Source organism: Coregonus lavaretus (genome assembly GCF_964263955.1).
Source record: "Coregonus lavaretus genome assembly, contig: HAP1_SCAFFOLD_4354, whole genome shotgun sequence".
Taxonomy (NCBI): Eukaryota; Metazoa; Chordata; class Actinopteri; order Salmoniformes; family Salmonidae; genus Coregonus; species Coregonus lavaretus.
In genome coordinates, this window is record NW_028164828.1 from 1 (window position 1) to 51,185 (window position 51,185).

General features: G+C 43.1%; 1 protein-coding gene across 1 annotated transcript; it reads left to right on the top strand.

Annotated features, from left to right (window-relative positions):
- Window positions 1-5,915: 5,915 nt before the first annotated feature.
- On the top strand, window positions 5,916-36,817 carry LOC311115110 (seizure protein 6-like; the record flags this gene model as incomplete). The annotated part of the gene is made up of 6 exons (XM_084190314.1): window positions 5,916-6,111; window positions 28,541-28,726; window positions 32,811-32,979; window positions 33,705-33,871; window positions 33,991-34,185; window positions 36,675-36,817. The coding sequence occupies exons 1-6, from the start codon at window positions 5,931-5,933 to the stop codon at window positions 36,815-36,817; spliced, it is 1,041 nt and encodes a 346-aa protein (XP_084046440.1). The 5' UTR covers window positions 5,916-5,930.
- Window positions 36,818-51,185: the final 14,368 nt, after the last annotated feature.

Below are 51,185 nucleotides of genomic sequence, written 5' to 3' on the forward strand. Positions count from 1 at the left end.
TTACACAACAAGTTGGAAATTGCAAATTCAACAATGAGTGATTTGGAAGGAATCAGTGGCTAACTGCAAGAATTGAAAGCAATCACTAGCCTGCCATTCAGTGGAGTGGCTGAGTGGTGGGACCGCTGCGCCACCTTCCTGTTCAAATGAGCACAGCACAACAAGGTGAATCCAAAAATGTCTTGTATGTTGCTGCATAAATGATGTAACATACCAGGGAGATATGTATACTGTAGCTAAGAAAGTAATATTAAGTGTATGTTGTGTAGTAAATTGTTAGTAGCCCATGTGCCTCACCCTAATAATTTGGTCTATTTTCCCCTCTTAATTTCGCCTACAGTTCTGACTTGGTGGTGCACATGTAGCCTTTAACCTGTTTCAGAGAAATGAAATCATCGAATATTGTAAGAGCTTTCATTGTCTGCTTATATGACCCCTTTATTTATCCTACGGTTCTGACTTGCTGTACAGAGAGAACACTGTAAGAACGGCCCATGTTCTGAATTCTGTCGCTCTACATTTCAAAAGTGCTGAACAAATAGTTATATTGACTACGTCCGTCCTAGATCACTCATTAATGAGAGGTGTTGGGTTTGCGCCAGACATAGCGTTTTCCTTGATGGCCAAAAAGCTCAATTTTAGTCTCATCTGACCAGAGTACCTTCTTCGATATGTTTGGGGAGTCTCCCACATGCCTTTTGGTGAACACCAAATGTGTTTGCTTATTTGTTTCTTTAAGCAATGGCTTTTTTCTGGCCACTCTTCCGTAAAGCCCAGCTCTGTGAAGTGTACGGCTTAAAGTGGTCCTATGGACAGATACTCCAATCTCCGCTGTGGAGCTTGCCCTCCTTGCCTGGTCCGTGAGTTTTGGTGGGCAGCCCTCTCTTGGCAGGTTTGTTGTGGTGCCATATTCTTTCAATTTTTTATAATGGATGTAATGGTGCTCCGTGGGATGTTCAAAGTTTCAGAATTATTTTTGAATCCAACCCTGATCTGTACTTCTACCCAATATTGTCCCTGACCTGTTTGGAGAGCTCCTTGGTCTTCAAGGTGCCCCTTGCTTGGTGGTGCCCCTTGCTTAGTGGTGTTGCAGACTCTGGGGCCTTTCAGAACAGGTGTATATATACTGAGATCATGTGACAGATCATGTGACACTTAGACTTTATTTAACTCATTATGTGACTTCTGAAGGTAATTGGTTGCACCAGATCTTATTTAGGGGCTTCATAGCAAAGGGGATGAATACATATGGACGCACCACTTTTCCGTTATTTATTTTGTCAAATTTTTTGAAACAAGTTATGTTTTTCTATTCACTTCACCAATTTTTACTATTTTGTGTATGTCCATTACATGAAATCCAAGTAAAAATCCATTTAAATTACAGGTTGTAATGCAACAAAATAGGAAAAACGCCAAGGGGGATGAATACTTTTGCAAGGCACTGTACCACTGTACCAAAACTGGCATGTGATCTCAAAGGAGCCGATTCTGACCCAAGTTAAGTGCGTGTAAATGGAACTTAATTCCCTTTTAATTCCCATCTTCAAAGTGGTAGGCCTGTTGTGTAAATCAAATTATACAAACCCCCCAAAAGTATATTTTAATTCCAGGTTGTAAGGCAACAAAATAGGAAAATGCCAAGGGGGGTGAATATTTTCGCAAGCCACTGTAAATGCATAGAATAGTGTTGGCTTTATCAAGTCTGGTCTTATTTTTAATCTCCACAATATTCACGAAAGGCATGATTGTCAACACAATGTTAAATTAATTTGGTTATGTAAAGATTGAGAAAATACTAAATGGTTTCAATTTACACCTGTTATGTATACAGTATTTGATTGTGGGCCTCAACTTGATGAGGCTTATAATTCTTTATTTTTTAAAATAGTTTGATGACCTGGGAAAGCTTTATTTTTGTTTGGCATTCTGGGTAAGAACTAAAGGAGTTTGACCTCAGTCTTGGCTGATGTCTGAGGGAGACAGAGTAAAAGACAGTCGCATTTCAGCTCTGTCTGTAGAGCGGGAGTAAACCCCTTCACACCCATCGTTGGCACCCCCTCAACCGAGTGACAGGTTGTCAGTGAGACCAAATTCAGTCTGGTGCCAGTATCTCGCCTGGTTATCCTCCGCGTCACACTCTGGGCTCTCTGTCTGCCTCAGTGACACTGTCATTCCCCCTGGGAGAGCAGCCTATCCGAAGGCCACAGCACGCTCCCATTCCCACACCATACCACACGCCAGGCCTGAAGTCTGGATCAGGGGACAGGCTACAAGATATCACTGGGCCAGTAGATGTACTGTAATCTGGTGCATTTGTTCAAGATGATTATCAGATCCCTGGTTGTCTTTCATATATGTTACCCACTGCTACACTCTAGATAATACATATACACTACCGTTCAAAAGTTTGGGGTCACTTAGGAGTGTCCTTTTTTTCGAAAGAAAAGCAATTTTTTTGTCCATTAAAATCAAATCAAATTGATCAGAAATACATTGTAGACATTGTTAATGTTGTAAATGGCTATTGTAGCTGGAAACGGCTGATTTATAATGGAATATCTACATAGGCGTACAGAGGCCCATTATCAGCAACCATCAGTCCTGTGTTCCAATGGCACGTTGTGTTTGCTAATCCAAGTTTATCATTTAAAAGGCTAATTGATCATTAGAAAACCCTTTTGCAATTATATTAGCATAGCTGAAAACTGTTGCTGATTAAAGAAGTCTCAACATCAACAGTGAAGAGGCGACTCCGGGATGCTGACCTTCTAGGCAGAGTTGCAAAGAAAAAGCCATATCTCAGACTGGCCAATAAAAAGAAAAGATTAAGATGGGCAGTCTGAGATATGGCTTTTTCTTTGCAACTCTGCCTAGAAGGTCAGCATCCCGGAGTCGCCTCTTCACTGTTGACGTTGAGACTGGTGTTTTGCGGGTACTATTTAATGAAGCTTCCAGTTGAGGACCTGTGAGGCATCTGTTTCTCAAACTAGACACTCTAATGTATTTGTCCTCTTGCTCAGTTGTGCCCCCTGGGGCCTCCCACTCCTCTTTCTAGAAGAAGAAAGTTATTTGTTTCTGGCCATTTTGAGCCTGTAATCAAACCCACAATTGCTGATGCTCCAGATACTCAACTAGTCTCAAGAAGGGCAGTTTTATTGCTTATTTAATCAGCACAACAGTTTTCAGCTGTGCTAACATAATTGAAAAAGGGTTTTCTAATGATCAATTAGCCTTTTAAAATGATAAACACAATGTGCCATTGGAACACAGGACTGATGGTTGCTGATAATGGGCCTCTGTACGCCTATGTAGATATTCCATAAAAAATCTGCCGTTTCCAGCTACAATAGCCATTTACAACATTAACAATGTCTACACTGTATTTCTGATCAATTTGATTAGATTTTAATGGACAAAATAAAGTATTTTCTTTCGAAAACAAGGACACTTCTAAGTGACCCCAAACTTTTGAACGGTAGTGTAGTTCTGGGGAAACTGCAAATATTCCCCTCCCCTAAATGAGGCTTATGCTAATGCTACATTATTCAACCAGTAAAACTAAAGCACATTCTCTGGAGTGGCCGTCAGTACATTCAGCTGCAGCTGCTTGGTCAGTCTGTTGAAGAGATAAAACACAGCTGTCACAGAGGCTGACAGAAAACTGGAGAAAGAAACACACCGGTTTTAACTACAGTTACGGGCCTGAATAATACTGAAGGGGTAAGCCTTTACCAGCCATACAGTGTAACGAACCATGCGTGGAATGATCCAGACAAACTCTACAGTCTTTCCAAATCATATTCTCTGATCAAATACATCCTGCTGCCAGTTTGTTAATAGAAATTGAACAGAAGGAGGCATATCTCGAGTGGCCCATTTTTCAAGGCAAACATTAAGAGACTGGCTCTGGTTGGAAATGAGACAGGAATGATGGGGGTGTCAATTGAATTAAATCCTGTCTGATGTGAGCCGTGACCACACAAATGGCCAGTCAGGGTCAAGTGATGGTTTCTGGGGCACATTCGCCTGCAGTGATGTACAAAGTGGGAGGGAGGCGGGCTAGGTGGGAAGAGGGACCGGATTATTGGGTGGAATATGGGCCAGACCCTCAGTCCTAATGCAGCAGTGGTGGGGAATGATGAGGATATACACTACCGGTCAAAAGCTTTTGAACACCTACACATTCAAGGGTTTTTCTTTATTTTGTACTATTTTCTTCATTGTTTAATAAAAGTGAAGACATCAAAACTATGAAATAACACACATGGAATCATGTAGTAACCAAAAAAGTGTTAAACAAATCAAAATATATTTTATATTTGAGATTCTTCAAATAGCCACCCTTTGCCTTGATGACAGCTTTGCACACTCTTGGCATTCTCTCAACCAGCTTCATGAGGTAGTCACCTGGAATGCATTTCAATTAACAGGTGTGCCTTGTTAAAAGTTAATTTGTGGAATTTCATTCCTTCTTAATGCGTTTGAGCCAATCATTTGTGTTGTGACAAGACAAGGTAGGGGGGGGGGGGGGGGGGGGGGGGGGTATACAGAAGATGGCCCTATTTGGTAATTATGGCATGAACAGCTCAAATAAGCAAAGAGAAACGACAGTCCATCATTACTTTTAAGACATGAAGGTCAGTCAATACAGAACATGTAAGTTTCTTCAAGTGCAGTTGCAAAAACCATCAAGCGCTATGATGAAACTGGCTCTCATGAGGACCCCCCACAAGAATGGAAGACCCAGAGTTACCTCTGCTGCAGAGGATAAGTTCATTAGAGTTACCAGCCTCAGAAAATGCAGCCCAAATAAATGCTTCACAGAGTTCAAGTAACAGACACATCTCAACATCAACTATTCAGAGGAGACTGTGTGAATCAGGCCTTCATGGTCGAATTGCTGCAAAGAAACCACTACTAAAGGACACCAATAAGAAGAAGAGACTTGCTTGGACCAAGAAACACGAGCAATGGACATTAGACCGTTCACCCACATCGTGTCTTTGTGAGACGCGGTGTGGGTGAACGGATGATCTCCGCATGTGTATTTCCCACCGTAAAGCATGGAGGAGGAGGTGTTATGGTGTGGGGGTGCTTTGCTGGTGACACTGTCTGTGATTTATTCTTAACCAGAATGGCTACCACAGCATTCTGCAGCGATACGCCATCCCATCTGGTTTGGGCTTAGCGGGACTATCATTTGTTTTTCAACAGGACAATGACCCAACACACCTCCAGGCTGTGTAAGGGCTATTTTACCAAGAAGGAGAGTGATGGAGTGCTGCATCAGATGACCTGGCCTCCTCAATACCCTGACCTCAACCAAATTGAGATGGAGTGAAGGAAAAGCAGCCAACAAGTGCTCAGCATATGTGGGAATTCCTTCAAGACTGTTGGAAAAGCATTTCAGGTGAAGCTGGTTGAGAGAATGCCAAGAGTGTGCAAAGCTGTCATCAAGGCAAAGGGTGGCTATTTGAAGAATCTCAAATATAAAATATATTTTGATTTGTTTAACACTTTTTTGGTTACTACATGATTCCATTTGTGTTATTTCATAGTTATGATGTCTTCACTATTATTCTACAATGTAGAACATTTTAAAAATAAAGAAAAACCCTTGAATGAGTAAGTGTTCTAAAACGTTTGACCGGTAGTGTAGGTGGCAGTGTTTCTGATGATATCTTGTATTAAACCTCATCTACATCTCAAGCTGGACATTAACCATTAATGTAGTGTCCCATTCTGCTGTGTGGTAATGAGTATTAGCTAGATTGTCTCCTGGACTGTCGACAGCTGTAGCTTGAGAAGCAAAGAAACAGACAACCAATTTTAATAGGCTGTTTGGAAACGTCACACAATGGAAACTAATGTGACATTGGACTGACTAGTGTGGTGTGTGTGTGTGTTTGCAGGTGCTGAACGTGAGCATGTCGGAAGGGGAGGTGATGACGGTGGAGGACGTGGGGGGACAGGAGTCCTCCATCCTTGCCAACGAGACCGTCCTGATGAGGGGTCTGGTGGTGCGCAGCTGGAGCAATCAGATCTCCATCCGTTACCACAGTGACCAGCAGCCCCGCTCCAGCTCCCTGCTGCTGCTGCGTTACCAAGGTGAGGTCACAACACAGAACCACACGACTACACACACCAGGACACCCTCACACAGGTCTCCTCCCTATCAATTACTCCATTCTGATTCACCAATGATGCACACCCAATGCACAATACAAATGTGTCTGAAACAATGTGGTCCAGTGTAGTAAGGTTTGAGGTATAGAGATAGAAATCCTCTAGTAGCATTTGGTTCAGCCGCAGCGCTCTTTATGCTGATAGCTCTCATCACTAGTCAACACGGCTTGCTCATGTTAGGCTGAAAAATGACAAGGGCTGTCATTTCAGCTATGTAATTACATAGGAGAAGTATTGTGCTAATAGACTTTTACAGAGCTGTCAGATAGCAGAGGGCTGTCGGGCCCATTGTTCCTCATCCCACCGCAGTCTTTCATGTGAAAACACCAGGAGAAGGGGAAAAAACAACACAGCATTAAGCCAAAATCTTTTGTCTCCGCAAGCTAAGGAAGTATGACAGGCTTGCAGAAGAATAATGCATTCTAATATGCCTCTGATGTGCCTGGCAAATAGAGTGCCACCTCCTTGCCCCTCAAACTCCCCCTCTGTCTCTCTCCCTTTCTCTCTAATACAGTAAATGACAATGATCTGTTACAGTACATGACAATAGTAATGAAACCCTTCCAACAATTTGGCAACCCAATTCATGCCTCAAGGACTTTAAGACTGTATCTAGACATGGCTCCTGACAGAACATCTGCCATTTTCATATCAAGACAAGAGTATCATTCATTACATTTTACATTTTAGTCATTTAGCAGACGCTCTTATCCAGAGCGACTTACAGTTAGTGAGTGCATACATTTTCATGCTGGCCCCCCGTGGGAAACGAACCCACAACCCTGGCGTTGCAAGTGCCATGCTCTACCAACTGAGCTACAGATTCATATATCATTCATATGACATAACAGCTAACTGTTTCTATTTGCCTGAGCCCAAGGCCCAGTTTGTCCAATCACATCCAGTCCACTTACCGTTTAGGAAATAGCTCATCAGTGTTTCTAAGTGGCCCTGTGTGTCTTGTTTGGCCTGTCTGAGAGCTGGCACTGCCATGGTAATAACCCCCACATTTCACTGTGTTAGAGCAGGGAGAGGGGGGCAGATGGGGACCACAGTGGGGGAGTAATGAGAACTTCTACCAGGCCTCTAATGGACCAATTATACCTGTGACCTGTGTCCCGTGCATCGCCACTCACAATGAGCCATGGCCTTTGTGTATCCCAAACAGCCATAGAAAGGGAAGCTAATGCAGTAATGTTGCTGTTCACCATGTGTGATTAGACTCTGTCCCTGTAGGGTTGAAATGTATTGTTGGATATATGAATAGGTTTTTAAGTACAGCCTTTAATGCGCTGAATTCATATTGTCCATTGATTATACAGAACTGTGTGGAAAAAAAGCCCTCTTCAGAATAGTAACCAATAATGAAGCAGTGGGTGATGTAGAATTCTATTCATTGCAACTCTCCCACACACATGCACACTTCACTGTTAGTGCATATACAGACCATGTGATCTCCATTAGACTGGCAGCACAGAACACTGCTTATTGAGGAAGCAGGTGAACTTTAAAGATTCAAGCTCCTCAATCATTCACAAAGAAATGGGAGAATAGCAGCCATGCCCCGGAGACTCGGAGCAAACAGACCACAAGAGAGAGGTGAATGGAGATCCAACAGTAAAGGGGTGTAGAAATATAATATTTATTTTGGGTCAGAGACGAGTGAGACCACCTCATAAGCAATTAGTCTGAGTACAGTACAGGCTACTGAGTGGCGATCCATTGAAATAGCAAAACAACCATCACCTACTGGATATTCGAAAATATCACAGGTATGTATTAACAATAGCATTGTATTAACACCAACTCATTGAATAAAAGACAACACATCCAATTTGAAAAATAAACCTTGCTCAAAATACAAGTATTTCCTACTATTCTACTGAGGGTGAAACAGACTGGTTTTGAAAAGCATCAACCAACAACAAACAGAATCTGTGCTCAGTAAATGACTTGGCTCTCACCCACATGCATCCTGCATGAGAGCAGACACCACAGGGTCTCCTGTTGAGCAGCTCTCTCTGGCTCCAGCATCACATCATAATTCCCCCTCATACTCAGACAAGTGAGCCCAACCATCAGGGCTTTATCCTAACGCACTGAGCAAAGAACACCCTCAACAAATCTTCAAAGCATGGCTTTTCAGACTCTATTAAAGCATAGGGGTGCATCTGTGGGGGTTCAGAAGGCAACCACATGTTTAAGTCATTCAGTGCTGTAGGTATTGTGTCAAATTTTTATGTCAGTGTATTACATTCTCTCTAATTGATATCAGACGTTATGGCAGTATGAAATGCTTTCACACTGCACCCGTGAAATTGTTAGGTTCATCAAAGCAACAATAGAGGCCTATAAAGTCATCATAACGTATGAAGTCCCATTAGTTATACAGAGCTAATGATGTTGTGGAACAGCAGGTCTGAATGTGAATGATAAATCACTTTCACAGTAACGTTAAGCCTATTTGAAATTGCTATTTGAAATCACCAGTCTAAGGAAAAAAGGTACTTTTCAGAAAATATTTTGCTGTCTATATTAAACAAATTCCAATATGTAAATGCAGCTATACTCTTCAATCTATTTATAACCGTTACTGCACAAGTATGACCGAAACGTTTACCTTTTTTCCAGCGAATTTCAAAAGCTGTCGCGATTTAGATATTTCAGATATTTCAATTTGTGTTCATCTCCATGGTATGCGCAATCACCTTGTCCTCTTATAATGGGGTGTGAAAAATGTGATGGGATAAGCGTTGAGAAGGAGACAGATCTGTAGAGAGATAGATTTCAGCTCTAGGTAATTAATATCTGCAGAAGGCGCTGGTGCTAGCTGAGATGACAGGCTGATGAATGCTGCAGTACTGTTTGTGTGTCTAGAATACCATAGACTAGACGTAATATAGTAAATGTAAATCCTGGACACTCAAATTAACATGATATGTTTGTTATGGTTACATAAGACAGATGGTTACTTAAGGCAAAAACGAAAGTAGGGTGGCTGGTCATGGTGGATGGGTGGGCATATAATGTGAACGTCTAGCATCCAAAAGGTTGCGTGTTCGAATCTCATCACGGACAACTTTAGGATTTTAGCTAATTAGCAAATTTTCAACTAGTTACTACTTTTTAGCTACTTTGCAACTACTTCACATGTTAGCTAACCCTTCCCCAAACCCTAACCTTAACCCTTTTAGCTAACCCTTCCCCTAACCTTAACCCTAACCCCTAACCCTAACCCCTAGCTAATGTTAGCCAGCTGACGCTAGCCACTTAGCTAGAATTCGTAACATATCATACGTTTTGCAAATTCATAACATATAGTACATTTTGCAATTCGTTACATATAGTATGTTTTGAAAAGTCGTAACATATAATACGAATTGTAATTTGTAACATATCATACAAAATGGGTGATGGACATCCACAAATTAATACATCCCATACGAAACGTAATGTATCATACTAAATGCTTTGTCTCAGCTTTACGTACAGAATATTACGAAATGCTCTGAGACCAGGTTGAGAATGCCCCTTTCTTATTCAACTCTCCTGAGGGTTGAGAATGTTGTGTGTGCGGTACATACAGGAAAGAGTGGTCACTCAGGCTGATATTGGTGAAAGCAAACATAAACTAAGCCCTGTTTCAATTCCTTTATGACTTCCCTGATCCCTCACGCTGAGGTCGACATTTAACGAGTGTCTAGACAGGTAGAGACATGGTTCTTGGATATGTCTGTAATTCATCACTGAAATAGATCATGTTGTTCTGGTTCATGTCATGTAATGCTTTTAACCACTCAACTATCTCCCACCACCCACCTATAAGTCTTATGAATACTATAGCTGACTCCTAGAGGTTTCAGTCATGTGTCTCTCAGTGTGTCTTCTCTGTAATGGGGACATCTGTTGGTGTGACACCAGATGGGAGGGAGAGGAAGGCAGGGTCATTTCCTACTCTAACTCCCTCATCACTAAACAAAGTATCTCTGCATTTCGTAATTGATACTCAGTCCCAAGGGTAGAGATGCATTTTTCATCTGGTCATGTAAAATACAGGAGTCTGTCGATTGGCCATGTCTGTGGTTAGGAGACGGCTGGAGAGGTCTGCAGAGCAGAGGGATACATTCCCCAACAAATCAATTTATCACCTCCACTAAGTCAGTATGTATTGAACGGCCAATGAGATTACAATATTTCACATGTCAAAGAAAGCCATCCACTCAAATGTCAAGTGACAGTATGATTTGATCCACAGCCTCAAGTTCCATTCGATTCAGTTTGATTGCCTGCCCAGGGACAACATGTGGTTTTGTGGTTCAGCATCATCAGCATCACAGTTGAAACAACCTTTGAAAACGAAGTGAAAGGTCTGGTGAATTACTCTGATTTTAAGGACATGTGAGCCTTGCTCCATACGAGCTCACTGCTGAAACACTACCCTTAAACAAAGATCAATAGTGTTGTCCCTGGTAAGAGAGGTTCAATCTGCCTCGACCACAGTCCTGCTGTGATGTGTTGATATTTATGTGGTTGGGTTAAACACTCAATTCCAATTGTCAACTGCTCAATAAATGCTATTAAGGAGAAATAACTTTAGACTGCATCCGGCCCGGTCCCATCAATGAGGGCTGGTCTACTCTGGACTGATGAGTAGTAGAGTGACTCTCTCCTGAGCACCCAATTACATTACCACTGATGCTGTAGGCGGCCCTGCCACCTGTGATTACTGCTGATTAGTTGCCATGAATCAGTTATGATTTGTAATCATTGTCATCATCATCAATACCATTGATTTGCTGTACTTAATAAGTCATACAATTCACAATACATGACAGATTACAAATTCAACCTGCCATAATAGGTTAGAGGTCAAGTCAATATTGAGTTTATTAGACTATTTTACTCAGTGACATGTTATTCCAAAGGCATGTGATTAGTGTGGCCTACGACTAGCCACCACTGCCACTAGTAATAATCCTTTATCCGCTTTGGCTCTGTGCATCAATACCTGTTGACCCTTGACTGGTGAAGCAGCAATGGTCATTGATGAGATAGGATGCCATTCAAACTCCCAGTACAGCTGTCACTGAGGGCAGAGATCAGGTCCACACTTCCAGTCGTTCCCTCCTCTTTCCATCCTATTTTCCCTCTCTGCCGGGGCAGAATGATCAAGGACATTACCTCAGCATCTGTTGCCTGAGTCCCTACCATCAGCTAATCTGCCTGACTGCATTCACTGTGGAGCCATTATTTGTAATAGCAAAACAATCAGGCTTTATGGCCCTATACGACGACGTACAATGGAAAGGAGGCCGCATGTAATTTAATTCTTAGGGGATTGTCTCCACACATTAAGTCTTTGCCTGCAGCATACACACTGTACAGGCTCAACAGAGATGGAAATGGTGGTATGATAATGGCAATAACTGGGCTCAGTGGAGCCAGCGATAAACTAGGAATTGAATGGATGACCTAGGGCGGCTGGACTCTCACTCTGCGCCTCATTGATTTACTGTAGAGAGCTTCCTGCTTCATTATGGTGGAAATATTAGTGTAGGAGAAATCTGCGTGTTCATTTGATTAGAACCTATGTTAGCACACCGAGCCCTGAGGCCTTTCTTCAGGATGTGGTTTGTAATTTAAGTTTGATGTATTGACATTTGATTGGTATTTGGTTAATAATAGTTCAAAAGCTGCAGGGAAAAACTTGGTTAGTTGGCCTTCAATATCCTGTTAAAAAGTCAGAACCGAATACCAAGAGACAAGCCTTGATAAAAATACTGTTGCTATGCTTACAAAGAGTCTGTTGTTAGGCTATGGGAGATATCTACAGTATGGGCTCTTGAATGCAGTGTGTAACAAATCGTTTTATCTTTATTGGTTCTGTGCTGTTCCTATAGCATTAATGCAAACAAGAAATGATAGTCTCTAGATGACAAATGTTTCTGTGTACTCTTGGCCCCCTAAGTGGTTGTTGATCCACTGAGGCAGCCAGGTAAGATGACAATTTAACACTCTATTACAGCCCAGAGAGTTATGTACAGAGTTATGTACAGGTTTATGAGGGCATCTGTGATAAATCATGGCTGCGGCACACTACAACCACATGTAGTACATCAAAGAAACTAAACGACTTCCTGCAAAGTATACCATAGCACAATAGTGTTAAAAAGTATAATGATGTATAGTACACAACAGCTAAAGTGAATCCTTAGTAAATAGACAGACACTAAAACCCCATGCCTCTGTCAGTCTTATTGAGTTAGATTGCTGGGGGAGAGCGTCCTCTATTCTCAGCACTAATATCCAAATGTCTTCTGGCAGAGAGGGAGAGGGCTTGAAATTAAATTGCGGGCTGTAAAACTGCTAGCTTTAATGTTGATTTTCATATGCAGCCACGAGGAGAGAGGTATTTAAAAGGCAGTGATCATACCGTTTGAATGGTGTCTGGAATGCTTAACCGTTTATCACAGCCTAATGCTCTCTCAGCCTGGTCTCATAGACTAGAAGTAACATAGTAAATGTAAATCTGGGACACTCAATTTAGTATGATATATAATGTTTGGTATGGTTACATAAGACAGAAGGTTACTTAAGGCAAAACGTCTAGCAACCCAAAGGTTGCGTGTTCAAATCTCATCACGGACAACTTTAGCATTTTAGCAACTTTGCAACTACTTACTACTTTTTAGCTACTTTGCAACTACTTAGCATGTTAGCTAACCCTTCCCCTAACCCTAACCCTAACATAGGGCTGTTACAGTGACCGTATTACCGCCACACCGGCGGGCACGAGTCATGACCGCAGTCAAATTCCATGTGACAGTTTAGTCACGGTAACTAAGATTCTCCAAGCTCTGATGCTGCTGATGGTCATTAGTAGCCTACCAAACTTGCTAACTGCCTGGTACTCAGCACTCTATTGTCCCTCTAATCACTCTGACATCAATGCAAATGTAATCGAAAATCTAATCAAACACTTCATGAGAGACCATGAGCTGATGTTGCACAACATTTCTATAGGCTATGGAATTGCGTTAGAAAACAGAGTTTTGATGGCCTCTATTAAAAAGAGGAGGATCCCATCAGCTTTCTATAGGCTAGGCCTACTATATTTATTTCTCAACTTTTGATGGGTGACACTATTAGCCTATCACTTGTGAATGACATATTATCACTTAACAGTAAGGCAAGAAACAGTCCATCACCTAGGACTTGACATTGGTTAATCAAATCTCAAATTGTTGCCAATTTTTGCTCAATCTTGCATGCTTTGTCAAACAGCTGTAACTGTATAAGCGTTCATAAATAAGGTCATTTCTTGAGTTGGGCTTTGGGATGTAACAACCGAACATCTGAGCTTATGGTTGATTGTGGGGGAAAGGGGTTGAGTGTGTAAGAGTGTGTGTGTATGTATCCAACATATGTTGCAAGGCGGTAAGGATGATAGGGACAATATAGGATGAATCACAATAATTGTTTGCTAAAATAATATGGCAATCCTGGTTATAGGTAACAATCCTTTGCATGAAATGCCAACATTATTAAGCATATTAATTGTTAATGATGGAAATTAAGATATGTAAGATATTTGAATATACACTACCAGTCAAAAAATTTGGACACACCTACTCATTCAAGGGTTTTTCTTTATTTTTACTATTTTTTACATTGTAGAATAATAGTGAAGACATCAAAACTATGAAATAACACATATGGAATCATGTAGTAACCAAAAAAGTGTTAAAGAAATCAAAATACAGGGGGGAATAAAAGTATTTAGTCAGCCACCAATTGTGCAAGTTCTCCCACTTAAAAGATGAGAGAGGCCTGTAATTTTCATCATAGGTACACGTCAACTATGACAGACAAAATTAGATTTTTTTTCTCCAGAAAATCACATTGTAGGATTTTTTATGAATTTATTTGCAAATTATGGTGGAAAATAAGTATTTGGTCAATAACAAAAGTTTCTCAATACTTTGTTATATACCCTTTGTTGGCAATGACACAGGTCAAACGTTTTCTGTAAGTCTTCACAAGGTTTTCACACACTCTTCCTGGTATTTTGGCCCATTCCTCCATGCAGATCTCCTCTAGAGCAGTGATGTTTTGGGGCTGTCGCTGGGCAACACGGACTTTCAACTCCCTCCAAAGATTTTCTATGGGGTTGAGATCTGGAGACTGGCTAGGCCACTCCAGGACCTTGAAATGCTTCTTACGAAGCCACTCCTTCGTTGCCCGGGCGGTGTGTTTGGGATCATTGTCATGCTGAAAGACCCAGCCACGTTTCATCTTCAATGCCCTTGCTGATGGAAGGAGATTTTCACTCAAAATCTCACGATACATTCCCCCATTCATTATTTTATAGTTTATTATACTTTACACGGATCAGTCGTCCTGGTCCCTTTGCAGAAAAACAGCCCCAAAGCATGATGTTTCCACCCCCATGCTTCACAGTAGGTATGGTGTTCTTTGGATGCAACTCAGCATTCTTTGTCCTCCAAACACGAAGAGTTTAGTTTTTACCAAAAAGTTCTATTTTGGTTTCATCGGACCATATGATATTCTCCCAATCCTCTTCTGGATCATCCAAATGCACTCTAGCAAACTTCAGACGGGCCTGGACATGTACTGGATTAAGCAGGGGGACACGTCTGGCACTGCAGGATTTGAGTCCCTGGCAGCGTAGTTTGTTACTGATGGTAGGCTTTGATACTTTGGTCCCAGCTCTCCGCAGGTCATTCACTAGGTCCCCCCGTGTGGTTCTGGGATTTTTGCTCACCGTTCTTGTGATCATTTTGACCCCACGGGGTGAGATCTTGCGTGGAGCCCCAGATCGAGGGAGATTATCAGTGGTCTTGTATGTCTTCCATTTCCTAATAATTGCTCCCACAGTTGATTTCTTCAAACCAAGCTGCTTACCTATTGCAGATTCAGTCTTCCCAGCCTGGTGCAGGTCTACAATTTTGTTTCTGGTGTCATTTGACAGCTCAGCTCTATACAGAAGATAGCCCTATTTGGTAAAATACCAAGTCCATATTATGTCAAGAACAGCTGAAATAAGTAAAGAGAAACAACAATCCATCATTACTTTAAGACATGAAGGTCAGTCAATACGGAAAACTTCAACAACTTTGAAAGTGTCTTCAAGTGCAGTCGCAAAAATCATCAAGCGCTATGATGAAACTGGCTCTCATGAGGACCGCCACAGGAATGGAAGACCCAGATGTACCTCTGCTGCAGAGGATAAGTTCATTAGAGTTACCAGCCTCAGAAATTGCAGCCCAAATAAATGCTTCACAGAGTTCAATTAACAGACATTACTCAACATCAACTGTTCAGAGGGGACTGTGTGAATCAGTCCTTCATGGTCGAATTGCTGCAAAGAAACCACTACTAAAGGACACCAATAATAAGAAGAGACTTTTTGGGCCAAGAAACACGAGCAATGGACATAAGACCGGTGGAAATCTTTCCTTTGGTCTGGAGTCCAAATTTTAGATTTTTGTTTCCAACCGCTGTTTCTTTGTGAGACGCGGTGTGGGTGAACGGATGATCTCCGCATGTGTATTTCCCACCGTAATGCATGGAGGAGGAGGTGTTATGGTGTGGGGGTGCTTTGCTGGTTACACTGTCTGTGATTTATTTAGAATTCAAAGCACACTTAACCAGCATGGCTACCACAGCATTCTGCAGCAATACACCATCCCATCTGGTTTGGGCTTAGTGGGACTATCATTTGTTTTTCAACAGGACAATGACCCAACACACCTCCAGGCTTTGTAAGGGCTATTTTACCAATAAGGTGAGAGATGGAGTGCTGCATCAGATGACCTGGCCTCCACAATCCCGCGACCTCAACCCAATTGAGATGGTTTGGGTCGTACCATAGAGTGAAGGAAAAGCAGCCAACAAGTGCTAAGCATAAGTGGAAACTCCTTCAAGACTGTTCGAAAAGCATTCCAGGTGAAGCTGGTTGTGAGAATGCCAAGAGTGTACAAAGCTCTCATTTACATTTACATTTTAGTCATTTAGCAGACGCTCTTATCCAGAGCGACTTACAGTTAGTGAATGCATATTTTTTATACTGGCCCCCCGTGGGAATCGAACCCACAACCCTGGCATTGCAAACGCAATGCTCTATCAACTGAGCTACATCCCTGCCAGCCATTCCCTCCCCTACCCTGGACGACGCTGGGCCAATTGTGCGCCGCCCATGAGTCTCCCGGTCGCGGCCGGCTGCGACAGAGCCTGGATTCAAACCAGGATCTAGTGGCACAGTTAGCACTGCGATGCAGTGCCTTAGACCACTGCGCCACTCATCAAGGCAAAGGCTGGCTATATGAAGAATCTCAAATATATATATTTTTTAGATTTGTTTAACACATTTTGGGTTACTACATGATTCCATATGTGTTCTTTCATAATGTTGATGTCTTCACTATTATTCTACAATGTAGAAAATAGTAAAAATAAAGAAAAACCCTTGAATGAGTAGGTGTGTCCAAACTTTTGACTGGTACTGTATATACATTTTTAATAGCTATATATAAAGCAAAATGAGGTGAGAGCATTGGAAATAGTTTTAGAGGTTGATCTGCATTTGTTCTGTGGGTGGCACTGTGTACTGTTTTCGAAGGATGTGTCCTGGCCTCTCGGGGGGCCTAGGGATCCGGGGGGACGGGGGTGGTCTGCTGGTCACTGGGATGACAACCCACGTTGGGATGGGGAGGGGCTTTAGCGTTCGGAATAGTGGAGAACAATTGGAGGGTTACTTAGTAGCAATGCAAATATCATGGTACAGCTACAGTAGTATATGGACACTCAATCACTATGGTACTTTTTAATGGTACATTTACAAACATATATTATGGTAAATAGATTTGAAACGTGTATCTCATTATGGTAAATGGTGAAATAAGTATAGCCAGTTATAATTACATACATTTTCATTCCAGTCTCCTCCATCTCCTCTAACCAAATCAAATCAAATCAAATCAAATTTTATTGGTCACATGCGCCGAATACAACAGGTGCAGACATTACAGTGAAATGCTTACTTATAGCCCTTAACCAACAGTGCATTTATTTTAAACAAAAAAGTAAGAATAAAACAACCGTAGCTAATGTATGGATTTTTTATTTATTGATAATGTAAAATTAACAGCCGTACAGAAAGACTCATGTGAAGGTGAAATTACAGATGAGGAACTTCTTGATGCAATTAAAGCCTTTAAGTCCGGGAAAACTCCAGGGCTGGATGGCATACCAGTTGAGGTATACCAATTTTTTTGGGATATACTCAGAGGACCGTTATCAGCATGTTTTAACCACTCCTATGTAAATGGTAGATTATCAGACACTCAACAAGAAGGTCTGATTTTATTATTACTGAAACAGGATACAAGTGGGAAATATAAAAGATCCAGTCCATTAAAAAAATTGGAGGCCCCTTACACTTCAGTGTTGTGATGCAAAGATTCTTGCAAAATGTATAGCGCATAGAATTAAAAAGGTATTGTCTGACATTATTCATCCTAATCAGACAGGTTTTTTACATGGACAATACATTGGAGATAATATAAGGCATGTACTGGAAACAATAGAACACAATGAAAAATCTGGGAACCAGGCCTGCTATTCATAGCTGACATTGAAAAGGCTTTTGATAAAGTACGACTCGAGTTTATATATAAATTCCTGGAACATTTCAATTTTGGAGAATCTCTTATAAAATGGGTTAAAATCATGTATAGCTCCTGAGTGGCGCAGTGGTCTAAGGCACTGCATCGCAGTGCTAACTGTGCCACTAGAGATCCTGGTTCGAATCCAGGCTCTGTCGCAGCCGGCCGCGACCGGGAGACTCATGGGCGGCGCACAATTGGCCCAGCGTTGTCCAGGGTAGGGGAGGGAATGGCCGGCAGGGATGTAGCTCAGTTGATAGAGCATGGCGTTTGCAACGCCAGGGTTGTGGGTTGGATTCCCACGGGGGGCCAGTATGAAAAAAAATAAAAATGTATTCACTAACTGTAAGTCGCTCTGGATAAGAGCGTCTGCTAAATGACTAAAATGTAAATGTAAAAATGTATGTATAGTAACCCTAGGTGTAAAATAGTAAATAATGGCTATTTCTCTGAAAGTTTTAAACTGTCAAGAGGAGTAAAACAATGTTGTCCACTATCGGCATATCTATTTATTATGGCCATCAATATGTTAGCTATTAAAATCAGATCCAACAATAATATCAAGGGATTAGAAATCCAGGGCATAAAAACAAGGGTGTCATTGTAAGCTGATGATTCATGTTTTCTCTTAAATCCTCAACTTGGATCCCTCCACAGCCTCATAGAGGATCTAGATAAATGTTCTAACCTCTCTGAATTACAACCAAATTATGATAAGTGTACTATAATACGTACGTATTGGATCACAAAAAAATACAACTTTTACATTACCGTGTAGTTTACCAATAAAATGGTCTGATGGTGATGTGGATATACTCGGTATACATATCCCAAAATGAATAAATGATCTCACTCCAATACATTTTAATAGAAAGTTAGCAAAAATAGATCAGATCTTGCTACCATGGAAAGGTAAATACCTGTCTATTTGTCGAAAAATCACCCTGATTAACTCTTTAGTAATATCCCAGTTTACCTATTTGCTTATGGTCTTGCCTACACCTAGCGAACAGTTTTTTAAATTATATGAGAAAAAAATATTCCATTTGATTTGGAATGGCAAGCCAGACAAAATTAAACAGGCCTATTTATATAATGAATATGAATTCAGAGGGCAGAAATGATTAAACATTAAAGAATTAGACCTCTCACTGAAGGCTTCAGTCATACAAAAGTTATACTTAAATCCGAACTGGCTCTCTAGCAAATTAGTAAGAATGTCTCACCCTATGTTCAAGAATGGCCTTTTCCCCTTTATTCAGATTACAACCTCTCACTTTCAGTTATTTGAAAAGGAAATAATCTCCCAAATATCACTATTTATAAAACAAGCCATAGAAAGTTGGTTGCGATTTCAATTTCATCTACCAGAAACGACAGAACAAATAATACAACAAATATTGTGGTTAAACTCAAATGTACTAATTGATTTTAAAAAACATACTTTTTTGAATAAAGAAAAAAAAAAGTATAATTTTCAAAAATGATATCATAGGTAGGACTGGTGGAGTTATGTCGCACATGCAGCTAACAAAAACATTTGAAAATGTCTGCTCTAACCAAAATTACAACCAACAGAATCATTAGATCATTTGTTTTGGTACTGTCCATATGTAGCTTGTTTTTGGTCACAGGTCCAGGAATGGCTGAAGAATTGCAATATTTACCTGGAGATAACCCTGCAGATAGCACTACTGGGTGATCTGAAAAGTCATAGTCAATCAATCAATAATATAATAATACTTTTAGCAAAAATGTTTATTTTCAATGTACAATCTGTAGAAACAATGAGAATAGAAAGGTTCAGAACTTTTGTGAAACATCACAGCACAGTTGAAATATACAGTGGGGAGAACAAGTATTTGATACACTGCCGATTTTGCAGGTTTTCCTACTTACAAAGCATGTAGAGGTCTGTCATTTTTATCATAGGTACACTTCAACTGTGAGAGACGGAATCGAAAACAAAAATCCAGAAAATCACATTATATGATTTTTAAGTAATTAATTTGCATTTTATTGCATGACATAAGTATTTGATCACCTACCAACCAGTAAGAATTCCGGCTCTCACAGACCTGTTAGTTTTTCTTTAAGAAGCCCTCCTGTTCTCCAATCATTACCTGTATTAACTGCACCTGTTTGCACTCGTTACCTGTATAAAAGACACCTGTCCACACACTCAATCAAACAGACTCCAACCTCTCCACAATGGCCAAGACCAGAGAGATGTGTAAGGACATCAGGGATACAATTGTAGACCTGCACAAGGCTGGGATGGGCAACAGGACAATAGGCAAGCAGCTTGGTGAGAAGGCAACAACTGTTGGTGCAATTATTAGAAAATGGAAGACGTTCAAGATGACGGTCAATCACCCTCGGTCTGGGGCTCCATGCAAGATCTCACCTCGTGGGGCATCAATGATCATGAGGAAGGTGAGGGATCAGCCCAGAACTACACGGCAGGACCTGGTCAATGACCTGAAGAGAGCTGGGACTACAGTCTCAAAGAAAACCATTAGTAACACACTACGCCGTCATGGAATGAAATCCTGCAGCGCATGCAAGGTCTCCCTGCTCAAGCCAGCGCAAGTCCAGGCCCGTCTGAAGTTTGCCAATGACCATCTGGATGATCCAGAGGAGGAATGGGAGAAGGTCATGTGGTCTGATGAGACAAAAATAGAGCTTTTTGGTCTAAACTCCACTCGCCGTGTTTGGAGGAAGAAGAAGGATGAGTACAACCCCAAGAACACCATCCCAACCATGAAGAATGGAGGTGGAAACATCATTCTTTGGGGATGCTTTTCTGCAAAGGGGACAGGACGACTGCACCGTATTGAGGGGAGGATGGATGGGGCCATGTATCGCGAGATCTTGGCCAACAACCTCCTTCCCTCAGTAAAAGCATTGAAGATGGGTCGTGGCTGGGTCTTCCAGCATGACAACGATCCGAAACACACAGCCAGGGCAACTAAGGAGTGGCTCCGTAAGAAGCATCTCAACGTCCTGGAGTGGCCTAGCCAGTCTCCAGACCTGAACCCAATAGAACATCTTTGGAGGGAGCTGAAAGTCCGTATTGCCCAGCGACAGCCCCGAAACCTGAAGGATCTGGAGAAGGTCTGTATGGAGGAGTGGGCCAAAATCCCTGCAGCAGTGTGTGCAAACCTGGTCAAGACCTACAGGAAACATATGATCTCTGTAATTGCAAACAAAGGTTTCTGTACCAAATATTAAGTTCTGCTTTTGTGATGTATCAAATACTTATGTCATGCAATAAAATGCAAATGAATTACTTAAAAATCATACAATGTGATTTTCTGGATTTTTGTTTTAGATTCCGTCTCTCACAGTTGAAGTGTACCTATAATAAACATTCCAGACCTCTACATGCTTTGTAAGTAGGAAAACCTGCAAAATCGGCAGTGTATCAAATACTTGTTCTCCCCACTGTATCTGGCAAATAGAAATCCAATATGGATGGTGTTAAGAGATAGATGGGAGGGGTTGAATGGAGCTGAATGTTGGGACTAATAACAACTAATAACAACAAGATAACTAATATAAACATACTGTGTCCGTAAAACGTATATAGGTTATAGGTTAAGAACTGTTGTGAAAGAGCACAGTTTGAAAGATATGGCAAATAGAAATCAAACCAGATGGACATCAGAAATAGATGGGAGAGGTTGAGGGTAGAAGAAGGACAGGAGTAAAAACAATCAAAATAGAACATGTGTACATAAAATGTATATAGAATGTTTAAGCTGGAAGTAGAGGCCTAAGCGTTGTTGTTCACTTGTTTACTCCAATTACGGGAGGGGTGGTAGGGTTTGAAAGTAATAAAGGAAGAAAAAAAAATACATTTGAAACAGTGCATGCCTTTTTTTTGCGACTTTTTCAAATCATAGTCGCACACCTCATGTAGCCTAGCCCATAGGCTTATATGTTTTGATAACTAAAGTGGCCAAAATTACCTCTTAAAATTAAGCACATTAATCCTTTACAACTGGTATAGAGCCTAACTGGCATACATAGGCGGTGCGTGAGTTTCAAGTTTGGGGAAGATCATTTTCACCATAAAAATGCACCTTTATAATAATTTTACATTTTAGTAATTTAGCAGACGCTCTTATCCAGAGCGACTTACAGTTAGTGAGTGCATACATTTTCATACTGCCCCCCCTGGCTCCCCGTGGGAATCGAACCCACAACCCTGGCGTTGCAAGCACCATGCTCTACCAACTGAGCTACACGGGGCCATTACATGCATAATCGCATTTGCGGTCACTTTTGAGAATGGTGTTTTCCCGCTAATTGATTGCATTTTGGAACATTCACACTTATAGCCTACTGCCGTGTGCGCATTGCTGCGCTTATAACATGAAGAAATAGCCCAATAGTTTATCAACATTTTAAACTAAACGTTCTGATCTGTTGCATAAGCCTCATAGTTTTTCAAAGTTTTTTGATGCGATTGGTTGTATTAATTCCCACAACTGTCCCATATTTTGTTACATTTATTTATCGCACAGAAGCACAAGTTGACCAATAGAATAGGTCAACTTTTGTACTATGGAGGAGAGTAGATTGACATAGACTTGTGCTTTTTCTGTTCGATAGGCCTACTAATCTTGTTGGCTGACGAAAAGTAAATGTGGACAGTTCTTCTAACATCTTCAATATGCACCTCGGAATTCGATAAGAAGGTTGCGTCCCCGATGTGTCTGTCTTCACTTGTAGCCTACTTCAGAGCTGAGATGCCTGTGAGAAGGACCCAATCTCGTGATGGGCATTGGTAAATAAGAATTGAGATATTTGAGAGAGCCATGTGAGTGAGAGGTGCTTTGGACCCTAAACTTAACCCTTTTAGCTAACCCTTCTGCTAACCCTAACCTTAACGCTTTAATCTAACTCCTAAACATAACCTTAACCTTAACCCTAACCCCTAACCTAGCTAACGTTAGCCAGCTAGCTAACATTAGCATTAGCCACTTAGCCACCTAGCTAACATTAGCCACAACAAATTAGAATTCATAACATATCAAACGTTTGGCAATTTCGTAACATATTGTACATTGTCAAATTCGTAACATATTGTACATTTTGCCAATTTGTAAATTATGATACAAATTGTAATTCGTAACATCCCCAAATTAATACATACTATACGAAATGTAACATATCATAGTAAATAGAGCATCTCAGACTTACGTACAGAATAATATGAAATTCTTTGAGACCAGTTTGAGTGTCTGCACACTCAGTCCCCACAGTGGTTGTCTCAGGAGCAGCAGGCTATACTGTGCCTTTTAGTCATGTGTCTGGGGGAGCAGTAATGGAGGAGGTACACTCTTCAACTGTCCCCATAGGATAACCCTTTTTATTCCAGGTAGAACACTTTTTAGTTCCAGGTAGAACTCTTTTGGGTTCCACATAGAACCCTCTGTGTAAAGGGTTCTACATGGAACTCAAAAGGGTTCTACCTGGAACAAAAAATTGTTATTCAAAGGGTTCTCCTATGGGGACAGCCGAATAACCCTTTCAGGTTCTAGATAGCACCTTTTTTTCTAAGAGTGTAGTGACTGGTTTAAAGCAGGAGAGCAGGAGTGTGAGCTGAACTGAGAGATTTGTTTGAAATGTTTCCACCTGCGTGTTGACACAACCTAACAGCTCATTTCCACTCCGACTGTTCCCCCAAATCATATTAATGAGTAAAGGATTGAGTCAGACATACTAAACAGGGATCCCCCACGGGGTCCTTGTCTTTGCTCTCTGTTTTTAACACTGGCTGTCACCCTCTGGCTGTCACGCTCTGCAGACATTGAGTCTATTTAACAGCTTTGTTATGCTCGAAATACAGACTACTGTTGTAATTTATAGTAACAGCAATCAGATGCAACAATCAAAGATGCCACACATTATTGGTATTAACACACCTACAGTAGATCTCTAGTTAGGCAAGAGGCAGGAGTTTCGACTAAATATCTAATATGTCTAGGCTTTACCTTAGACCACCTCTGTCTGTCACTATTGCTTTATTGTTGGTCCGGTGTTGTTGAAAGTATATTTTTGCTGTCAAGGTGTTTTTTCAACAGACTCCAGGTTTTGGTGTTATCTGTACTGGACCTCAGGAACATAATCTCAGAGAGGCTGCTGCACCAGTGAGGCAGAGCAGAGTGGGCCTGCGCTCCGACAGGCAGAGGCCTGTTTTATAGCTCCCATTACGGACATGGTTAGCTCAATCCATCATCCACGCCAACTAATGATTGCTACCATACATCCTATGTAGCACAATTCTTTTAAGGACAGGGAAATTGAATCCCATTCATCTTGCTGCGCTGGACTAACAGTGCTTTGACAACTGGTACAGAGGCAATTCTTCTCCCCACTATAACATTAAAGGACCGGCTCTGAAATGGAACTGGGCCTCGTTTCCCAGTTGAGATGTAACTTAAGCATCACGATGATCGTACCAGATGCATCGTTATTTACGAGCCAACTTTTTAAGAGTGTTTCCCAAACAAGCAAGTAGAGAGAACGTTCACTAAATGCGTCGTTAGACCATGTGTCGATACTGATAGGATCAAAAGAAAAGCAGCGCTGCTCTCGGATCAGCTTTCTCCATTCATATCTTACCTTAACATTAGAATTATTACCACCTATTGCTGCAAATAGTCTATTGAGGCGGCTTGTTATACTTACCCAATAATAATGTAGTAAATCACAGATTGGGCACATCATTGCACACATGTTGTCACACATCATGAAACACATTGAGGCACAAATTACAGACAGTAGCCTAGTCTCAAAGTAGAACTCAATTGATTGAACATGGAATTGATTTAAATATAATTTAAATAGCCTACAGTATATAGGCCCATGTAGACTATGTATCTTTTAATGCAGTCATTTCGGTTTTCATTTTAAGCATAATTTTATCCTTTACTTGTTTGTAAGAATTGCAAAAACTTTAGCAACTTTGTATTTGTAGAAGTGGTGTAAAGTTAAATAAAAATTACTTTACAAATTACTTTAAAGATATACTTAAAGGAAATCGCCACCCAAAGACTATATTTCGGTATTTGTTTCATTACTCCATTGTTGATATAGTCCCAAAAGGTTTTGCTTGTCAGCAATCACGTTTTCAAGATATGTGACTTTCAAAATACAGAAATCATCCCTGTATGATGCATTTGCATCATATAATGCAAAATGCCTCATACAGTGATGATTTCTGTATTTTGAACGTTTTCCTTTAAGTAGTTTTTTGGGGTATCTGTACATTACTATTTCTATTTTTTATAACTTTTACTTCACTACATTCCTAAATAAAAGAGTGTACTTTTTACTCCATACATTTTCCCTGACACCCAAAAGTACTCATTACATTTTGAATGCATAGCAGGACAGGAAAAATTGTCCAATTCACACACTTATCAAGAGAACATCCCTGATCATCCCTACTGCCTCAGATCTGGCGGACTCACTAAACACACATGCTTCATTTGTAAATTAAATTATGTCTGAGTGTTGGAGTGTGCCCCTGGCTATCTGTAAATGTTTTTAAAAAATGGTGCCATCTGGTTTGCTTAATATAAGGAATTTGAAATCATTTATATCAGTGGTGTAGTGGTCCCTGGAGAAGTGGGTATACTCTCAGTATGGAGAAGTGGGTATACTCTCAGTATGGAGAAGTGGGTATACTCTCAGTATTCTGAATCTTAAACTATTTGTCCCCATTCTTGTGTTTTAACTTACTTAAAAATCAACTACCAGCTTAGCTACTATGCAATTAAACTAGATCATATAGGTTAGTTAGGGCTAAGTAACTTGGCTAATGTTATAATTTAGGGCTTAGTAACTTGGCTAACGTTATAATTTAGACCTTTACAATAATAAACAAGCTTCATAAACATTGAGATAATCAGTTTCATCAGTCTGGTATGAAATTCTTATGAACTGGGTTGATTAAACACTTACTGAAAACCAACAATGCCCCGGTTTCCCCACATTATCCCAATCTACGTAGCTAGCTTCATAACGTTAGCCGACTCGCACTAACTATTGGCGGCAACATCTCTTCTCCTCTAAATGTGCAGTCACTGGCAATTTGCCAGTAGTTTAAAATAATGATTCATTTGGAAACCACCTTAAAACTTACCTCAGAATGATGTCTTCCATCAACTGGGGTGGCACACCGCCGCTTGTGTCCTTTCTTCATCCGTTGTTTGGTCTGCTGCCGTTATCGTAGTCAAGTGGCACCGGCACCTGAGTTTTTTTTTTTTTTTTTTTCACTGGCACCTGAGGTATTAGCGATATTTTCCTCGGCATGACCCGCCCTACTCTGCCTCTGATTGGCTCATCAGTCCTCATGCCTAAAGTTAACCAATCTAATCAGTGAAAGCAGCGAGTACCAGCCAATTAGAGGCAGAGGAGGGTGGGTCATGGCTTCACTATCCCCGAGGAAGAAAATAGGCAATCTGACTCACAGATATTACTGAATGATGCGCATCAGGGGGGATTTAGAAGTGGGTATACGCAATGCTGACTGAAAAATAAGTAGGTATACGCCGTATACCAGCGTATACCCTGGACTACACCTCTGGGTATACGCAATGCTGACTGAAAAATAAGTAGGTATACGCCGTATACCAGCGTATACCCTGGACTACACCTCTGATTTATATGTTCACTTTTGAAACTTAAGTATATTTTAGCAATTACATTTACTTTTGATACTTAAGTATATTTAAAACCAAATACTTTTAGACTTTTACTCAAGTAGTATTTTAATGGGTTACTTCCATCTTACTTTAGTAATTTTCTATTAAGGTATTTTTACTTTAACTCAAGTTTGACAATTGGGTACTTTCTCCACCACTGATTTGTAGTCAACTTTATTCTGAAGTTATCTGGGAAACAAGGTCCTGATCTGCAACTCTACTTCTACCCTCTACACCAAACCTACATTTCCCTGCCACAGCTGTGTGTGTAGATGTGTACTTAAAAAAGAAGTAGCAGCACACTGAAACTCTTTAGTCATTGCAAACATGTCACAATCTATTTGCAAATGTGCTTTTAAACTGCAATTAATTGTAGCAGCTGGAGTGGAGTATTTATAACCCAAGTAGTATACTAATGAAAACAGCTCTGCTTGACCCAATTATACCATCTTTTTCATACACAACATTTACTCTGTGTGTGTGTGTGTGTGTGTGTGTGCTTTGTCAAATCAAATCAAAGTTTATTTGTCACGTGCACAGGATACAGCAGGTGGAAACAGTAAGGTGAAATGCTGACTTGCAAGCTCTTAGCCAACAATGCAGTATTCAATATCAAAGGTAAGAAAATAAGATAAAATACAATCCCGACAAATAAAAACAGACGAGAATGTACGCTATATCCAGGGTCAGTACCAGTACCTTATCAATGTGCAGGGATACTGGTGGTAGTTGAGGTAGATATGTACAAGTAAGCAGGTGTAAAAGTGACTGTCAGCAGGATAAATAATGATGATAATACCGGGGGGGGAGGTTATTGCTTTGGTGGAACTTTCACAAGTATGTGCTACATTTTCACAACTCTTAGTACAAAACGCAAAACAGATAATCAAAAAGGCAGTTGTTTCAAAACCCTAAGAACATTTTCAATTGACTAAGTATAACACACAAAATCATACAGTTACTTTTTCACCAAACTTTTCATATAAAGTAAGTGCCTTTCACAATGCAATGCTCACATTACTTTAGATATGATTCTCTTCTCTTTTGTTAAAATACTTAATCCGACTGTTCTTAATTGATGATCACTTAAACGTTTGGTAAACCTATAGATTTGACATATACAGTGCCAGTCAAAAGTTTGGATACACCTACTCATTCAAGGGTTTTTCTTTATTTTTACTATTTTCTACATTGTAGAATAATAGTGAAGACATCAAAACTATGAAATAACACACATGGAATCATGTAGTAACCAAAAAAGTGTTAAACAAACCAAAATACATTTTATACTGTATTTGAGATTCTTCAAATAGCCACCTTTTGCCTTGATGACAGCTTTGCACACTCTTGGCATTCTCTCAACCAGCTTCACATGGAATGCTTTTCCAACAGTCTTGAAGGAGTTCCCACATATGCTGAGCACTTGTTGGCTGCTTTTCCTTCACTCTGTGGTCCAACTCATCCCAAACTATCTCAATTGGGTTGAAGTCGGGTGATTGTGGAGGCCAGGTCATCTGATGCAGCGCTCCATCACTCTACTTCTTGGTCAAATAGCCCTTACACAGCCTGGAGGTGTGTTGGATCATTGTCCTGTTGAAAAACAAATGATAGTCCCACTAAGCGCAAACCAGATGGGATGGCGTATCGCTGCAGAATCCTGTGGTAGCCATGCTGGTTAAGTGTGCCTTCAATTCTAAATAAATCACTGACAGTGTCACCAGCTAAGCACCCCCACACCATCTCCTCCATGCTTCATGAAATCATATCAAACCAGTCATCACTGATTAAATCTTAATTCTCTCTCTCTCTCTCTCTCTCTCTCTCTCTCTCTCTCTCTCTCTCTCTCTCTCTCTCTCTCTCTCTCTCTCTCTCTCTCTCTCTCTCTCTCTCTCTCTCTCTCTCTCTCTCTCTCTCTCTCTCTCTCTCCCTCCCTCCATCTAGCCTTCGTGCTAAGCTGTGCCTTCCCTAAGGAGCCAGCCAATGGGGAGGTATCAGTGACTCACCTCCATGCTGGGGGAGAGGCCTACTTCCAGTGTCTGACCGGTTACCAGATGCAAGGCCCTACCATGCTCACCTGTCGCAACGCCACTACACCTTACTGGAGTGGCAAGGAGCCCAAATGCCAGGGTAAGAGCCAACAATACTGCTTCCTTCCTGCCAAACACACACACACACACACACACACACAGAAATACACACTTTAGCTCTTCAACCCAGGATCCATCCAGCCACTCACTGAGAACCAATGGGGATATGTGACTAGTTTCAGGAAACTAGGTGTATCTCGCGCGTCACTACTTCACAGGAGAGCCATTTGAATTTTTTTTAAAAATTTTTTTATCAAAATGCGTTTTTGGGCAGAAATGCCTTCTGGAAAATGTGAACTTTCATGTGCCTTAATAACAAACTTGTATGCGATCTGTAAATACGAATAAAATTGTTAGATTACGAGCCTAGTTGGTTTAGCCTTGGAAAAAGACAGCAACCTTCCCGCTAGCCATGATTGGCTGAGATAATGAGTGAGCTGGACATGACGAGAGATGAGTTCGGATTGGTCTGCCATGTAGCAAGCTTCTGTCTATTTGAGCTGGTCAGTATGTGAACGTAATCCTGTCTAACGCGACTTTAAAATATATATATATAGTGTTGCTCTCCACTTTCTGGAGGACCGAGTTTTGTGTCTGGAAGTAGCTAGCAAGCTAGCCAACGTTAACCAGTTAGCTTGGGTGCTTGATTGCTGTTGTTAGGACAGAACGCTAGGATCAATCCTTAAAGAGATGGGTGGGACTAAAGCTTAAGAGGGTGTGAAAGATACTGAATGGGTGTAGACAAAGAAGAGCTCTCCAATAGGTGTACCAAAACATTCAAAGGCCATTTTCTCAAAAGTGAGGTTACAAATATCAACTTTCAAAGCAGAATTACTTTCCCATTGTTCCTCAACTGTAGTGTATGATATACAATTTTCTAGCTCTGAGTCTTTACCTTTATCCAATGTAAACTCAATTATTTTTTATTTTTTACATAAGTCCGAATCGAGCCGGTCGGTCACATATATAGTATCCCCTCAGAGAACGCCACAGAGTCTGACAACTGAGGAGAATAACATTTCAGCTGAATGATTAAAGTAATTAAACTCAGTTTAAATGGACTGGGTGTTATTTGTCTCCCACTGACCAGAGGTTAATTGAGGTTTATTGTGTGCTTTTTATGGTAGGCCTATCCAGCCTGCTCTCATAGACTAGATGTAACATAGTAAATTTAAATCATAATGATCACAGACAACTTTAGCATTTTAGCTAATTAGTAACTTTGCAACTACTTACTACTTCTTAGCTACTTTGCAACTACTTAACATGTTAGGTAACTCTTCTCCTAACCCTAACCGTAACCCTTTTAGCTAACCCTTCCCCTAACCCTAACCTTAACCCTTTAAACTAAACCCTAACCTTAACCCTAACCCTTAACCCCTAGCCTAGCCTAGCTAACGTTAGCCGGCTAGCTAACGTTAGCGTTAGCCCCTAGCCAACGTTAGCAACAACAAATTGGAATTTGTAACGTATGTGTTTTTGCTAATTTTTTACAAATTGTTCGTTTTGCAAATTCATAACATATTGTACGAATTGCAATTCGTAACATATTGTATGAATTGCAAATAGTAACAGATCATATGAAATGGATGATGGACATCCACAAATTAATACACACCATACGAAATGTAACATATCATACTAAATGGAGTATCTGCTTTAAGTACAGAATAATACGAAATGTTCTGAGAACAGGTTGGCCTATCAGGTATCTGGTTTACCACTGTGCAACTTGAATTCTCTCACTGTAACACCCATTCCGTTTTCCAGACTTTTTTTTATAGAAATCCAGGATTAGGAGCAATAGTGTCGTGTTATGGCAGTGGTACTTGAGCAACTAACACGTTTTTTCATAAAGAGTGTTTATGTAATTCGATCTCTAAACATATTTGTCATAAGTCGTCATTAGAAAAAATGTGTATGAGACTTTATGGTCGCACACCGATTCATTTGGTTTTGCGTCAAAATTACTCTGTTCCATTCATGGATTTGTTCATTAAAACCTCTTCGATATAACGTCCCCTGTTTAGGGGACCTGCGTGGTTCTGGTACCGATTCCAATTGCCATTTTTGCTTCTAAAGCGATCTGTTGACACCATAGATTGAAATGGTCTGCATTGAGCGGTAGCCCTGATTCTCATAGACACAGTATGCCTCTCCTGACCGTGTGAAGCAGGATGTGAAATCTGTGAAACCCCGCTCAGGCGGTTCTTTTACACCTGCTACGTTTGGTTATTCCAAGCAGAGACATCTCACTGGCACATTTTTTCTGGTCTGGTGGGTAGGGCAAGCGGGGAGGGGACAATGAGTAGACCAGAGCTATCTGTTATTGTGCAGTTTCCCACTTTAAAAAATCCTGCCGTATAAGTGGGTGTTCCCTTTCTCACGTGAGCATGGTAAACTGAATGAGTAAGACCTCATCATTTATCCACTTTGTATCCAAGGATCCAGCCTAAAATAAGGATTTCCTGATGTGGCCAGACATGGAAAGGTTTGGCAATACTTTCGTCTTTCTCCTCGCTCCTACCTGGGCTTGAACCAGGAACCCTCTGCAACGGCCGTGGCTTTTGTGGAGCAATAATAATAATAATAATAATATGCCATTTAGCAGACGCTTTTATCCAAAGCGACTTACAGTCATGCGTGCATACATTTTTGTGTATGGGTGGTCCTCTGTAGCTCAGCTGGTAGAGCACGGCACTTGTAACGCCAAGGTAGTGGGTTCGATCCCCGGGACCACCCATACACAAAAATGTATGCACGCATGACTGTAAGTCGCTTTGGATAAAAGCGTCTGCTAAATGGCATATTATTATTATTATTGCTCCACAAAAGCCACGGCCGTTGCAGAGCAAGGGAAACAACTACTTCAAGGTCACAGAGTGAGTGACGTCACCGGTTGAAACGCTACTAGCACGCACCGCTAACTAGCCAGCAATTTCACACTGGTTACACTTGCAGCTGTATAGCCAAATTGCTATAATACATTGAGGCCTGGGTTAAGTCGGCAGTGATCTGACTTATGTTGCTCTTCGGCCTGTTTATTATTTTGTAAATATTGTAGGTAGGCCTACTTGACGACTATTTATATCCACTGTGAAAATAATAGCCCTCACTGTGACTGCCAACCTCACATTGTGTAAAGCCCATGCCTCCCTGTATACCAGTGATAGATGGTACTTCGGCCTTAGTTGACCTTTTACACCATGTCAGTCTAGCATCCTCATTAAGGCCCAAGGTTGATTGGTTGTGCTGTGAGGCCTGGTTTCGTAGTGTCTGATTACCAGTATGGGGAGAAGGAGCAGTGCTACGGAGACGAGACAGGGCTAAACCAGCCCATTTGGACCTGGCTAGTGGCTAACGCTATAGTAATTAGGAGTGGGCTGCATGACTAACATTCACCTGCTCTGGGATAGCACCATCTCTTCTGCCAGCCCCACTCTCACTCCCTACAGCAGTTCTGCACTGATACTATTCTGCTGCTATGCTCTCCTCACTAGTCCATCATCACACACAGACACACAGTCAGACACCAGTTCCTGGTGAGATGGCTATTCGCCAGACCACCACACAGCTCCTGAATGGCGCAGTGGTCTAAGGCACTGCATCGTAGTGCAAAACTGTGCCACTAGATCCTGGTTCGAATCCAGGCTCTGTCGCAGCCGGCCGCGACCGGGAGACTCATGGGCGGCGCACAATTGGCCCAGCGTCGTCCAGGGTAGGGGAGGGAATGGCCGGCAGGGATGTAGCTCAGTTGATAGAGCATGGTGTTTGCAACGCCAGGGTTGTGGGTTCGATTCCCACAGGGGGCCAGTATAAAATAATAATAATATGTAAGTCGCTCTGGATAAGAGCGTCTGCTAAATGACTAAAATGTAAATGTAAATGTAAGCTCCCAGACTCCCAATCATTCTCCCTCGCTTTCAGTACAGGAATGGAAACTTTCTTCCTCCAAACCTCAGGTTCTATGTACTGTGGTATTACTCAGCAAAGAGAGAGCAGAAAACAAACATTGTTATAGAAAGTAAGCCTTTCTACAAAGGGATATTGAAGTTATTTGTGTCCTATCCTTCCCTTCCTCTCTGTCCGTCTTCTCTCTCTTATCAAATCCATCCTCAATGCAGCTTCCTGTGGTGGTATGATAAAAAATGCCACGTTGGGCCGTATCGTCTCTCCTGGATTCCCTGGCAACTACAGCAACAACTTGACGTGCCATTGGGTACTGGAGGCTCCTGAAGGCCACCGGCTTCATGTTCACTTTGAGAAAGTGGCTTTGGCTGAGGATGATGACAGGTAGAGTACACAGAAAGCTGGATGGAAGCATTGTGTGTGTGTGTGTGTGTGTGTGTGTGTGTGTGTGTGTGTGTGTGTGTGTGTGTGTGTGTGTGTGTGTGTGTGTGTGTGTGTGTGTGTGTGTGTGGGTAGGGGGGTGTTGGTGCGTGCTCAAGTGGTAGGACTTGGAGGCGTCTCTTTTATTTGTTGCTAATTAGTTGCCAGTTGGGCTAGATATGGCATGTTTTACCTCAGGCTGTCAGAATGCGATGCAACACTGGGCAACAACACCTAGCCTAATTGTATGCCTTAAAATCGCTCAAGGATATGCTTGCTAAGGCAACTAAATCCCATATGTGAGTGACTATGAGTCAAACTTTAACGGATTGGAGGATGAAATTGAAACGGCTTTATGTAATTTCAAATAATTAACTGTATTTCCTCATGCAAATTAATTGAGGGACTATAGAGGCCACTCAGACGCGGGGAGCCGGTATTTAATTACATTTTTGTACCATAACTACTGTCTCAAGGCTATGGTAACAAACTGACATTTAATGAAGCCGCTTGCTGCCGAGTTGTGTAGAATCTTATCACAGGGATATTACAGCCACTGATGAAACAATAAGCGCCACTTCAGAACCCCTCACCACTCCCTTTTTATGTTTCTCTTAGTCCTCAATGGCAAGTGTGTCTCATTCCCCTTTCCCCCATTTTATTATGCATGGTTTTTGATTGTGTTTCAGACTCCTTATAAAGAATGGGAACAACATTGACTCCCCTCCGGTGTATGACTCCTACGAGGTGGAGTACCTGCCCAATGAGGGCGTGGTGAGCACAGGCCGTCACCTCTTTGTGGAGTTCACCACAGATGGAACGGTCACCTCTACGGGAGCAGCCATCAGATATGAAGGTTCTTCAAAGAATCAACAGAATACTAGCATTTATTCAACCTATGCTAAGTAATGTCAAATTGAGGTTTGATGGTGACTTATTGTAACAAAAAATCCATGTGTGATTTGTGTCCTGCAGCTTTTGCAAAGGGCACATGCTATGGGCCCTTTGTGAAGTATGGCAACTTCACCAGCAGTGACACGGCCTACAGTGTGGGTGCGGTGGTTGAGTTTGCCTGTGACCCTGGCTACACTCTGGAGCAGGGCTCAGTCATCATTGAGTGTCTGGACGCAGAGAACCCCCAGTGGAATGAGACAGAGCCAGCCTGCAGGGGTGAGTCCTCATCCAATTACAAAGCCAGGCCACATAATTTCATCTGCTCATGTTTGGCAAATTCTCTATCAGCATCTGAGTACAATCTAGGAACCCCAGCCACAATAAACCCAGCTACCCCAGGATCTGATCCTCAATTACTTTTCAATATGTAATGAATTCTAGCTCATGTGTTTCCAGGGCAGGTTTCAGTAGTGCTACAGACTAAAGGCCCCTGTGCAGGCTAGGCTATGCACTGAGCCATATGGCCAGTGGCCATCAAAGGCCAGGTTCTCTCTCTCTCTCTCTCTCTCTCTCTCTCTCTCTCCGCACTGCCCCACACCACACTGCCCATGATCTTATAGCTCTTCAGCAAAGGTAGACATTAAAGGATTCCATTTCTGCTGAGCTATGGTGCTGTATTTTCCAGCGTAAGCCATTTGTAATGGTTCTAGACCACCCCTCTTGCTTTTGAGTTGTCAAGGAGCATGGAAAGTCATTACGAATGGTATTCTGTTCAGCAGTGATGCTCTTTCATCGCTGTCTCTTATTTACCCATGTGAATTCACACAGCATTTGAAAGATGTCCCACAGTCCCCAGACCAACAGGAAAACCACAGATTATTTCAGATCATTAGCAGAGCTGGCACTGACAGTTTAGATTTTCAATCACTGATCACTTGTTTTTCCTCTTTGAAGAGGGCTTTACTGTGAGTAGGCCTACATGCTCAACTGGCTTACCTGGTTAAATAAAGGTTAAAAAAAAGTTTAGTTTAGTTTGATGTTGGTGTTTACTTTTATCTTTGTGTGAACTATTTTGGATTATCACAAGAGTGTTGGCCATGAATGTACAGTGGGGAAAAAAAGTATTTAGTCAGCCACCAATTGTGCAAGTTCTCCCACTTAAAAAGATGAGAGAGGCCTGTAATTTTCATCATAGGTACACGTCAACTATGACAGACAAAATGAGAAAACAAAATCAAGAAAATCACATTGTAGGATTTTTAATGAATTTATTTGCAAATTATGGTGGAAAATAAGTATTTGGTCAATAACAAAAGTTTCTCAATACTTTGTTATATTATACCCTTTGTTTGCAATGACACAGGTCAAACGTTTTCTGTAAGTCTTCACAAGGTTTTCACACACTGTTGCTGGTATTTTGGCCCATTCCTCCATGAAGATCTCCTCTAGAGCAGTGATGTTTTGGGGCTGTCGCTGGGCAACACAGACTTTCAACTCCCTCCAAATATTTTCTATGGGGTTGAGATCTGGAGACTGGCTAGGCCACTCCAGGACCTTGAAATGCTTCTTACGAAGCCACTCCTTCGTTGCCCGGGCGGTGTGTTTGGGATCATTGTCATGCTGAAAGACCCAGCCACGTTTCATCTTCAATGCCCTTGCTGATGGAAGGAGGTTTTCACTCAAAATCTCACGATACATGGCCCCATTCATTCTTTCCTTTACACGGATCAGTCGTCCTGGTCCCTTTGCAGAAAAACAGCCCCAAAGCATGATGTTTCCATCCCCATGCTTCACAGTAGGTATGGTGTTCTTTGGATGCAACTCAGCATTCTTTGTCCTCCAAACACGACGAGTTGAGTTTTTACCAAAAAGTTCTATTTTGGTTTCATCTGACCATATGACATTCTCCCAATCCTCTTCTGGATCATCCAAATGCACTCTAGCAAACTTCAGACGGGCCTGGACATGTACTGGCTTAAGCAGGGGGACACGTCTCGCACTGCAGGATTTGAGTCCCTGGTGGCGCAGTGTGTTACTGATGGTAGGCTTTGTTACTTTGGTCCCAGCTCTCTGCAGGTTATTCACTAGGTCCCCCCGTGTGGTTCTGGGATTTTTGCTCACCGTTCTTGTGATCATTTTGACCCCACGGGGTGAGATCTTGCGTGGAGCCCCAGATCGAGGGAGATTATCAGTGGTCTTGTATGTCTTCCATTTCCTAATAATTGCTCCCACAGTTGATTTCTTCAAACCAAGCTGCTTACCTATTGCAGATTCAGTCTTACCAGCCTGGTGCAGGTCTACAATTTTCTTTCTGGTGTCCTTTGACAGCTCTTTGGTCTTGGCCATAGTGGAGTTTGGAGTGTGACTGTTTGAGGTTGTGGACAGGTGTCTTTTATACTGATAACAAGTTCAAACAGGTGCCATTAATACAGGTAACGAGTGGAGGACAGAGGAGCCTCTTAAAGAAGAAGTTACAGGTCTGTGAGAGCCAGATCTCTTGCTTGTTTGTAGGTGACCAAATACTTATTTTCCACCATAATTTGCAAATAAATTAATTAAAAATCCTACAATGTGATTTTCTGGAGAAAAAAAATCTCAATTTGTCTGTCATAGTTGACGTGAACCTATGATGAAAATTACAGGCCTCTCTCATCTTTTTAAGTGGGAGAACTTGCACAATTGGTGGCTGACTAAATACTTTTTTTCCCCACTGTATGTGTTTCTCAGTATTTGGATTTGACTCTGTGTTTATGTGTGTGTCCCAGCTGTGTGTAGTGGTGAGATTACAGACTCAGCCGGGGTGGTTCTCTCTCCAAACTGGCCCGAGACCTACGACAAGGGCCAGGACTGCATCTGGGGCATCCACGTGGAAGAGGACAAGAGGATCATGCTGGACATCCAAGTGTAAGTGCCAGCTCTCCGCTCCAACAGCAGCCATAGTGGTCACTGCCCAGCTAGCACATATCGTTCTGAGAACCATATGTTTCTTAGAGCTTGGTGAGAGTGTGGTTGTCCTTTGGTTATTTTGCATACAACTTTCTGGGAATGGTGCAGGATAGTTGCTTGTCTTTGGAACATTGTCAGCACATTTAACCCATTGACACGTGCGAACACACAGGTGTGATTATTCTACAGTGGTCCCTGCAACGTACACTCAAACCGGTGTGATTAGAACACTTATTTAGAACGTCCAGCGTTTGAGCTGGCCACACTGTTTTTACACAGAAACATTTAGCATAAACACAGTCTTTACAATGTTATGTCCTCAACCTGAGCAGTTTATTTTTGGATGCAATATTCAGACATTCACAGAAGTAGCAACAGCATAACACAACTCTCATCCAGACCGGAAAATGTAGGCTGCATTAGTTGTAGCGCATATTTAGCTAACTCTCAGCTGACAGAAACCATAATATGAATGAACTAATAGCAATTACTATTTACAGTTGAAGTCGGAAGTTTACATACACTTAGGTTGGAGTCATTAAAACTCGTTTTTCAACCACTCCACAAATGTCTTGTTAACAAACAATAGTTTTGGCAAGTCGGTTAGGACATCTAATTTGAGCATGACACAAGTAATTTTTCCAACAATTGTTTACAGACAGATTATTTCACTTACAAGTCACTGTATCACAATTCCAGTGGGTCAGAAGTTTACATACACTAAGTTGACTGTGCCTTTAAACAGCTTGGAAAATTCCAGAAAATGATAGGCTAATTGACATCATTTGAGTCAATTGGAAGTGTACCTGTGGATGTATTTCAAGGCCTACCTTCAAACTCAGTGCCTCTTTGGTTGACATCATAGGAAAATCAAAAGAAATCAGCCAAGACCTCAGAACATTTTTTGTAGACCTCCTCAAGTCTGGTTTGCAACTGCACTTGGGGACAAAGATCGTACTTTTTGGAGAAATATAATCTGGTCTGATGAAACAAAAATAGAACTGTTTGGCCATAATGACCATCGTTATGTTTGGAGGAAAAAAAGGGGGACGCTTGCAAGCTGAAGAACACCATCCCAACCGTGAACAACGGGGGTGGCAGCAACATGCCGTAGGGGTGCTTTGCTGCAGGAGGGACTGGTGCACTTCACAAAATAGATGGCATCATGAGGAAGGAAAATTATGTGGATATATTGAAGCAACATCTCAAGACATCAGTCAGGAAGCTTGGTCGCAAATGGTTCTTCCAAATGGACAATGACCCCGAACATACTTCCAAAGTTATGGCAAAATGGTTTAAGGACAACAAAGTCAAGGTATTGGAGTGGCAAAGCCCTGACCTCAATCCTATAGAACATTTGTGGGCAGAACTGAAAAAGCGTGTGCGAGCAAGGAGGCCTATAAACCTGACTCAGTTACAACAGCTCTGTCAGGAGGAATGGCCCAGAATTCACCCAACTTATTGTGGGAAGCTTGTGGAAGGCTACCCAAAATGTTTGACCCAGGTTAAACAATTTAAAGGCAATGCTACCAAATACTAATTGAGTGTATGTAAACTTCTGACCCACTGGGAACGTGATGAAAGAAATAAAAGCTGAAATAAATCATTCTCTCTACTATTATTCTGACATTTCACATTCTTAAAATAAAGTGGTGATCCAAACTGACCTAAGACAGGGAATCTTTACTAGGATTAAATGTCAGGAATTGTGAAAAACTGAGTTTAGATGTATTTGGCTAAGGTGTATGTAAACTCCCGAATTCAACTGTACAATTCATCATATCATGGGTGAGCTCACCAGTGATCGACATAATTGAGTAAAACACTTTCAAAAAATGTAAAAGTAATCCGACGATGGGTAGTTTGTGTGCGCCGCCATGTTTTGTTTTCGCGTCAACCAAAGATAAGAGGTTACATGATGAGGTTGGTCTGTTTGCAGTATGTATGTTGAAGGGGGTGTGTCGTCTACCATCATTCACTTCCAGATGTTTACTTGAAAGACGAGTGAACCATCCCTTCACATCATTTTGTTATAACATCTTTGGTCTGACAGACTTTTACGTGACAACAGAATGCATTCTATGATGTCAACAAGCATGGCCCCACACATAGCTGGCAATTAGCTTAGCATCAGCTCATCATAATCAGAACAACCTTCAAAAAAGCATTACAATCTATGCAAGAATCGGAATTCATGATTTGTCACCAGAACTTGAAAACGTGAATAAAACAGTAAATACATTATGTTCCATACGTACATACGGTGTGCTACAGTAGAAACGACAACACGATATACAGAAACGAGCTATAATGATAACGCAATAAGGCACTTACTTTGATAGGAACACACACATTTATTAATTAATTATTATTATTAGTAAGGAAAACAACAATGAAGGCAAACAGGGTATGCGCAAATGTCTGCATACTTGATCTGGGGAAACACTGGGGAAGTGCTTGGGCTCTGTCGAAGATAAACGGTTGCCCGGCTCAGTAATGCCTCAAACGTAAATTGTCCGCAACAGTGAAATGGGCTACTTCTATGTGAATTAATGAGGAGGTGGAACACACCTCAATTCAAACTGTTATTAGAAAATAAAACTTGTTAGAAAATAATTTGAACTTGACAAGTTGAAACATAGCCTATAGATAATTATCAGCTAGCGTGCTTTGGTTTGAGAGCAGCATGCGTTAACTGTCCTATTGCGTAACAATCACATTTTGGAACAGTGAGTGCATTTTGACGCATAAAAACACTCACGCTGGGGCGACTGTTAGAGATATTTGGAACTCACACGTGAAAAGGTTAACTTAAGGAACTTGACAAAAAAATATAACATTATTTTCATTGTATTTCATTACTTTAACACAGTGGTCACCAACGTTTTCTGAGTTTCTGTTCACTTTCTGAGTCAAAATACAAGCCGAGATCTACCGCACAGATTTTTTTTAACATGTCATAAAGAACTTAAGCCTATGCAACATTAACCTATTAAAAAAAGTACTGTTGCAGTGAGGTTTGTGCAGTAAGCTATAGGCCCAATATACATTATCACTGCATATTGGCTTTGCTTGAATTGCCCTGCCAATGCATTGTTGTTCAAAACATTAAAGAAATATATATATTTAAAAATTTGAGGTTGGCAATATGATCAGTTGTTGTATTACTTGTGTGGCACAGCTGAGTGAGCATACATTTAAATAATTTGCTTTTTATTTGTATTTTACTGGGCTGATGGTGCCTGCATCTGATGGTCAGTCTCAGCAGAGGGAGAGAGCAGCAGACTGAGGGTCCACCTCTCAACGTCCCTCCGTTGAATATTCCTTGATATTAAAAAAGACTTATAAAATGGCTTATAAAAGTCTTGAATACAATGTGTTGACAGTGCTGAGTAAAAACGTAAACATTAACTCACTTATAATAACAGCAGCTCTTTGCTATATTCGTTGACAGTCTCTCTCTAGTCATGGTTTTAAAACACTTGAAATCTCACAGTATGAACTTTATTTTATGCCTGCTACGCTACTGCAGACACGGTAATCTGAGCCATCCGATTAGCCAGCGGTAGGCCTATATAGTTTGTACCTTCAGACACATGAAATGGTTCAAAATGGGAACACTTTGCCTACCCGGCGTGCAGGGCAGCTAAATCGGTTGCAACTACTGCCAACAGTGCGAGATTAATAAAAAAGAAATAGGAACACAAGGCTTAATCATTGTTTTTTTTACAAAAATGTTTGGCAATCGACTAGGAATACCTTGGAGATCGACCAGTTGATTGCGATCCACCAGTTGGTGACCACTACTTTAACAGAACGTTTCCTAAAAGTTCAGACATGGTTACATTTAATTTACATGTTCTAGGAACATTCTCCAACTGGTTTGAAATTGGGAATGTTCTCAAATACTTCAGAGAACATTAAGAAACAACTTTGTTCTGTGGGAATTTCAGTACATCAGCACAATGTTTCCTACAGGTTTCATCATGGTTCTATTTAAAGTCATGTTCTCAAATTGTTCCGAAAACATTAAGAAAACTTTCCATAAAAACCACAAGAAAACATTAGTAATGTTCAGAAAATGTTCTAAGAATGTTATTTAAAAACAAATACATTCCATTCTCAGCATCAACAAAACTCTCTCTATTTTTGGTTCTCAGACCGTTAATAAAACCTCCCAGGAAACCTTTAAAGGAACCGGAGTAAAATGTTCTCAGAATCTCCCTGCAACATAAAAAGAAACATTCACACAACAGGTGAAATTTCCACTTCCGTTTTTCAGAACATTTAAAAAACGTTCTGTTTTACCGGTCAGGAAAGTAATGGCTTCGTTCCCAGATCCAATGTGAAACCAAATATGTACATTCCCACAACTTCCAAAGAACCAAATGTGCTAGCTGGGTGCAGTTCAAGCCAACCTTATGTCATTTAAGGTCACAACCTGCTTTTCTTCTTTTATGAAAAATGTAAAGAGTAGATAGATCAATTTCAAGTCCTGCTGCATAGGTGGATAGTATTTTTCACTCACACACAAACACGCACACACCCATGGACACATACTCAAACACAGGCAAAAGGTTGCTGCAAGTTCACAAGGTGAAATCTCAGATTGTAGAACTATCCTTAAGGGAGAGCATTGCGAGTGATGTTGTGGTCAGAAATTAAATCTATGTTTTCGTCCAGTCTACTGAATATTCAGCAAAGCTTCCAGCACACTCTCTGACCAGATTAGCCAGTAAACCTCCATGCTCTCCCTTTCCCTGGTGTCTGTCTCAGAGTTGGCTTTGAAATGAATATGCTCTGGCAGTGAGACCACTCTGAGCCACTTACCCAGCCCTCTCAACAATGTTAATTCACCACTTAAACACACACACACACACACACACACACACACACACACACACACACACACACACACACACACACACACATAAACACACACACCTGCAGCACTTTCAATAGGCCTGGGCCCCTCCAATAGTCTCTGGTGCTCTGTACATCTTCCTCTGCTGTCTCTTCAGAGCATTCTGCCAAGGGGATGGACCAGTTTAGTTGGACTTGATCAGAGAGCCTGTCTCACTCATCTTCCAGAAGGGAGTCTCACACGGCCTCAATGTTTATACTGTATACACTGTATGTGTGTGCACGTGCATGTGTAATGTTTACTCTTTGGCAGTCGAACAGGTTCATATGGGTTTCATACGCTAGCTTCACACTCTGGTTGTTTCAACTAAATATCATTAAATAACTGGTTCCACAGCCTTTTTCTTTTGTTTACTCAACTTTTCGGTCAAAATGTTACATGAACTTAACATTTTTTGTTGGACCCAACATGAGAAAACATACTATAGGTAAAAATTCAGTCAACTTAAAATGATGTTTTTGCTCAATTTGTCTCATATGTTAATTCAACTAGAAATTATTATTTTGGCATCTTACCTAAAAAGAAAGGCTGTGGAACTAGTTACACACACAGTGTTTTTAACATACATATTTGGCACACATACATACCCTCAAGCCATAAGACTGCTGAACAGTTAATCAAATGGCTACCCAGACTATTTACATTGACCCCCTTTATTATAGATTTGTGTATCTTTTTTTGCACTGACTCTCTTGCACTGGGTCTATGCATACTCACTAGACTCTACCCATACACTCACATACTACACTTACACTCCAACACACACACGTGCACACACACACACGCACACACACGCTACATACGCTCACACACACAAAACACACACACACACACATGCATATTGATGCCACACAAACACACACTCACACATCGACACACTTTACATATGCTGCTGCTACTCTGTTTATTATATATCCTGATTGTGGCGTAGCAGGAAGATCAGCATGCCATGAACCATGAGGTTGTGAGTTAAAATGCCAGGTAAGGACCTGTTGAATAATAACTACTGTATATATGAACATGCACAGTCTGTCATGAGCCTCTCACTCCACCGGGTTACCACCTTAATTTTCTTCCACTCTGCTCACCACTCTCTCTACTCAGCCTAACTAGCTCCACCTGTCCCTGCTCTGCTCTGCTCTAATTACTCTGCCAGCTGCGCTGCATTACCCACTACCTCTCCCAGTATTTAAGGCCCTGTCTTTCAGCTCTCCGGTGTCAGATCGTCTGCAAAGCTCACTCCCGGAACCTGTTTGCTCGCGCTTCTGGCTCACCCTGGTTTTGTGACCCCGGACCTGCCTGATTTTTGGATACTCTTCTGCCCCAGGAGATCCAGACCTGCTTCTGCCATTACGACTCCTGACTACTCTTCAATCCCGGTAACTCTGACCAGCCTTCTGCCTTGCTACTACGTATTTTGGATTTCCCTTGAACTGTACTGCTGCCTTGTTTCATTCCGCCCTGTTGTGTCTGTGTCTCCCCCCCCCAGGACTTCTGGACCACCCACCACCGGCTTCATAGGACGCATCGCTGCCACTGGGGGAGGCACAGACCCAGCACATTGGACGGGATCCCTGTTACCCCTGGAGCCTTCATTCACTCCCTACTTCCCTTTTCCCTTAAGTTTTAATAAACTTTCTGGTGTGACGCAATTGTGGTCCTCTGGTCGTCTGTCTGAACCGTGACAGTACGATCTGACCATTATGGACTCAGCGCACACTTTTCCCGACATGGAAACCGATGAGCATGAGCAGCAGTTCCAGCAGCAGCAACAACAACTCGCCATGATCATTCAACTCCTCACCAACCTTACCCCAGCCAGTCTGCCCACCAGCCCTGCCCCCGAGTTACCTGCCCCGGTCATTGCAGCCGCTGCTCCGGAACCCAAGATTGGAAACCCCGAGCGGTTCAACGGCGATTCAACCCAGGTCCGGCCATTCCTGACTAGCTGCCGACTTCAGTTCTCCTTGCAGCCAAGGACCTTCGCCACGGAGGGGGCTAAAGTTGGGTATGCCATCACTCACCTGACGGGCCGAGCTCGACTCTGGGGAACAGCAGAGTTCGAACGTCAAACCCCCGCATGTGCAACCTTCGACCTGTTTGCTGAGGAGATGCTGAAGGTGTTTGACCTGGATTCACCAACCGCAGAGGCGTCTCGTGAACTGTTCAGTATTCGACAAGGCAGACGTACAGTCGCAGACCATTCCATCGACTTCCGAACCCTGGCTAGACGAAGTTCTTGGAACACACCATCGTTGGTGGACGCGTTCTTCCATAGTTTGGCTGACTATATCAAGGACGAGTTGGTCTCCCATGAACTGCCTTCCACTCTTGATGAAGCCATCGCACTGACTGTCAGGATCGACAGAAGGATACAGACCCGTCGTCGTGAGAGGGGGCGCCAAGGTCCACCTACTACCGGCATTCGGAGAGATCCGACTGGGCTCCTGTCATCTACTGCCACTCACCCAGGTCAGCTTGATCAGTCTGAGCCTATGGAGATTGGGCGAGCCTCTCTCACTCCTGCAGAGCGCCAGCGCCGCTTCACTTCAAACCTCTGCCTCTATTGTGGAGGTGATGGACATCGTGTGGTAACCTGCCCTTTAAAGGGCCGAAGCTCACCGGGCATAGGGGGAGTCCGGTTGAGTTCAATGACCATCCAGTCCTCCGACCGCAAACCCCTGCTGCAAGTTCACCTCCGCCTCTCTGACTCAACTCACACCCTGGCTGCTCTGGTGGATTCTGGCGCCGAAGCCAACATAATGGACATCAAGCTGGCACGCCAACTGGGACTGGAGAACCTCCGTTTGACACCTCCTATTCCTGCCCGGGCACTGGACGGACACTTACTCGGATCGGTCACTCATGTCACGGCCCCGGTCTCGATGGGTCTGTCCGGAAACCATCAAGAAACTATCCAGTTTCACCTGCTCCCCTCTCCAGGCCAACCCCTCATCCTGGGTTACCCATGGCTCCGCCGGCACAACCCTCAGCTCGACTGGGTGACCGGGGTGATCAGGGAGTGGGGAGAGGACTGCCACCGAACCTGCCTGCTTGCTGCCGCACTACCCCCTCGGCCAGTACCTACTAACTCCGCTCCTGACCTCTCCAATGTCCCAGAATGCTACCATGGTCTCAGAGAGGTGTTTAACAAAGCAAGAGCCACATCTCTGCCCCCTCACCGACCGTACGACTGTGCCATCGACCTCCTCCCTGGAACAGCCCCTCCAAAGGGTCGTCTTTATTCGTTGTCTGCTCCTGAAAGAAGGTCCATGGAGGACTACATCAATGGCTCTCTGTCCGCAGGATTAATCCGTTCATCTTCATCTCCTGCTGGTGCTGGCTTCTTCTTTGTGGGGAAGAAGGACGGATCTCTTCGCCCCTGCATCGACTACAGGGGACTCAACGACATCACAGTGAAAAACCGTTACCCTCTGCCTCTGCTCACCTCTGCTTTTGAGTTGCTCCAGGGAGCCACTGTTTTTACCAAGTTGGATCTCAGAAACGCTTACCACCTAGTGCGGATCCGGGAGGGAGATGAATGGAAAACCGCATTCAATACACCAACAGGCCACTACGAGTATCTGGTTATGCCTTTTGGTCTCACCAATGCTCCTGCTGTGTTCCAGGCTCTAGTGAATGATGTACTGCGGGACATGTTAAACAAGTTTGTCTTCGTTTACCTGGATGACATCTTAATCTACTCCAGAAACCTGTCTGAACACACCCGCCATGTCCAGCAAGTCCTTCATCGTCTTCTGGAGAATTCCCTCTACGCCAAGGCAGAGAAATGTGAGTTTCACGTCAAGACAGTGGCCTTCCTGGGGTACATAGTGGCAGAGGGAAGTATCCAAATGGATCCTGCCAAAGTATCAGCAGTCACTTCATGGCCAGTTCCGGAGAACAGAAAGAAGCTGCAACAGTTTCTGGGGTTTGCTAACTTCTATAGAAAGTTTATCCGGAACTACAGTACCGTTGCTGCCCCTCTCACTGCTCTAACCAGCACCAAGCAACCCTTCACCTGGACCCCAGCAGCCGACAAAGCCTTCAGTACCCTCAAGGTGAGGTTCACCTCCGCTCCCATCCTCCAGATGCCTGATGTGGACCGGCAATTCATTGTGGAGGTGGACGCCTCGGATGTGGGAGTTGGTGCTGTGATTTCTCAGTGGGCTGCGGAGGATAGGAAGCTCCATCCCTGTGCCTTTTTCTCACGTCGGTTGTCCCCCTCTGAGTGCAATTACGACATAGGGAACCGTGAGCTGCTGGCTGTGAAGCTTGCCTTGGAGGAGTGGCGTCACTGGCTGGAGGGGTCCACCATTCCATTTCTCGTTTGGACCGATCATAAGAACTTGGAGTACATCCGCACGGCCAAACGGTTGAACTCCAGGCAGTCCCGCTGGGCCCTGTTCTTCACCAGGTTTAATTTCACTCTGTCATACCGGCCTGGATCACGCAACACCAAGCCAGACGCCCTCTCCCGTCAATTCCAGAAGGATGACACCCCCTCCAAGGACCCTGTGTCGATTCTGCCAAGTCCCTGCATCGTTGCAGCTCTGACCTGGGCTGTTGAGGAACAGGTGCTGGAGGCTCTCCGTAACCAGCCAGGTCCCAGCACTTGCCCAGCTGACCGCCTTTTTGTCCCGAAGACCTGAGGTCCCAGGTCGTTCAGTGGGGACATGACTCCCGCCTAGCTTGTCACCCTGGCTCCACCCGCACTTACAACCTGCTCGCCCAGAGGTTCTGGTGGCCCTCTCTGAGGAAGGATGTACGGGAATTCGTCCAAGCCTGCCCCATCTGCAACCAACACAAGTCGTCCTGCCAGCCCCCAGCCGGATTGCTGCAGCCCCTGCCTGTGCCCAGACGTCCCTGGTCTCACATCGCCCTTGACTTTGTCACGGGGCTGCCCCCTTCAAGTGGCATGACCGTCATTCTCACCATAGTTGACCGTTTCAGCAAGATGGCACACTTCATTCCCCTCCCCAAGCTCCCAACCGCCAAGGAGACCGCCCAGGTGGTCCTGGAACACGTCTTCCGGATCCACGGACTGCCAAGGGATGTAGTTTCTGACCGTGGTCCACAATTCTCCTCCGCTTTTTGGAAGGAGTTCTGTCACCTGCTGGGGGCCACAGTCAGTCTGACTTCCGGATTCCATCCCCAATCCAATGGGCAGTCAGAGCGGGCTAATCAGGAGCTCGAGAAGGCACTGCGATGCATGACTTCACGCAACCCCCACTCCTGGTCGCAGCAATTGACATGGGTGGAGTACGCACACAATTCTCTGACCTGCTCTGCCATCGGTATGTCCCCTTTCCAATGTGTTTATGGATACCAGCCTCCTCTATTTGCCAGCCAGGAAGAGGAGGTTACTTGCCCATCTGCACTTGCTTTTGCCCGTCGATGTCGCCGCACCTGGTCACAAGCCCGAGCCACACTCCTCAGATCCGTTGCCAGCTACACTACCGGGGCCAACCGTCGGAGAATTCCTGCTCCCACCTACCATGTTGGTCAAAGGGTGTGGTTGTCATCGAAGAACCTGCCACTCAGGGTGGAGTCGCAGAAGCTGGCACCTCGGTTCATTGGCCCATTCCCTATCATAAGAGTGATTAGCCCAACTGCTGTCCGGCTCCAACTGCCTAATTCCCTGAGGGTGCACCCCACTTTCCATGTGTCTAAGATTAAGCCCATCCATGAGAGTCCGCTGGTCCCTGCTGCGCCTTGTCCTCCTCCTCCACGGCTCGTCGATGGTGGTCTGGTTTACACCGTCCGCCGCCTGCTTCGGTCCAGACGGAGGGGTAGGGGTCTCCAGTACCTCATTGACTGGGAGGGCTATGGACCTGAGGAGAGGACCTGGGTGCCAGCTAGTCGGATTGTGGATAGGACTCTCATCACCGCTTTCCACCAACGGCATCCTGATCAACCTGCAATCCGTAGGGGCCGCCCCAGAGGGGTCCCTAACCGTCCTGCCCGCTCGGCTTCCTGTCCTGTGCCTGATCCTGTCTCGGGACCTGTCCCATCTCCCGACCACGGCCCTCCGGCTTCCTCCGAGGATGAGGACGTTCACTCGGACCGTTCGGAGGAGTTCTAGCCCTCCTCCGGCTCCCCTCCTCCCGCCCGGCGTGGTGTTGCTCTTGGGACTTCTGGGGCCGTCCCTTGGGGGGGGGGTTCTGTCATGAGCCTCTCACTCCACCGGGTTACCACCTTAATTTTCTTCCACTCTGCTCACCACTCTCTCTACTCAGCCTAACTAGCTCCACCTGTCCCTGCTCTGCTCTGCTCTAATTACTCTGCCAGCTGCGCTGCATTACCCACTACCTCTCCCAGTATTTAAGGCCCTGTCTTTCAGCTCTCCGGTGTCAGATCGTCTGCAAAGCTCACTCCCGGAACCTGTTTGCTCGCGCTTCTGGCTCACCCTGGTTTTGTGACCCCGGACCTGCCTGATTTTTGGATACTCTTCTGCCCCAGGAGATCCAGACCTGCTTCTGCCATTACGACTCCTGACTACTCTTCAATCCCGGTAACTCTGACCAGCCTTCTGCCTTGCTACTACGTATTTTGGATTTCCCTTGAACTGTACTGCTGCCTTGTTTCATTCCGCCCTGTTGTGTCTGTGTCTCCCCCCCCCAGGACTTCTGGACCACCCACCACCGGCTTCATAGGACGCATCGCTGCCACTGGGGGAGGCACAGACCCAGCACATTGGACGGGATCCCTGTTACCCCTGGAGCCTTCATTCACTCCCTACTTCCCTTTTCCCTTAAGTTTTAATAAACTTTCTGGTGTGACGCAATTGTGGTCCTCTGGTCGTCTGTCTGAACCGTGACACAGTCAACGTGTGTCAAATATTTAAGTTGAAAACATTGTATGTTAAAAGCACTGTGTGTGTAACTAGTTCCACAGACTTTTTTTAGGTAAGATGCCAAAATAATAATTTCCAGTTGAATTAACATATGAGACAAATTGAGCAAACACATCACTTTTGACGACATTTTCTCATGTTGGAGCTAAGTTTGGGCCAACTAAAAATGTTAAGTCCCGGTTACACTGACTGAAAAGTTGAGTTAACCAAAAAAAGGCTGTGGAACCAATTACTTCATAAAAATGAGTTGAAACAACTAGATTTGTGTTTGTATTTTTATTTTTTACAGTGCATGCTGTACATAGAGTATATAGCAGTTTAACTCCCATGAGATTACATACTGTACATATTTATTCTCATCAGATGTGAAGTATGTTTTTGCCTGAAGCAGTAGCAGAGGCAGAAGCTTTGAAAGGTTAACATTAAGCATGGAGGAATACTAGTCAAGTCCCTACTCAAACACAGTGAGGGGCTGCTGCAGTGCCTGCCTGCCGTCAGCAGATTACTCATGCAGATATACAGTCATTTGCTGTCCTGATTGATATCTGCTCGTTTGTTATCGTCTGCCTATCCATTGTTCCATCATTATGTTATTTCATTAGGGTAATAGATTACATGTCACTCCCAATGTTGGCTGAGAACAGGAACAAGTAAAAGACGTCCCGCTATGACCTCCGCACAGTCATCAAACGAGCAAAAGGAAAATATAGGAATAAGGTGGAATCATACTACACAGACTTCGACGCCTGCCGCATGTGGCAGAGGCTACAGTTAATTATGGATTACAAAGGAATATCCAGCCATGATCTGCCCCACGATGCCTTTCTACCAGACGAACTCAATGCATTTTATGCATGCTTCGACAATAACAACACCGTACCGTGCGTGAGGGCCCTCACCGACCCAGAGGACTGGGTGATCTCGCTCTCCGAGGCCGATGTGAGTAAGGTCTTTAATGAGGTCAACATCTGCAAGGCCGTGGGGCCGGACAGTATTCCAGGGCGCGTTCTCAGAAAACGCACAGATCAGCTGAAAGGTAAATTCACAGTCATTTTCAACCTCTCCTTGTCCCAGTCTGTAATCCCAAAGTCTTAAAATGACTACCATCACTTCTGTTCCTAAGAACTCTAAGGCTTCATGCCACAATGACTACTGCCCTGTAGCACTCACATCTGTAATCATGAAGTGCTTTGAAAGGCTGGTGATGGCACACATCAACTCCATCATCCCAGACACCCTAGACCCACTCCACTTTGCATACCGCCCCAACAGATCCATAGACAATGCAATCTCAATTGCACTCCACACTGCCCTCACCCACCTAGCTAAGAGGAATACTTATATGAGAATGCTGTTCATTGACTACAGCTCAGCGTTCAACACCACTGTGTTGAACACCTCCCTTTGCAACTGGATCCTGGACTTCCTGATGGGCCGACCCCAGATGGTGAGGGTAGGTAACATCACCGCTGCCACACTGACCCTCAACACGGGGACCCCACAGGGGTATGTGCTTGTTCCCCCCCGTGCTCCCTGTTCACCCAAGACTGTATATCCATGTACGACTCCATCATCAAGTTTGCTGACGACACAACAGTGGTAGGTCTGATCACCGGTGACGATGAGACAGCCTACAGGGAGGAGGTCAGAGACCTGGCAGTGTAGTGCTGGGACAACAACCGCTCCCTCAACGTCAGTAAGACCAATGAGCTGATCGTGGACTACAGGAAATGGAGGGGCGAGCACATCCCCATCCACATCGGCGGGGCTGCAGTGGAGCGGGTCGACAACTTCAAGTTCCTCGGTGTCCAAATCACTAAGGACTTAAAATGGTCCACTCACACGTGTACATTCGTGAAGAAGTAGCGACAGTGCCTCTTCTCCCTCAGGCAGTTGAAAAGGTTTGGCACCATTGAGAGCATCTTGACTGGCTGCATCACTGCTTGGTATGGCAACAGCATCACCGGCTACAGAGGGTGGTGCCGATAGCCCAGTACATCACTGGGTCCAAGCTCCCTGCCATCCAGGACCTCTATATCAGGCGGTATGAAAGGAAGGCTCGAAAAATCGTTAAAGATTCCAGCCACCCAAGCCATAGACAGTTCTCTCTGCTTACGCACGGCAAGCGGTACCGGTGCATTGTCTGACACCAACAGGCTCCTGAACAGCTTCTATCCCCAAGCCATAAGATGGCTAAATAGCTAACAGATTGGCTACACGGACTATCTGAGTTGACCCTTGTATTTTATTTGTTTTAAATTGCGCTGTCTCCATGCACACTCACATGACTCTACACACTCACGCACACTGACACTCAAACACACACATAACATGCACACACACTCACATACAATCATAATTTATGCTCCTGCTACTTCGTTTATATTATATCCTGATGCCTAGTCACCTAACCCCTATACATACTCTACATGTTGGAACATTGCTGCGGGGACTTGCTTCCATTCAGCCACAAGCGCATTAGTGAGGTCGGGCACTGATGTTGGGTGATTAGGCCTGGCTCGCAGTTGGCATTCCAATTCATCTTTGCAG